Raw genomic sequence first — 72,089 nt, 5'->3', positions numbered from 1 at the left:
TAACACCACAGATAACAGTGATAACTCTCTGAGTACAGATGATGTAGTAGATGTCACCTGCAGTCCTATGTAACACCACAGATAACACAGTGATAACTCTGAGTACAGATGATGTAGTAGATGTCACCTGCAGTCCTATGTAATACCACAGATAACACAGTGATAACTCTCTGAATACAGATAATGTAGTAGATGTCACCTGCAGTCCTATGTAACACCACAGATAACAGTGATAACTCTCTGTGTACAGATAATGTAGTAGATGTCACCTGCAGTCCTATGTAACACCACAGATAACACAGTGATAACTCTCTGTGTACAGATAATGTAGTAGATGTCACCTGCAGTCCTATGTAACACCACAGATAACACAGTGATAACTCTGAGTACAGATAATGTAGTAGATGTCACCTGCAGTCCTATGTAACACCACAGATAACACAGTGATAACTCTCTGAGTACAGATGATGTAGTAGATGTCACCTGCAGTCCTATGTAACACCTCATATAACACAGTGATAACTCTCTGAGTACAGATAATGTAGTAGATGTCACCTGCAGTCCTATGTAACACCACAGATAACACAGTGATAACTCTCTGAGTACAGATAATGTAGTAGATGTCACCTGCAGTCCTATGTAACACCACAGATAACACAGTGATAACTCTGAGTACAGATGATGTAGTAGATGTCACCTGCAGTCCTATGTAACACCACAGATAACACAGTGATAACTCTCTGAGTACAGATGATGTAGTAGATGTCACCTGCAGTCCTATGTAACACCACAGATAACACAGTGATAGCTCTCTGAGTACAGATGATGTAGTAGATGTCACCTGCAGTCCTATGTAACACCACAGATAACACAGTGATAACTCTGAGTACAGATGATGTAGTAGATGTCACCTGCAGTCCTATGTAATACCACAGATAACACAGTGATAACTCTCTGAATACAGATAATGTAGTAGATGTCACCTGCAGTCCTATGTAACACCACAGATAACAGTGATAACTCTCTGTGTACAGATAATGTAGTAGATGTCACCTGCAGTCCTATGTAACACCACAGATAACACAGTGATAACTCTCTGTGTACAGATAATGTAGTAGATGTCACCTGCAGTCCTATGTAACACCACAGATAACACAGTGATAGCTCTGAGTACAGATAATGTAGTAGATGTCACCTGCAGTCCTATGTAACACCACAGATAACACAGTGATAACTCTCTGAATACAGATAATGTAGTAGATGTCACCTGCAGTCCTATGTAACACCACAGATAACAGTGATAACTCTCTGTGTACAGATAATGTAGTAGATGTCACCTGCAGTCCTATGTAACACCACAGATAACACAGTGATAACTCTCTGTGTACAGATAATGTAGTAGATGTCACCTGCAGTCCTATGTAACACCACAGATAACACAGTGATAGCTCTGAGTACAGATGATGTAGTAGATGTCACCTGCAGTCCTATGTAACACCACAGATAACACAGTGATAACTCTCTGAGTACAGATGATGTAGTAGATGTCACCTGCAGTCCTATGTAACACCACAGATAACACAGTGATAGCTCTCTGAGTACAGATGATGTAGTAGATGTCACCTGCAGTCCTATGTAACACCACAGATAACACAGTGATAACTCTGAGTACAGATGATGTAGTAGATGTCACCTGCAGTCCTATGTAATACCACAGATAACACAGTGATAACTCTCTGAATACAGATAATGTAGTAGATGTCACCTGCAGTCCTATGTAACACCACAGATAACAGTGATAACTCTCTGTGTACAGATAATGTAGTAGATGTCACCTGCAGTCCTATGTAACACCACAGATAACACAGTGATAACTCTCTGTGTACAGATAATGTAGTAGATGTCACCTGCAGTCCTATGTAACACCACAGATAACACAGTGATAGCTCTGAGTACAGATAATGTAGTAGATGTCACCTGCAGTCCTATGTAACACCACAGATAACACAGTGATAACTCTCTGAATACAGATAATGTAGTAGATGTCACCTGCAGTCCTATGTAACACCACAGATAACAGTGATAACTCTCTGTGTACAGATAATGTAGTAGATGTCACCTGCAGTCCTATGTAACACCACAGATAACACAGTGATAACTCTCTGTGTACAGATAATGTAGTAGATGTCACCTGCAGTCCTATGTAACACCACAGATAACACAGTGATAGCTCTGAGTACAGATAATGTAGTAGATGGGTGTGAGGCCCCCAGAATTCAGAAAACGCACAGTGTGACCTGAAGTCTGGGGCCGGATGCGGCAGGGTGGGCCATATTCTCAATCTCCTCCCCCAACCCTACTGTGAAACAGATATGTGCATGGACATTATTATTACAGTATAATACCGCACACACCTGTTCCATCCAGTGACCTCTCCTGTGATGTAGACTTTCCTCGACGTCTTCATTCAGAGATAAGACCGCCATGATACCTTCTTTCAGCCGCTTCTCGTCTCTGCAGAGTTTCACAGAATTTTTTTTAGGTTCCTCACTTTACTCTCATCCTCTCCTTCCTGGGGTCTCAGCAACTCCTCCTGCTGCTGCCCCCCAATACTGGGCTAGAGCCAGACAGATAGTCCCCCATTCCCCATAATATTATTCCCCCTGTATATTATAATGGCCCCCTCTTTGTTAATAATATAATGTCCCCTCTTTATTATTAATATAATGTCCCCTCTTTGTTATTAATATAATGACCCCCTCTTTGTTATTAATATAATGTCCCCTCTTTATTATTAATATAATGTCCCCCTCTTTGTTATTAATATAATGTCCCCCTCTTTATTATTAATATAATGACCCCCTCTTTATTATTAATATAATGTCCCCCTCTTTATTATTAATATAATGTCCCCCTCTTTATTATTAATATAATGACCCCCTCTTTGTTATTAATATAATGTCCCCTCTTTATTATTAATATAATGTCCCCTCTTTATTATTAATATAATGTCCCCCTCTTTATTATTAATATAATGTCCCCCTCTTTGTTAATAATACAATAACCCCCTCTTTGTTATTAATATAATGTCCCCTCTTTGTTATTAATATAATGTCCCCTCTTTATTATTAATATAATGTCCCCGCTTTATTATTAATATAATGTCCCCCTCTTTATTATTGATATAATGTCCCCCTCTTTATTATTAATATAATGTCCCCTCTTTGTTATTAATATAATGTCCCCTCTTTAATATTAATATAATGTCCCCTCTTTATTATTAATATAATGTCCCCCTCTTTGTTATTAATATAATGTCCCCGCTTTATTATTAATATAATGCCCCCTCTTTGTTATTAATATAATGTCCCCCTCTTTGTTATTAATATAATGTCCCCTCTTTGTTATTAATATAATGTCCCCTCTTTATTATTGATATAATGTCCCCTCTTTATTATTAATATAATGTCCCCGCTTTATTATTAATATAATGCCCCCTCTTTGTTATTAATATAATGTCCCCTCTTTATTATTAATATAATGTCCCCTCTTTATTATTAATATAATGTCCCCCTCTTTATTATTAATATAATGTCCCCTCTTTATTATTAATATAATGTCCCCTCTTTATTATTAATATAATGACCCCCTCTTTGTTATTAATATAATGTCCCCCTCTTTGTTATTAATATAATGACCCCCTCTTTATTATTAATATAATGACCCCCTCTTTGTTATTAATATAATGTCCCCCTCTTTATTATTAATATAATGTCCCCTCTTTATTATTAATATAATGTCCCCTCTTTGTTATGAATATAATGGCCGCCTCTCCCCTCCTCTCACCTAATTACACAGGGGGGGACTCTGCACTCAGGGACTGTCACTCACTCTGGGTCGCTTGAATCACTCTCTGCCTGGAGTCTGGACTTCATTCTTGCTCCGGCTACTGGCTCTGCACTCACTGCCTTTCCTGCCTGGAAGGTGGGCGGAGCCTATCGGGAACTGCCGTGCATGCCCCGCCCCCTCTCCCCTCCTCACTCTGCTCTGCTGCCGGACGCTGTGTGAAGACGCTGGCGGCTCACTTCACTTGGGGGGTGGCACAGCATGATGTAGGGGGGGCCGTGGCCCCCTCTGGCCCCCCCCTGGCGACGCCACTGCCCAGTAACGCTCATCCCTCTATATACCTGCGGTATCGCAGCAGAACCGCACACGACTGCCGCACAATACAAATGCAGTATAATATACCGTCTAACATAGAAAGTATATTATAACATTGTACACGGAAGGCAATCCATTAGAATATACATGAAGATAAAATAATGTTACTATGAGGGTCCATTCACACGTCCGTAAGTGTTTTGCGGATCCGCAAAACACTGACACCGGCGATGTGCATTCCGCATTTTGCGGACCGCATATCGCCGGCACTATAATAGAAAATGCCTAATCTTGTCTTCAATTGCGGACAAGAATAGGACATGTTCTATTTTTTTGTGGAAACGGAAGCACGGATGCGTAAGTGCGGATCCGCAAATGCGGTAGCGGACAGCACATTCCGGCCCCATTGAAAATGAATGGGGCTGCACCCGTTCCGCAAAATTGACCCATTTTGCGGACGTGTGAATGGAAAAGATATCCCTCAAAATGAAAATAAATGAAATTATTAAAGTTCAGCAAAAAGCATAGATGTGGTCGGCGATAACAAGTGCTCGGCGGCACCAAATCAGAAGCCGTATGTCCTACCACAATCCGGGGGGTTCCAGTGCACATCGATGAATCCCGGAGGGAAAGCAAAAAACCATCCATCCCTGGGCTAGATGATGATGTGGTATTGAAGGACAGGGCGGGCAAAGAACTGTCCCTGATATTGCCCTACAGGGGGGGCTATTCTGGCCCTGATAGCCTAACCACAGACCACCCGTCCTGATAAGAGCGACCCCGTCCAGAACCTTACCCTATATAAAAATGTCCCTAGTAAGCCCCTAGCCCCGAGGCCCCTGACTTCCAGGTGATCACTATAGAGATCTTTTGGGTTTTTGACTCATTATAAAAGTATATTATAAGTATATTACACCCCTCTGTGTATCACACCTATCGATAGCACACCTATACCAGTCCTTAAAAGGACTTTTGTGGCCCTATTACCCAGCGTTTGGTGTCCCTAACAGCCTGTCCCTGCTCCACACAGCAACCTCTCCCTACACTGGCAAAACACTGAATGTAAAATGGCGGCCAGATCGGGTTTATTTATAAGGTAGGGGTTGTGTCCATGTGCTGAAACGTCTCCATTGGCTGTCCTGTACCACCTGATGGATGTGTCATGGGTCAAAGTTCTTCACAATGTAAAAGAATATGGCGGGCGCGAATATCTCCATATGTTCGCATGTTTGGTGAATCGCGAACACGCAAAGTTCGCCGCAAAACGACCATCGGGCGAACCGCAAGGCCATCTCTACCAGAAAGCAAGGGGGTCGCAGTGTTGGATTTCCCGAGAAAGAGGACGTATCTCCCGTTAATGCCCACAAAAGGCCATGAATCCAGAACATCCACCGTTAAACAGGAACCCCTCGCGGTAGTGGGGCACACCACGGGGGAGGCCAGTTGCCAGGTTACCCCTAACGACCTCCGGGACCTGGTGACCAAAAGCCCCTACTTACAGGTGCAGATTGAAGAACAGATGTTGGAATGTCTTGTAGACACAGGGTCGGAAGTAACCACGATGACAGTGAAGTTCTTTGAGAGATACTTCGGCCACCTGATGAAGCCTGACAAGCGCACCGTGATCAAGCTGACGGCGGTAAATCAGACTGCTATACCTGTGTTCGGAGTGGCTTGGATGAGAATGAAGCTATGCGGACAAGATGTCGGCATAAAAGGAGTGGTGCTTGTAGAGAAACCGACTCAGGATGGAGCTCCCGTTGTATTGGGAATGAACGTTCTGCGGGAATTGGATCAGCTCATGTTTACAAAGGAGGGCCCGAGTTATTGGTGGAAAACGACTCCCCACAAGCCTACCCAGAGAGCATTCCAGAGATTGATCCGGACATGCAGTATCTGCAAAAGCACTCCTGAGGGTAAGCCGGTTGGAGCAGTGTATGCCCCATATGGAAGAGCCTGCACCATACCTCCGCAACAGGAGATGATACGAATGCCTGTTGCAAGCTGGCGAAAACTGAATGGGATAGATATGCTGATAGAAGCCCTGGGCGTGTTGGAAGCCAGCCGGAGCCCAGTGGTTGCCAGGACTATCGTGACAGTCACAGAGGGGCATGTGTTAGTCCGGTGTGTGAACGTACACGATCATGAAGTTACCTTCCATGCTGGAGAGAAAGTGGCTGAGTTGTACGTGCAGCAAGGAGAACCACTTGCAGGTAGCCAGTTCACCCTACGGGCTGTTGGAAATAATGCCTGGACTTTGGCAGTGGACGAGAACTCTGTGGATGGAACCACGCCTGAGTGGAATGGCCGGCAGATCTTGGAACAAATGGAAATTGATGCGAACCAGTTCACCGCCGAACAGATGGAGAAGATTGAAGCAGTGCTATGGGTTTCAATCCGCCTTTACCCGATGTGAGGAGGACTTCGGGTGCACAACGGCTATCGAATATGAAATACCGATTGGGGATACTCCCCCGATTTGAGAAAGGTACTGGCAGATTCCGCCCACTCTCTACCAAGAAGTGAAAAGGATGATGTCACAGATGTTAGATAGTGGAGTGGTAAAAGAGAGCCAAAGCCTCTGGGCTGAACCAGTGGTCTTGGTGCGGAAGAAGGATGGGTCGTTGAGGTTCTGTGTGGACTACCAGAAGTTAAACGCTGCCACAGTAAAGGAAACTTTTCCCCTGCCTAGGATTGAAGAGTCATTGACTGCACTACAGCGTGCCAAGTATTTCTCAACTGTGGACTTGGCGAGCGGCTACTGGCAAGTACATGTGGCAGAGAAGGATAGACAGAAGACAGCCTTTATCCTAAACATGGGGCTGACAAATGATCCGGGTACATTCCAACGCCTAATGGAACACTGCCTGGGTGAACGGAACTTTGAGTCGATTCTGATCTACCTGGATGACATGATAGTCCATGCACCTACGTTTGAAGAACATTTGAGGAGACTGCGGGAAGTGTTAGGTAGACTCCACTCTCATGGTCTTAAGATCAAACTGAGGAAGGTGCCATCTCTTCCAAACAAGCCTAGAGTATCTGGGACACATCGTATCAGCTGAGGGAGTTCGCCCTGCGGATAGTAAGGTAGAGGCAGTGAGTAAGTGGCCGCAACCTAAGACGCTTCGAGAAGTGAAAGCATTCCTAGGATTTCGAATCGAAGATTTATAAAGGGCTTTGTGAAGATCACCGGTCCGCTACACAAACTCTTGAGAGGGACTGCCCAGGGTCCGAAGACATGGCCCATATCATGGGGGCTGCCACAGCAGCAAGTGTTTGACGAGTTGAAGAAAGCCCTGATTAGCACCCCCATCCTGGCATATGCTCAGTATGATAGACCATTCACACTCTACACTGATGGAAGTTTGCATGGACTGGGAGCAGTAATAGCCCAAGAACAAGGCAGGCAGGAATGACTCATTACGTATGGTAGCCGGTCCCTACGGGACTCTGAGCGCAATCCGGAAAATTATAGCTCCTTCAAACTCGAGTTGTTGTCGTTAGTCTGGGCAATGACTGAAAAATTCTCAGGGTATCTCACCGGGGCACAGATCCTAGTAAGAACAGACAATAACCCATTGTCCCACCTTGGAGCAGAAATGGATGGCTAGACTGGCAAAGTTTGACTATACCATCAAATACTGTGCTGGTAAAGACAACACAAATGCGTTGTCGTAGTAGGTGAGGCTGACAAAGAGGATGAAGGGACTGAGATACCCGATCATGGTCGAGTGCCTCGACAGTCGCCCGTGGCCAGCCCAAGTGGGGTGGCTATTGACAGCACTGTGTTGCTCGGGAAGAATGAGGAAGAATGGGCTCAAGTGCAAGATGATGATCCTGACTTAAAGAAGATCAAACACTGGGTGAAGACTGAGATATGGCCCAAGATTGAAGAGCGAAGTCGCTTGTCCTCAGACAGATGGAAATTGTTGCAGCAGTGGGATCAGCTGCAAATCCGAAATGGAATCATGTACTGGAAGGTATTTCTGCCTACCGATCTTGAAGAAAAGTGCCAGATAGTGATACCTAGTAGCCTGGCCCGAAGAGTCGCCCTCGAGGGACATGAGAAGGGTGCCCTCTTTGAAGCGGAGAAGACAAACAAGTGGGTACAGAGATTTGTATACTGCCCGCAGTTGGAGCAGATTGTCCGTGAAGTGTGCCAGAAGTGTTGAGAATGCAAGCTCGTGAAGCCTACTGAGCAGAGGGCCCCAATTCAAGATTTCCAAACGTCCACGATGCTGGAGATCATAATGATCGATTATATCTTGATCGGCCAGTTAGTGGTCACCAGTATTGCCTTGTGATGACTGATCACTTCACAAAGTTATCTGTGGCAGTACCTACGGCGGAATCAGATGCCCGTGCAGTGTGCAAACACTTTATCCAGGTGTTCGGATGCCCGAAATGGATTCATTCTGATCAATGAGCGTGCTTCCAAGGGAAGTTGATGGAAGAGCTGTGTCGGCTGTATGGGATTGAGAAGTCACGAACAACGCCATACCACCCGCAGGAGCAGGGCAATGGGGCCTGTGAAAGATTCAACAGGACGCTTCTACCGATGCTCCATACTCTGGAGAAAGAACTGAGATTAGACGGGTATATCATCAAAAATAAATCCTTTATTGAATAAATAACCTATATAGACGAGAACGTGAGACAACAGATAAAAAATGGCTACATCTGAGGAGGCATATCAGCACAGGTGAAACATAAAGGGGAGGCATGGAGAACAAGAACGGAGGCAGAGAAAGAGAGTACAATGCCTCACTAAATTCTGCATGTACTTCTGTAACCACAATTACTCGGTATATGGGGGCAAAAAAAAAACTAAAAATACTAAGGTGCAAGTGCAAAGTTTTTTTGCCCCATATACTGAGTAATTGTGGTTACAGAAGTACATGTAGAATTTAGTGAGGCATTGTACTCTCTTTCTCTGCCTCCGTTCTTGTTCTCCATGCCTCCCCTTTATGTTTCACCTGTGCTGATATGCCTCCTCAGATGTAGCCATTTTTTATCTGTTGTCTTACGTTCTCGTCTATAAATGTTATTTATTCAATAAAGGATTTATTTTTGATGATCTACCCGTCTAATCTCAGTTCATTCTCGTTGTTTGGTGTATCTATGTACACTGAGTGGGTTTTTACTTACTTTTTCCGGGTCTATTTAACATAGTACATCTAATTACCGTTTATGTGTATGTCTATGTTTTGTGTAACCTACTTGTAATAATCTGGAGAAAGAATGTAAGTTGTGCTGGCCCGAGTATTTGCCTGAACCACTCTGGGCATATAATAATCGTGTTCACTACCGGCTATACTCCACACATGCTGCTGTTCGGTCGTCCAGGGCAAGAAGTTGCCAAAATGAACCTTGGACTTCTTTCGGAAGAGTTCCCTAGGATAGCTGACTCATGGGTGCAGGAGCACCAAAACAAACTGAGGACTATTCATCGGTTGGTCAACGAGAAGTTGAAACAGAAAACCCCTAGGGATCATCAACCTGTGCAGACTACACCCTTGTCGCCGGGTGACAGAGTATTGGTTCATGCTAAACGACCCACGGATAAATTGGATGACTGCTGGGAACCATATAATATAAAACAATTGTCCAGTAGTGGACACTATTCCTGAAAATGCGCTACCACCCCGAGAGGGGTCGGGTCCTGTTCCTGCACCAATGACAGGGGACCCAGGCCTTTGCAGATCGGAGCACTCCACAGCAGGTATCCCCCCTCAGCGCTATGCAGCAGATTAATTTATTTGGTAGAGCTGTCGGGACGCCAATATTCTAGTGGGGTGGCATGTAAGGATGTGGGGCAAGGGAACTTAAATGTATTACTCTGCTATGTTGTAAATTGTATCATTACTGCAACATCTCAGTTTGGTCAGTAGACGGCAGCAAATTATAAGATTGGAGCTGCCTATCCGAGGAATAGCGTCACTGGCTCGGGAAAAGTTGAATTAAATTACACTTTACTTTATTAGCCATACATTAAGGGTCCATTCACACGTCCGCAATTTCGTTCCACATTTTGCGGAACGGAATTGCGGACCCATTCATTTCTATGGGGCCGCACAATGTGCTGCCCGGATCCGGAATTGCGGATTCGCACTTCCGGGTCTGCTATTCCGATCCAGAAAAAATAGAACATGTCCTATTCTTGTCCGCAATTGCGGAAAACACATTGCCGATGTCCGTGTTTTGCGGATCCACTGATCAATGGATCCGCAAAACACACACAGACGTGTGAATGGACCCTTAAAAAAAAAAAAATTACAGGAGGACCTATATATCTCACTAAACAAATTACACTTGACCTTAAGTACCTACACACTGTAGCTATATAGTTGGTCCTACACTCTCATCTACCTATTGTAATACTTTGTAGCAGATAAGGCACCAATAGTTACTGCGTGTTGTGACCCACAGCGTGGATACGTGATACACTGCACACCAATATACAATGTAGCTATGTATCTGTTCTTACTCCATACCCTATCTGCTGTAGCGCATGAAGATGGATGGAGTGCCTATCAGAGGAATACTAATAACCTATTTAGTTTGCAAAGTTGGAAAATAGCTAATTTATGGGCTGTTTTGGACCCTTACAAGTGTGAATATACAGGTTTGACACTGCCCTGACTGATTGCATCACTCTCTCCCTGTGTAATGGGAGGAGGTTCCTGGAGGAGCAGGAAGTGAGCAGACTGAGGCTGTGCTTGGTGCTGCTAGAAACCAGAAGAGGAGATCTCTGCTGAATGTGGAAGGGAATTGGCCGGCTCACGGTGGAGACTGCCGATAGCACGAAGGGGAGGTTTGCAGTATCAAGTTCTGGAGTGGACCAGGAAATAAGAAAAAGCACCAAGAACCTGCTCAAGGAACTGTAAGTGTGACTTTGCTGCGTCACAGTGCACCACACTGTTGAAGTGGCATTTGGACATACAATAACGCTCCAAGTACAGTTACATTGGGTACGGTGTATGGGCTACAAGCTGATGCATAGGCCTAAGGGACTCCTATGCTGACACCTTCCTATCTCACTGGCTGCTCATAGGGTGTTATATGCTGAGAGCTCGAGAAAGGATTAAAGTTACAAGAGACAGACATCATTTCCCTGTGGATTACAAACAGTATTGCGCAATACTTAGGGTGCACCCGAGGAACTCGTCCAGGAACATACAAGTGCAGCTAGGCTGCTTAATGGACTTTGGGGAAAACATCACAATTACTGGTTTATTGTTAGACAGCGATACATTTACTGTTGGTTTATTCTCTGTTACCAATCTGTGTTATATATTCTCAGCTTCTTGTTCACTACATTGTTCAGTAAGCTCAACTGCTGGGAAAGAACCGTTGTCTGTGCCGCATCGTATACCCTCTGTACCTGGGGCCCAGCCCTCGGGCTTCTTTCATGTACTTTTAGATTTATTTGATTGCTTCTTTTATTTAATTAATTTAAAATGGTTTTCAACACCAGTGGTAGAAAGTACAAATTAGTGCAAAATATTCATCAGTGCAACGTTTCGGGCCCTTTTTCAAGCTGATGGATATGAGGTAAAAGACAGTTTTAGAAAATAATGCATCCATGGCGCCTGATCCCAGAATAGACGGACATAATTTATGGTAACATACTGGAGCTCAAAAAAAATCGTGTAATTAATGTTCTGAAGAAATGGCGAGTTCCAGTTTGTTCCTGAAAGGAAGCCTGCCATACTAATAAGGTAACTGGTTAACAAAAAAATTAAATAAAATCAGTGTTGATATGGTTAATGACCACTTCCCTTTTCTCAGCTGTTGCTCAGTGGTCATCACTTCTACCCTTTATAGTCTTACCCCACCCCCCCCTTCTGACTATGCGGTTGATAGCTTAATTTGGGTTTGGCTGAGCTGGTGTGAGGTCGTCTCTGGTGTTCCTGTTGTTCCATCTCTACAGAAGTTAAGTGTCGCGTTTGTTTGTATTTGTTATATTCCCTGCTGTTGTATCTGAGACAGAGACTTCCATTCGCCCATCTGGGGAGGAATGGGTTGTCTCTGGTCCTAACCTTATTCCAGGGCCTTATAGGGAAATCAGGGCTTAGGTATCCTGCTTATGAATATTCCTACCTTCAAGGTCTATTCATATTGATAGGTAGTCAGGGCCCAGATCAGGGTTGTCTAAGAGGTGACCTGTTCCTTCCCTAGTTTCCAGGCCCAGTTACTGTTCCCCTTCCCTCCTATGTTCAGTGTGGAGTTTCCCCCCCACACTGATCGTGACAGGCGCCTGATCCCAGAATGGACCGACATCAATAATGGAAACATGCTGGAGCTCCAAAAAATCGGGTAATTAGCGGTCTGAAAAAATGGCGAGTTTCAGTTTGTTGCGTATTTTATGTTGTGTCACAAGTTGTATGTTCTCTGTGAGATCGCTGATCCGTGCGGAGCCAATAAGATGAGATGAAGAACACGATCCGTGTAGCAGGGATATACACGTAACAGTAAAATAAATGTGGTAGAGAGGGTTGTATGGCAGGATTATAGACCACGTATTGCAGGGCCACGAAGAAACAATGATTGTAGGTAAAAAGCAAGACCAACGAGGCACATGATTGACATAATACGGGGCACATGATGAAGTCATAGTGCAGGTAATACAGCACCATTATACACCGCTTATTGCATTCACATGATTTCCTGACACAAAAAGTACCGACATGATATCTGGGGGCGCATAGCTTCATTACTAGTAATCCGGAGACAGTGGAATGGGATACATCGGAATACCGCAGGCACGACGATACGGAATAATTCTGCTTAGTTGTCAGTTAATATTCCATGTGGAGAATGCCACTATCATTAGGGGTATAGGGCCCCACCATGTGTATAGGAGTAATATACCAGGACATGGGTGTCGGTGGGTGGTCCCATTACATGCTGGGATAGCTGCAGACCATTAGAGTCCGGCGGTGGTGGAGGGTGGAGCATATTTAGAAGTACCCAGAGTAGTGGTAGTGTGAGACCTCAGGTGTACGAGAGATATCCAAGTAACGACTACTGGATTGGTGCAGTCACAGGGTACGGTAGGGTGGATGTAGGATAGAGGGGGCAGCACTCGGGGTGTCCATTACCTCATCCCATGCTCGGCCATGTGTTACTATGGTGTGCATTGTGCCCTGTGGGTAATAAGCCAATCTGAGGCCGAACTGGAATGGGCATGCACGGTGGGATCGGCACTGTTCAGGCGCCATTTTGGATTCAAGCATGTTGTGCAGGGAATCGTATGTGGCGGCCGAGGTGCGGGGGGAGATGCGCACTAGGGTCAGGTGTGCCCGAGCGCCATCTTAACTATGCTGCACAGATCAAGGGTGTCTACTGCAATTTAGCTGGTACTTGGCGCCCTCTGGCGGGAGGGTAAAAAACAAACAATGATTAGTATGGGCCGTACTTAGTATTCTACTCTCAGGGAGTATCTGAGAGCTAAATTATTTGTGGACATTGATAAGTGGCTGTGTTTGACTGTATTTTGTGCTGTGATAACACTTTTTTTTTTTTTCTTTCTCCAGGGGTTGCACAGGTGAGCAATTAGGGTGTGGCTGTTTAATTAGGGTGTGGCTGTCTAATTAGGAGACTTTAAAAACTCAGCAGTAAGAACAGCACAGCCTTTTTGATTCCAGAGGGGAAGCAAACCAGGCTGGTGCAGTGAGCTGCATTTATATTAATATAAGCAGATATATAACGTGAGTTTGACCGCGACGCGTGGTTGATTAAGTGTGGTTGTGTAAGTGTGTGACTTTAGATTCAGGGACTTCAGTGGGGGACTGCAATTAGCCTGTATCTTATTACTACATTGTATTGTATTTTTTGCTTTTGTGGTGTAATCCCCATTTAGTATGTGTTGCACAATTGACAACGCAGTCCAGTGCACATCTTGCATGATGTATGCAGTCCTGGAACAGCCGTTCCAGGGTGAATTTCTTTGTTCAAGATGTGAGCAAATTACCCGTTTGGAATCGCTAATCGAGTCTCTAAATGGGCAAGTTGCAACACTGAGAGGCATTGACAATTTGCAAAAAAGTTTGCTTCTCACCGAGCAAGCACTCTTTGGGGTAGATGAGGGAGAGGGTGACAGAGAGGAGGCTGAGGAAAGTGAGGTAGCTAGCTGGGTAACATTTAGAAAGCGGGGTAGAGGGAAGAGTGCCAGGGAGGCTAGCCCTGATCTGACACACCCCAACAAGTTTGCACGTTTGGCAGATGAGGGGGATGTCAGTCCAGGGACGGCACTGCCGCAGCCGGACACTTCCTCTGCCAGTCAGGGGAATGTCAGCTCCAGTAAGCAGGGGACCAGGAGAGCAGGGCAGGCCAGACAGGTGCTGGTAGTGGGAGACTCAATTATTAGGGGAACAGATAGGGAAATCTGTCACAAAGACCGTGATCGCCGAACAGTGTGCTGTCTTCCTGGCGCTAGAGTTCGACATATCGCGGATCGGGTTGACAGATTACTGGGAGGGGCTGGAGAAGATCCAGCGGTCATGGTCCATATCGGAACCAATGACAAAGTTAGGGGTAGGTGGAGAGTCCTTAAAAATGATTTCAGGGATTTAGGGCAAAAGCTTAGGGCAAGGACCTCAAAGGTAGTATTTTCCGAAATACTACCGGTACCACGGGCCACACAAGAAAGGCAGCGGGAGATTAGGGAAATTAACAAGTGGCTCAAGAACTGGTGTAGGATGGAGGGGTTTGGGTTCCTGGAGAACTGGGCGACTTCTCTATCGGCTACAGGCTCTATCGTAGGGACGGGCTGCACCTCAATGGGGAAGGGGCAGCTGTGTTGGGGAAGAAGACGGCTAGAAGGTTGGAGGAGTGTTTAAACTGGGGACTGGGGGGGAGGGTAATTACACTATAGAAGGGGAAGATAGTGCAGATAGAGACCGGGGGCAAGGTAGTGGGACTGGGGGAGAAATGGAAGGAGGGACAAGAACAGTTCAGAAGGAAAGGTGTAGGGTAAAAAATATACATAAACCTCTCATATGTATGTATACTAATGCCAGAAGTCTGACTAATAAAACTGGTGAACTGGAATTAGTGATGTGTGAGGAGGACTATGACATAGTGGGAATAACTGAGACATGGCTGGATGATAGCTATGACTGGGCAGTTAATGTACAAGGTTACAGTCTGTTCAGAAAGGATCGTCAAAACCGGAGAGGTGGAGGGGTCTGCCTTTATGTAAAATCTTGTCTAAAGCCCACAGTCCGAGAAGATATAAGTGAGGGACATGAACATGTGGAGTCACTGTGGGTAGAGATACATGGAGCTAAAAACAACAATAAATTACTAATAGGAGTTTACTATAAACCACCGAATATACCAGAGTCCACAGAAAATCTACTACTAAACGAGATAGACAAGGCGGCAAATCATAATGAGGAGGTTATTATGGGGGACTTCAACTACCCAGATATAGACTGGGAAACTGAGACTTGTATATCTCATAAAGGAAACAGATTCTTGGCAATAACCAAAGACAATTATCTCTCCCAACTGGTCCAGGACCCGACTAGAGGGACGGCCATACTGGACTTAATATTAACCAATAGACCTGACAGAACAACAGACGTGCAGGTTGGGGGACACCTGGGAAATAGTGACCATAAAGTAATAACCTTCCAATTATCATTCAAAAGAGCGTTTCTACAGGGAGAAACAAAAATACCAAACTTCAAAAAAGCTAAATTTAGCCAACTAAGAGAGGCCGTAGGCCTAACTAACTGGGACAAAGTCCTCAAAAATAAAAATACAGCCAAAAAATGGGATATCTTTAAAAACATCCTAAAATCTCATTGTGAGAGGTACATACCGTATGGGAATAAAAGGTTAAGGAACAAAAAGAAACCAATGTGGATAAACAGAACTGTAAAGAAAGCAATAAATGACAAAAAGAAAGCATATAAAACCCTAAAACAGGAGGGGAGCACGGAAGCACTGAAAAACTATAAGGAAAAAAACAGAACATGTAAAAAACAAATAAAAGCGGCCAAACTAGAGACCGAGAGATTAATTGCCAAACAGAGTAAAACTAACCCTAAAATGTTCTTCAATTATATAAATGTTAAAAAGTATAAATCTGAAGGTGTTGGCCCTTTAAAGAGTAATGAGGGGGGAGTCGCAGAGAGCGACGAGGAGAAAGCAAAGCTGTTAAATATTTTTTTCTCCAATATATTCACTGAGGAAAATAAACTGTCAGATGACATGCAGAATGCAAAAATAAATTCCCCATTAAAAGTGTCCTGTCTGACCCAGGAAGAAGTACAACAGCGACTTAAAAAAATCAAAATAGACAAATCGCCAGGACCAGATGGCATACACCCCCGTATCCTAAGGGAATTAAGTAATGTCATAGCTAGACCCTTATTTCTGATATTTGCAGACTCTGTACTGACAGGGAATGTCCCACAGGATTGGCGCATGGCAAATGTGGTGCCAATATTCAAAAAGGGTCCAAAAACAGAGCCTGGAAACTATAGGCCGGTAAGTTTAACATCTGTTGTGGGTAAACTGTTTGAAGGTTTTCTGAGAGATGCTATCTTAGAGCATCTTATGGGAAATAAGCAAATACCGCCATATCAGCATGGCTTCATGAGGGATCGATCATGTCAAACTAATTTAATCAGTTTCTATGAGGAGGTAAGTTCTAGACTTGACAGCGGCGAATCAATGGATGTCGTATATCTGGACTTCTCCAAAGCATTTGACACTGTACCTCATAAAAGGTTAGTATATAAAATGAGAATGCTCGGACTGGGAGAAAACGTCTGTAAGTGGGTAAGTAACTGGCTGAGGGATAGAAAACAGAGGGTGGTTATTAACGGTACACATTCAGATTGGGTCACTGTCACTAGTGGGGTACCTCAGGGGTCAGTACTGGAGGGGTCACTGTCACTAGTGGGGTACCTCAGGGGTCAGTACTGGAGGGGTCACTGTCACTAGTGGGGTACCACAGGGGTCAGTACTGGAGGGGTCACTGTCACTAGTGGAGTACCTCAGGGGTCAGTACTGGAGGGGCCACTGTCACTAGTGGGGTACCTCAGGGGTCCGTATTGGAGGGGTCACTGTCACTAGTGGGGTACCACAGAGGTCAGTACTGGAGGGGTCACTGTCACTAGTGGAGTACCTCAGGGGTCAGTATTGGGCCCTATTCTCTTCAATATATTTATTAATGATCTTGTAGAAGGCTTGCATAGTAAAATATCAATTTTCGCAGATGACACTAAACTGTGTAAAGTAATTAACACTGAAGAGGACAGTATACTGTATATATACTACAGAGGACAGTATACTGTATATATATACTACAGAGGACAGTATACTGTATATATACTACAGAGGACAGTATACTGTATATATACTACAGAGGACAGTATACTGTATATATACTACAGAGGACGGTATAGTGTGTGTGTATGTGTATATATATATACTGAGGACAGTATACTGTATATATACTACAGAGGACAGTATACTGTATATATATACTACAGAGGACAGTATACTGTATATATACTACAGAGGACAGTATACTGTATATATATACTACAGAGGACAGTATACTGTATATATACTACAGAGGACAGTATACTGTATATATATACTACAGAGGACAGTATACTGTATATATATACTACAGAGGACAGTATACTGTATATATACTACAGAGGACAGTATACTGTATATATACTACAGAGGACAGTATACTGTATATATACTACAGAGGACGGTATAGTGTGTGTGTATGTGTATATATATATACTGAGGACAGTATACTACTACAGAGGGATCTGGATAGATTGGAGGCTTGGGCAGAGAAGTGGCAGATGAGGTTTAACACTGAGAAATGTAAGGTTATGCACATGGGAAGGAATAATGCAAGTCACCCGTACATACTAAATGGTAAAACACTCGGTAACACTGACATGGAAAAGGATCTAGGAATTTTAATAAACAGCAAACTAAGCTGTAGAGACCAGTGTCAGGCAGCTGCTGCCAAGGCCAATAAGATAATGGGTTGCATCAAAAGGGGCATAGATGCCCGTGATGAAAACATAGTCCTGCCACTTTACAAATCACTGGTCAGACCACACATGGAGGACTGTGTACAGTTCTGGGCTCCTGTAAACAAGGCAGACATAGCAGAGCTGGAGAGGGTTCAGAGGAGGGCAACTAAAGTAATAACTGGAATGGGGCAACTACAGTACCCTGAAAGATTATCAAAATTAGGGTTATTCACGTTAGAAAAAAGACGACTGAGGGGAGATCTAATTACTATGTATAAATATATCAGGGGGCAGTACAGAGATCACTCCCATCATCTATTTATCCCCAGGACTGTGACTGTGACGAGGGGACATCCTCTGCGTCTGGAGGAAAGAAGGTTTGTACACAAACATAGAAAAGGGTTCTTTACGGTAAGAGCAGTGAGACTATGGACTCTTTACTGTAAGAGCAGTGAGACTATGGACTCTATACTGTAAGAGCAGTGAGACTATGGACTCTTTACTGTAAGAGCAGTGAGACTATGGACTCTTTACAGTAAGAGCAGTGAGACTATGGACTCTTTACTGTAAGAGCAGTGAGACTATGGACTCTATACTGTAAGAGCGGTGAGACTATGGACTCTTTACTGTAAGAGCAGTGAGACTATGGACTCTTTACTGTAAGAGCAGTGAGACTATGGACTCTTTACTGTAAGAGCAGTGAGACTATGGACTCTATACTGTAAGAGCAGTGAGACTATGGACTCTTTACTGTAAGAGCAGTGAGACTATGGACTCTTTACGGTAAGAGCAGTGAGACTATGGACTCTTTACTGTAAGAGCAGTGAGACTATGGACTCTATACTGTAAGAGCAGTGAGACTATGGACTCTTTACTGTAAGAGCAGTGAGACTATGGACTCTATACTGTAAGAGCAGTGAGACTATGGACTCTTTACTGTAAGAGCAGTGAGACTATGGACTCTATACTGTAAGAGCAGTGAGACTATGGACTCTTTACTGTAAGAGCAGTGAGACTATGGACTCTATACTGTAAGAGCAGTGAGACTATGGGCTATATACTGTAAGAGCAGTGAGACTATGGACTCTTTACTGTAAGAGCAGTGAGACTATGGACTCTATACTGTAAGAGCGGTGAGACTATGGACTCTATACTGTAAGAGCAGTGAGACTATGGACTCTATACTGTAAGAGCAGTGAGACTATGGACTCTATACTGTAAGAGCAGTGAGACTATGGACTCTTTACTGTAAGAGCAGTGAGACTATGGACTCTTTACGGTAAGAGCAGTGAGACTATAGACTCTTTACTGTAAGAGCAGTGAGACTATGGACTCTTTACTGTAAGAGCAGTGAGACTATGGACTCTTTACTGTAAGAGCAGTGAGACTATGGACTCTTTACTGTAAGAGCAGTGAGACTATGGACTCTTTACTGTAAGAGCAGTGAGACTATGGACTCTTTACTGTAAGAGCAGTGAGACTATGGACTCTTTACGGTAAGAGCAGTGAGACTATGGACTCTATACTGTAAGAGCAGTGAGACTATGGACTCTTTACTGTAAGAGCAGTGAGACTATGGACTCTTTACTGTAAGAGCAGTGAGACTATGGACTCTATACTGTAAGAGCAGTGAGACTATGGACTCTTTACTGTAAGAGCAGTGAGACTATGGACTCTTTACTGTAAGAGCAGTGAGACTATGGACTCTTTACTGTAAGAGCAGTGAGACTATGGACTCTTTACTGTAAGAGCAGTGAGACTATGGACTCTTTACTGTAAGAGCAGTGAGACTATGGACTCTTTACTGTAAGAGCAGTGAGACTGTGGAACTCTCTGCCTGAGGAGGTGGTGATGGTGAGTACAATAAAGGAATTCAAGAGGGGCCTGGATGTATTTCTGGAGTGTAATAATATTACAGGCTATAGCTACTAGAGAGGGGTCGTTGATCCAGGGAGTTATTCTGATTGCCTGATTGGAGTCGGGAAGGAATTTTTTATTCCCCTAAAGTGAGGAAAATTGGCTTCTACCTCACAGGGTTTTTTTGCCTTCCTCTGGATCAACTTGTAGGATGACAGGCCGAACTGGATGGACAAATGTCTTTTTTCGGCCTTATGTACTATGTTACTATGTTACTATGTTACTACTTCATGATGAGGTCATTCATGTATTAAAGTAATTACACAATTGTATAGTTACCTGAGGGCTATTACTGGAGTAACAGGTCGACTATATGGTAATGGGTGACATCGAAAATAACCAGAATGAGATTGTGACCATGAGGTTGATTGGCCATCCTGGAGATGTGGACACACAAAGGAGGAATTGGATATGTGAGATTTGTATGTTAGACTGGTTGTAGGTAGATGAAGGGATATCTGTCAGTCAGTGAGAGCAAAGTTGGGGCCACGTGGAGTAGAGGGATATCTGTCAGTCAGTGAGAGCCAAGTTGGGGCCACGTGGAGTAGAGGGATATCTGTCAGTCAGTGAGAGCCAAGTTGGGGCCACGTCGAGTAGAGGGATATCTGTCCGCCATTGAGAGCCAAGTTAAGGCCACACGGAGTAGAGGGATATCTGTCCATCAGCTATAGCCAAGTTAGGGCCACGTGGAGTAGAGGGATATCTGTCCGTCAGTGAGAGCCAAGTAGAGTAGAGGGATATCTGTCCGCCATTGAGAGCCAAGTTAAGGCCACGTGGAGTAGAGGGATATCTGTCAGTCAGTGAGAACCAAGTTGGGGCCACGTGGAGTAGAGGGATATCTGTCAGTCAGTGAGAGTCAAGTTGGGGCCACATGGAGTAGAGGGATATCTGTCCGTCAGTGAGAGCCAAGTTGGGGCCACGTGGAGTAGAAGGATATCTGTCCATCAGTGAGAGCCAAGTGGAGTGGAGGGATATCTGTCCGTCAGTGAAAGCCAAGTTGTGGCCACGTGGAGTAAAGGGATATCTGTCCGTCAGTGAGAGCCAAGTTGGGGCCACGTGGAGTAGAAGGATATCTGTCCTTCAGTGAGAGCCAAGTGGAGTGGAGGGATATCTGTCCATTAGTGAGAGCCAAGTTGGGGCCACATGGAGTAGAGAGATATCTGTCCGTCAGAGAGAGCCAAGTTGGGGCCACGTGGAGTAGAGGGATATCTGTCTGTCAGTCAGAGCCAAGTTGGGGCCACGTCGAGTAGAGGGATATCTGTCCATCAGCTATAGCCAAGTTAGGGCCACGTGGAGTAGAGGGATATCTGTCCGTCAGTGAGAGCCAAGTAGAGTAGAGGGATATCTGTCCGCCATTGAGAGCCAAGTTAAGGCCACGTGGAGTAGAGGGATATCTGTCAGTCAGTGAGAACCAAGTTGGGGCCACGTGGAGTAGAGGGATATCTGTCAGTCAGTGAGAGTCAAGTTGGGGCCACATGGAGTAGAGGGATATCTGTCCGTCAGTGAGAGCCAAGTTGGGGCCACGTGGAGTAGAAGGATATCTGTCCATCAGTGAGAGCCAAGTGGAGTGGAGGGATATCTGTCCGTCAGTGAAAGCCAAGTTGTGGCCACGTGGAGTAAAGGGATATCTGTCCGTCAGTGAGAGCCAAGTTGGGGCCACATGGAGTAGAGAGATATCTGTCCGTCAGAGAGAGCCAAGTTGGAGCCACGTGGAGTAGAGTGATATCTGTCCGTCAGAGAGAGCCAAGTTGGGGCCACGTGGAGTAGAGGGATATCTGTCTGTCAGTCAGAGCCAAGTTGGGGCCACGTCGAGTAGAGGGATATCTGTCCGCCATTGAGAGCCAAGTTAAGGCCACGCGGAGTAGAGGGATATCTGTCAGTCAGTGAGAGCCAAGTTGGGGCCACGTGGAGTAGAGGGATATCTGTCTGTCAGTCAGAGCCAAGTTGGGGCCACGTCGAGTAGAGGGATATCTGTCCGCCATTGAGAGCCAAGTTAAGGCCACGCGGAGTAGAGGGATATCTGTCAGTCAGTGAGAGTCAAGTTGGGGCCACGTGGAGTAGAGGGATATCTGTCAGTCAGTGAGAGCCAAGTTGGGGCCACGTGGAGTAGAAGGATATCTGTCTGTCAGTCAGAGCCAAGTTGGGGCCACGTGGAGTAGAGGGATATCTGTCCGTCAGTGAGAGCCAAGTAGAGTGATATCTGTCCGCCATTGAGAGCCAAGTTAAGGCCACGTGGAGTAGAGGGATATCTGTCAGTCAGTGAGAACCAAGTTGGGGCCACGTGGAGTAGAGGGATATCTGTCAGTCAGTGAGAGTCAAGTTGGGGCCACATGGAGTAGAGGGATATCTGTCCATCAGTGAGAGCCAAGTTGGGGCCACGTGGAGTAGAAGGATATCGGTCCATCAGTGAGAGCCAAGTGGAGTGGAGGGATATCTGTCCATTAGTGAGAGCCAAGTTGGGGCCACGTGGAGTAGAGGGATATCTGTCCGTCAGTGAAAGCCAAGTTGGGGCCACGTGGAGTAAAGGGATATCTGTCCATCAGTGAGAGCCAAATTGGGGCCACGTGGAGTAGAAGGATATCTGTCCATCAGTGAGAGCCAAGTGGAGTGGAGGGATATCTGTCCATTAGTGAGAGCCAAGTTGGGGCCACGTGGAGTAAAGGGATATCTGTCCATTAGTGAGAGCCAAGTTGGGGCCACGTGGAGTAGAGGGATATCTTTTCGTCAGTGAGAGCCAATTTGGGGCCACGTGGAGTAGAGGGTTGTGACATCCTACAAAGGGGGAAAAGGAACCTCTTAGATACCATACCGTGATGTCATTCTGAAGGATCCGGCCCATTCTAATAATTGTTTGTTTTTTACCCTCCCGCCAGAGGGCGCCAAGTACCAGCTCTATTGCAGTAGACACCCTTGATCTGTGCAGCATAGTTAAGATGGCGCTCGGGCACACCTGACCCTAGTGCGCATCTCCCCCCGCACCTCGGCCGCCACATAAGATTCCCTGCACAACATGCTTGAATCCAAAATGGCGCCTGAACAGTGCCGATCCCACCGTGCATGCCCATGCGCTCCGGCATCCCAGACGCCACAGCCTATCATATGCGGCCTTATTGAACAGTATTCCAGTTCGGCCTCAGATTGGCTTATTACCCACAGGGCACAATGCACACCATAGTAACACATGGCCGAGCATGGGATGAGGTAATGGACACCACGAGTGCTGCCCCCTCTATCCTACATCCACCCTACCGTACCCTGTGACTGCACCAATCCAGTAGTCGTTACTTGGATATCTCTCGTACACCTGAGGTCTCACACTACCACTACTCTAGGTACTTCTAAATATGCTCCACCCTCCACCACCGCCGGACTCTAATGGTCTGCAGCTATCCCAGCATGTAATGGGACCACCCACCGACACCCATGTCCTGGTATATTACTCCTATACACATGGTGGGGCCCTATACCCCTAATGATAGTGGCATTCTCCACATGGAATATTAACTGACAACTAAGCAGAATTATTCCGTATCGTTGCGCCTGCGGTATTCCGATGTATCCCATTCCACTGTCTCCGGATTACTAGTAATGAAGCTATGCGCCCCCAGATATCATGTCGGTACTTTTTGTGTCAGGAAATCATGTGAATGCAATAAGCGGTGTATAATGGTGCTGTATTACCTGCACTATGACTTCATCATGTGCCCCGTATTATGTCAATCATGTGCCTCGTTGGTCTTGCTTTTTACCTACAATCATTGTTTCTTCGTGGCCCTGCAATACGTGGTCTATAATCCTGCCATACAACCCTCTCTACCACATTTATTTTACTGTTACGTGTATATCCCTGCTACACGGATCGTGTTCTTCATCTCATCTTATTGGCTCCGCACGGATCAGCGATCTCACAGAGAACATACAACTTGTGACACAACATAAAATACGCAACAAACTGGAACTCGCCATTTTTTCAGACCGCTAATTACCCGATTTTTTGGAGCTCCAGCATGTTTCCATTATTGATGTCGGTCCATTCTGGGATCAGGCGCCTGTCACGATCAGTGTGGGGGGGAAACTCCACACTGAACATAGGAGGGAAGGGGAACAGTAACTGGGCCTGGAAACTAGAGAAGGAACAGGTCACCTCTTAGACAACCCTGATCTGGGCCCTGACTACCTATCAATATGAATAGACCTTGAAGGTAGGAATATTCATAAGCAGGATACCTAAGCCCTGATTTCCCTATAAGGCCCTGGAATAAGGTTAGGACCAGAGACAACCCATTCCTCCCCAGATGGGCGAATGGAAGTCTCTGTCTCAGATACAACAGCAGGGAATATAACAAATACAAACAAACGCGACACTTAACTTCTGTAGAGATGGAACAACAGGAACACCAGAGACGACCTCACACCAGCTCAGCCAAACCCAAATTAAGCCATCAACCACATAGTCAGAAGGGGGGGGGGGGGGGGGTAAGACTATAAAGGGTAGAAGTGATGACCACTGAGCAACAGCTGAGAAAAGGGAAGTGGTCATTAACCCTATCAACACTGATTTTATTTAATTTTTTTGTTGAACCATTACCTTATTAGTATGGCAGGCTTCCTTTCAGGTGGCATTAATAGGGATCAGTGGGATAATGAGGCCAAGTTGTTTTTTCGGAGGCTCAATTACCCAATACTACTATTTCCATCACAGGGCATTTAAAAACCTGGGAGGGAAGAAATGCAAATGAGCTCTTAACAAGCTCCGCCTCTAATGCCACCAGATGTCAGGCAGCTGTCCTATAAGTCAATATTTAGCTCTTAAAATAAGCCTTGAGACATGACTTTTAAGTAAGCCAGCATCTCATCTGCAGACAGCTGTTTCGGGGTGATTGCCCCTCATCAGTGCAGAGCAGAGAGGACTGGCTTGACTGGGTAGGAGGCCTTTGTCCGAGCAAGGGGGGAACTGACTCTCCTTAGGGAGAGAGCATCTAAATCAGTGGCTGCCTTACATCTGGTGGCATTAGAGGCAACGCTTGTTAAGAGCTCATTTAAAAACCTTACGCGTATATATAAGGATGATGTCAGGGGTTGGTGGGAGATCCAGACTGGAAATCTATTTGAAAAATAAGATTGTGCCCAGAGGCCTGAGAATCCCACTCTCTCCCTGAGTTTATTAAAAAATGGGAGACTGAATCAATCGCATCTTCTCTGCGTCTCATGTGTCTTTTATTGGAGGGGAAAAACCCCTTTTTGAAAAGAGCACTATAGCTCTGCAGGAACAAAGGGATGATGTTAAAAAGTTCTCCAACCAAGCAGATTTTGTCAAGAACAGGCCCTGGAGCAGACAGTCCAGAGATTTACTGCACAGCTCAAAGAAAGAAAGCTCTCTCCGTACCTGCCGGATACAATTGATTTTAGAGAGGGTTCGACTTTTTTATTATAATCCCAAGCCAGATTCTAGAGGGTGAAACAGAGCCCTCGTCTTCTGAGGGCAAATCCGACCCTGAGGTGACTTCTTACCCACAGTACCCAAGGCCCTCATTTAGGGGCAGGGGTACTAGGGGTAGAGGTGCTCAGAATAGGGGCAGTTTTTTAGGACAGGGTCTCCCTATCTCGAACTACCTGCTGAGGGAGCGGAAGGAGCAGTAACTATGTGCCCCAACGCCCCCTCATCGTCTGGTTCGGATGATCTGAAGATCATCAATTTATCGGATAGGGAACTCACAGAGGCAGAACTCAGTGTCCTTAAAAAAGGATTATCATTTGTCCCCAACCATTCCTTTGATTTATTTGGATGGGTGAAAGACTTGAGCCTTTTTACCAGAAAGCTAAAATGGTGAAAGTTATTTTCTAGCCATGACAGACGTCGATGCGCTGAATTGGGTATTGACGTTTCTGATCTGGCGGATGTGAGAAATCTGGTTGACCTGTTGCAGGAGAACGAGCGGGTCCCGGGTGAGGGCCCCTTTACCACTCTCAAAAAGCGTTCCCAATTGAACCCGCCGGTTGGCGATACTACCCCGATGGACGTATTTTTAAAAGTTGTTACTGATGAACTCAAACAGTTGGAGGTTCGTAAATATGGTAACAGTAACTTAACCAGTGATTAATTAAATGGTTTATTAACATTAGAGAAAGACTTCTCCATTGTCATCAAAATGGCTGACAAAGGGGGCTATATACACTGCTCAAAAAAATAAAGGGAACACTTAAACAACACAATGTAACTCCAAGTCAATCGCACTTCTGTGAAATCAAACTGTCCACTTAGGAAGCAACACTGAGCGACAATCAATTTCACATGCTGTTGTGCAAATGGGATAGACAACAGGTGGAAATTATAGGCAATTAGCAAGACACCCCCAATAAAGGAGTGGTTCTGCAGGTGGTGACCACAGACCAATTCTCAGTTCCTATGCTTCCTGGCTGATGTTTTGGTCACTTTTGAATGCTGGCGGTGCTTTCACTCTAGTGGTAGCATGAGACGGAGTCTACAACCCACACAAGTGGCTCAGGTAGTGCAGCTTATCCAGGATGGCACATCAATGCAAGCTGTGGCAAGGAGGTTTGCTGTGTCTGTCAGCGTAGTGTCCAGAGCATGAAGGCGCTACCAGGAGACAGGCCAGTACATCAGGAGACGTGGAGGAGGCCGTAGGAGGGCAAGCGGCAGGACCGCTACCTCCGCCTTTGTGCAAGGAGGAACAGGAGGAACACTGCCAGAGCCCTGCAAAATGACCTCCAGCAGGCCACAAATGTGCATGTGTCTGCTCAAACAGTCAGAAACAGACTCCATGAGGGTGATATGAGGGCCCGACGTCCACAGGTGGGGGTTGTGCTTACAGCCCAACACCGTGCAGGACGTTTGGCATTTGCCAGAGAACACCAAGATTGGCAAATTCGCCACTGGCGCCCTGTGCTCTTCACAGATGAAAGCAGGTTCACACTGAGCACATGTGACAGACGTGACAGAGTCTGGAGACGCAGTGGAGAACGTTCTGCTGCCTGCAACATCCTCCAGCATGACCGGTTTGGCATTGGGTCAGTAATGGTGTGGGGTGGCATTTCTTTATAGGGCCGCACAGCCCTCCATGTGCATCACCAGAGGTAGCCTGACTGCCATTAGGTACCGAGATGAGATCCTCAGACCCCTTGTGAGACCATATGCTGGTGCGGTTGGCCCTGGGTTCATCCTAATGCAAGACAATGCTAGACCTCATGTGGCTGGAGTGTGTCAGCAGTTCCTGCAAGACGAAGGCATTGATGCTATGGACTGGCCCGCCCGTTCCCCAGACCTGAATCCAATTGAGCACATCTGGGACATCATGTCTCGCTCTATCCACCAACGTTACGTTGCACCACAGACTGTCCAGGAGTTGGCAGATGCTTTAGTCCAGGTCTGGGAGGAGATCCCTCAGGAGACCGTCCGCCACCTCATCAGGAGCATGCACAGGCATTGTAGGGAGGTCATACAGGCACGTGGAGGCCACACACACTACTGAGCCTCATTTTGACTTGTTTTAAGGACATTACATCAAAGTTGGATCAGCCTGTAGTGTGTTTTTCCACTTTAATTTTGAGTGTGACTCCAAATCCAGACCTCCATGGGTTGAAAAATGTGATTTCCATTTTTTTATTTTCGTGTGATTTTGTTGTCAGCACATTCAACTATGTAAAGAACAAAGTATTTCAGAAGAATATTTAATTAATTCAGATCTAGGATGTGTTATTTTTGTGTTCCCTTTATTTTTTTGAGCAGTGTAGTTGTGTTAGGACACGAGCAATATCTTAATATGTGCCTAAATATTTCACGTGATAGAGACGGTTATGACATACTTCCAGCAATCCCACTGCGAAGCACTCAGAGGAGTTGAGAACTATCCTGACATCCGCCTTGACATCAAATCTCATCAGCAAGACGGAATTTCAGGCATTATTATCTTCTCGCCCTCAGGTGGCTTGTTTTTATAGCCCGCCAAAGGTTCACAAAGGGCTACAACCTTTGAAAGGCAGGCCCACTGCATCTGGTACAAACAGTCTCACTGGTCACATTAGCAACTATGTTGATATTATTCTGAGACCTTTTGTGGTGTCTCTTCCCTCGTATGTCAGGGATTCGATGGAGATTGCAAACAAGCTGGACGGCCTCTACGTCATGGAGCATACTCTTCTCGCTAGCCTGGACGTAGAGGCCCTCTATAGCTCTATCCCCATCAGGAGGCCCTTGATGCCATCCAATTTTTCCTTCGGGAGCGAGGGAATGAGTTCTCATGTCATAACCAGTTCATCATCTGTCTGTTGGATTTTATACTTCACCATAACGTGTTCCTCTTTAATGGACGTTTTTACCGCTCAGGGGCGTGGCCATGGGCAGTCCATGTTCGCCATCATACGCTAACCTGTACTTGGGCTGGTGGGGGAGGACCGTTGTCTTTGGCGATGATCTTGCAGCCTGGTTTCCATATATCACATTATGGCTGAGCTATATAGAGGACGTGATCATCTTCTGGAATAGTACGCAGCAGGATTTTACTCATTTCGTGAAGGCCCTTAATATCAACAAATGTGGGCTTTTTTCACTTCTGAAATAGATCCTGTGTGCATTACCTTCCTAGACCTCACTATTACCAAAGATCGTGATGGTAAAATCCACACGGACCTCTTTCGTAAACAAGCAGCTTTCTCCATTGCAGTTGTTACCACCTATACCCAAGGGGCAGTTCCTGCGGGTTCACCGCAACTTCTCTTCTCTTTTGAATTTTCAGATAAGGCAAATGAACTTCAGTCCCGTTTCCTGTGTAGGGGGTACCCCAAAAAATTGTATCCTCGGCCTCTCAACACACCATTTCATGCACACTTGAGTCACTTTTGGTCCCCAAACAGAAGGATGAGAATGAGGATCAAATCCGGTTGGTTGCAACATTTGACGCTGCCAATGGGCCCATTTTAGACATCCTACATAAACACTGGGGTATTCTCCAGATGGATATTAGGGCATCTAGTGGGCAGTGTGCCAGCAGTCACTTTCCGTAGGGGCCGCAACTTAAAAGACTGTCTTGTTCACAGCTTTTTTCAACCTACACGTCCTAGTACATGGCTGGTGACTTCGTTGTAGTGGCGGTATAGCATGTGACTATAAGACAGGCCGGGTTTTTACCAGAACCTCTACATCAAAATCCTACACGATTGGATCTTTTATTAATTGTAGGACTACAGGTATGGTATACCTAGCAACGTGTGTTTGTGGATCACAACATGTGGGTAAAACCACCCGTCAATTTCGCCGGCGAATAGGCGAGCCCCTCACCGACATCAGGAAACAGGCAGACCCCCCCCGTGGCACATCTTATTTGTACACAGCGTTTAGGGGATATTCGTTCAAGCCAATTTCAGGGGGTTGAGGTAATCAGACCCTCGCCGTTGGATTCTTCAGGAGGCTCAGAGGACTTTCCGCCTGAATACGATCCGACCATATGGTTTGAACGAACCTATCTCTTTTGCCTGTTTTTTTAATGAATTTTGAGTTGGTCTAAAATGTGTCATCGTCCCCTCCCCCTTATTAAGGTGAGGGGTTGTATGTGGGGAATACCGCCTAACACATGAGCCACGCATCTAGTTTTTATATACGTGGCGGCTGTATATGAAATAGAGGGTTTTCGGAGTTTCTACTCCCTCTTTCATCTTCCCCTGTATGCCGTTTTTCTCCCTGATATCCATCCTCCCCTTTTGTCCCTGTAAAATGTGCCTTCTACAAAGCCTGCGCTTATACCCTATCATTCTGGGGCACAGCGGTAATCTCACAGCGCGGTGACGGCCTTCTGCATGGCGAATGGCGGTGTCTCGCTGTAGCCCCTCCCCGTGTTCACCACTAGTGTGGCAGCCCTTGTTGATACCTTCAGCGCTGGGTACTCCTGATGACTCTCCATGAAGAAGGCCTCGAGTATGACGCCTGTTAGTGAAGGTGACCGGTTCCAGTGCCGGGTAGTGGAGGGGGATTGAGGCTTTATTTGGCTTATGGCCTCATTGTAGCTGGCGCACTGGGCGCTGGTAATAGGGGCTTTGCTCACTTGCTTTAGCCCCACTTTTTGCACCCAGCGGCACTTTCTTTCAGGCTGTGATTCCTGAATATAGGGGTTGTAATCACCCCCCCCCCCCCCCCCCCAGGTACTTCACTGGTCTAAGCCTTTGGGGAGCAGTAACCTGAGAGTCGATCTATGACATCTGCGGTCTCCGGTGTCTACCCCAGAGATATTTGGGCACAACATCTCCCCTCCAGTGGATGTAATCTTTTGTCTGCAGATTAGTGACCCCTCCCCCAAGTACTGTTTTTAGATTTTCATAATAAAGTTATTTTATAGTGATCTGGAATCCGTATGCCCCACAAGCATCCCCCACAACGTTCTTAACCCCAGGGCGGTAAGTGACGATGAAGTTAAATCTGATGAAAAACAATGACCATCTGGCCTGCCTTGGGTTCAGTCGCTGCCTTAGCCGACTCCAAGTAGGCCAGATTCTTGTGATCCGTAATAGGATGAATTGCTCCTTCCAACCAATGCCGCCATTCCTCGAACGCCAACTTAATGGCCAGCAATTCCCTATTCCCCACATCATAATTCCTTTCAGCAGTCGAAAGTTTTTTAGAGAAAAATGCACATGGGAGCCATTTACTGGGTGAAGGACCTTGCGACAAAACTGCTCCCACCCCAACCTCTGACGCGTCAACTTCTACAATAAATGGCTGGGACACGTCCGGTTGCATCAGAATAGGGGCCGAAGCAACACATTCCTTCACAGCAGAAAAGGCCTGTAATGCCGCATCAGACCAGACAGAAATATCAGCACCCTTCCTAGTCATGTCTGTTAAAGGTTTAACCACCGATGAATAGTTCAAGATAAATTTACGGTAGTAGTTGGTAAATAAAAACCGCATAACCGCTTTCAGATTTTCGGGTCGATCCCAGTCCAACACGGCACGGACCTTCTCGGGATCCAGACGAAAACCTGAGGATGAGAGCAGGTAACCCAGAAATTGCACTTCCTGTACAGCAAATACATACTTTTCCATCTTCGCCTACAACTTATTCTCTCTTAGGATCTGTAACACCTGTCTCACATGATCCTGATGAGCCTCCATATTAGGCGAATAAATGAGTATGTCATCAAGGTATACAACGACAAACCTCCCCACCAGATGATGAAAGATGTCATTGACAAAGTGTTGAATAACCGCAGGAGCATTGGTTAACCCAAAGAGTATGACCAGGACTTCAAAATGACCCTCAGGGGTATTAAATGCCATCTTCCACTCATCCCCCTCCTTGATCCTTACCAGATTATATGCCCCCCTCAGATCCAACTTAGAGAACACCTTGGCACCGACAATCTGACTAAACAAATCCGGAATCAATGGAAGGGGTAAGGATCACGGACGGTAATACGATTGAGCTCACGGAAGTCCAGACATGGTCTCAGGGTACCATCCTTTTTCTTTACAAAGAAAAATCCAGCAGCCACTGGGGATTTGGATGGTCTAATATCCCTTTGCCAAACTCTCGGTCATATACTCTCGCATAGCCTTTCTTTTGGGTTCCGAAAGATTATACAACCGAGATTTGGGCAATTTAGCTCCGGGAATAAGATTGACGGGACAGTCATACTCCCGGTGTGGAGACAACTCCTGATTACCACAGAGAAAACAGCAGAAAATTCTGAAATGAACGAGGGAACGGTTTTAGTGGTCACCATAGAGAATGATGCATTAAGACAGTTGTCCGTGCAAAAATCACTCCACTCGAGAAAATGTCTCGCTTGCCAATCGATGGTCGGGTTATGTTTGCTTAACCATGGTAGGCCCAACACCATCGGAGCAGGCAGACCCTCCAGCACAAAACAGGAGACAGATTCCTGATGGAAATCACCCACTCCTAAATGGATGTCATTCACTACCTGCGACAGTCATTTTGGGCGAGAGGTGCAGAGTCAGGTGCAAAGACAGAAATACTATTCTCTAATACATTAGTAGTCAACCCATTATACCAGACTGTACCACGAGGATCACCACAGGACTGTACCACGAGGATCACCACAGGACTGTACCACGAGGGTCACTACCATACTGTACCACAAGGATCACCACAGGACTGTACCGTGAGGATCACTACCGGCCTGTACCACGAGGGTCACTACTGGACTGTACCACGAGGGTCACCACAGGACTGTACCACGAGGATCACTACTGGATTGTACCACGAGGGTCACCACAGGACTGTACCCCGAGGGTCACTACCATACTGTACCACGAGGGTCACCACAGGACTGTACCACAAGGGTCACTACCATACTGTACCACGAGGGTCACCACAGGACTGTACCGTGAGGATCACGACCGAACCACGAGGATCACTACCGGACTGTACCATCATACCTCCCAACTTTTTGGACGGTCAAAGAGGGACACTTATGGTTCCTTGTGTGAGAGTCCATTTTTCCTGTACATTCCTACACTTTAATAGTTTTCTTAGCGCACAATAATTATCTGAATATAGAAATGTCTAAAATCCAAATTGCATGAAATAATGAAATAATGTAGAAGGACGGCTGTAATATACAGAGAGGAAGCAGACACTTTATACAAGGAGAAAAGAGGGACTGTCCCTCCAATAGAGGAGCCCTGGGGAGGTCTGTGCCACCAGGGGGTCCGGTGCCCACAGCGCTTTCTCAAGACCCCTCGCTGCTCCGGCATCTTACAGGCAGCTCAGTCACCCATCAGGACCCCTCGCTGCTCCGGCATCTTACAGGCAGCTCAGTCACCCATCAGGACCCCTCGCTGCTCCGGCATCTTACAGGCAGCTCAGTCACCCATCAGGACCCCTCGCTGCTCCGGCATCTTACAGGCAGCTCAGTCACCCATCAGGACCCCTCGCTGCTCCGGCATCTTACAGGCAGCTCAGTCACCCATCAGGACCCCTCGCTGCTCCGGCATCTTACAGGCAGCTCAGTCACCCCCATCAGGACCCCTCGCTGCTCCGGCATCTTACAGGCAGCTCAGTCACCCCCATCAGGACCCCTCGCTGCATCGGCATCTTACAGGCAGCTCAGTCACCTCCATCAGGACCCCTCGCTGCATCGGCATCTTACAGGCAGCTCAGTCACCCCCATCAGGACCCCTCGCTGCTCTGGCATCTTACAGGCAGCTCAGTCACCCATCAGGACCCCTCGCTGCTCCGGCATCTTACAGGCAGCTCAGTCACCCATCAGGACCCCTCGCTGCTCCGGCATCTTACAGGCAGCTCAGTCACCCATCAGGACCCCTCGCTGCTCCGGCATCTTACAGGCAGCTCAGTCACCCATCAGGACCCCTCGCTGCTCCGGCATCTTACAGGCAGCTCAGTCACCCCCATCAGGACCCCTCGCTGCTCCGGCATCTTACAGGCAGCTCAGTCACCCATCAGGACCCCTCGCTGCTCCGGCATCTTACAGGCAGCTCAGTCACCTCCATCAGGACCCCTCGCTGCATCGGCATCTTACAGGCAGCTCAGTCACCCATCAGGACCCCTCGCTGCTCCGGCATCTTACAGGCAGCTCAGTCACCCATCAGGACCCCTCGCTGCTCCGGCATCTTACAGGCAGCTCAGTCACCCATCAGGACCCCTCGCTGCTCCGGCATCTTACAGGCAGCTCAGTCACCCCCATCAGGACCCCTCGCTGCTCCGGCATCTTACAGGCAGCTCAGTCACCCCCATCAGGACCCCTCGCTGCTCCGGCATCTTACAGGCAGCTCAGTCACCCCCATCAGGACCCCTCGCTGCATCGGCATCTTACAGGCAGCTCAGTCACCTCCATCAGGACCCCTCGCTGCATCGGCATCTTACAGGCAGCTCAGTCACCCCCATCAGGACCCCTCGCTGCTCTGGCATCTTACAGGCAGCTCAGTCACCCATCAGGACCCCTCGCTGCTCCGGCATCTTACAGGCAGCTCAGTCACCCATCAGGACCCCTCGCTGCTCCGGCATCTTACAGGCAGCTCAGTCACCCACCAGGACCCCTCGCTGCTCCGGCATCTTACAGGCAGCTCAGTCACCCATCAGGACCCCTCGCTGCTCCGGCATCTTACAGGCAGCTCAGTCACCCCCATCAGGACCCCTCGCTGCTCCGGCATCTTACAGGCAGCTCAGTCACCCATCAGGACCCCTCGCTGCTCCGGCATCTTACAGGCAGCTCAGTCACCCATCAGGACCCCTCGCTGCTCCGGCATCTTACAGGCAGCTCAGTCACCCCCATCAGGACCCCTCGCTGCTCCGGCATCTTACAGGCAGCTCAGTCACCCCCATCAGGACCCCTCGCTGCATCGGCATCTTACAGGCAGCTCAGTCACCCCCATCAGGATCCCTCGCTGCTCCGGCATCTTACAGGCAGCTCAGTCACCCCCATCAGGACCCCTCGCTGCTCCGGCATCTTACAGGCAGCTCAGTCACCCCCATCAGGACCCCTCGCTGCTCCGGCATCTTACAGGCAGCTCAGTCACCCCCATCAGGACCCCTCGCTGCTCCGGCATCTTACAGGACAGCTCAGTCACCCATCAGGACCCCTCGCTGCGCCGGCATCTTACAGGCAGCTCAGTCACCCCCATCAGGACCCCTCGCTGCCCTGGCATCTTACAGGCAGCTCAGTCACCCATCAGGACCCCTGGCTGCTCCGGCATCTCCCAGGACAGCTCAGTCACCCATCAGGACCCCTCGTTGATCCGGCATCTCTTAGGACAGCTTAGTCACCCATCAGGACCCCTCGCTACGGTCGATGGTCACGTCACTTCCGGCCGGTCTCACGTGCGCGCATCATGGCGGATCTGCAGATGAAGCTGCTGCGGAGGAAACTCCAGAAGAGAAATGAGAAAATCCGGAAAAGAAACCAACAGAAGAGACAGCGGGAGGGTGAGAGAGACAGAGACAGCCCGGGGAAGAGAGACAGAGACAGCCCGGGGAAGAGAGACAGAGACAGCCCGGGGAAGAGAGACAGAGACAGCCCGGGAAAGAGAGAGAGAGACAGCCCGGGAAAGAGAGAGAGAGAGACACAGCCCGGGAAAGAGAGAGAGAGAGACTGCCCGGGGAAGAGAGAGAGAGACTGCCCGGGGAAGAGAGAGAGGGACTGCCCGGGGAAGAGAGAGAGGGACTGCCCGGGGAAGAGAGAGAGAGAGACTCTGCCCGGGGAAGAGAGAGAGGGACTGCCCGGGGAAGAGAGAGAGAGAGAGGGACTGCCCGGGGAAGAGAGAGAGAGAGAGGGACTGCCCGGGGAAGAGAGAGAGAGAGGGACTGTACGGGGAAGAGAGAGAGAGAGAGGGACTGCCCGGGGAAGAGAGAGAGAGAGAGGGACTGCCCGGGGAAGAGAGAGAGAGAGAGGGACTGCCCGGGGAAGAGAGAGAGAGAGAGGGACTGCCCGGGGAAGAGAGAGAGAGAGAGGGACTGCCCGGGGAAGAGAGAGAGAGAGAGGGACTGCCCGGGGAAGAGAGAGAGAGAGAGAGACTGCCCGGGGAAGAGAGAGAGAGAGAGGGACTGCCCGGGGAAGAGAGAGAGAGAGAGGGACTGCCCGGGGAAGAGAGAGAGAGAGAGGGACTGCCCGGGGAAGAGAGAGAGAGAGAGGGACTGCCCGGGGAAGAGAGAGAGAGAGAGGGACTGCCCGGGGAAGAGAGAGAGAGAGAGGGACTGCCCGGGGAAGAGAGAGAGAGAGACTGCCCGGGGAAGAGAGAGAGAGAGACTGCCCGGGGAAGAGAGAGAGAGAGACTGCCCGGGGAAGAGAGAGAGAGAGAGAGAGAGACTGCCCGGGGAAGAGAGAGAGAGAGAGGGACTGCCCGGGGAAGAGAGAGAGGGACTGCCCGGGGAAGAGAGAGAGGGACTGCCCGGGGAAGAGAGAGAGAGAGAGGGACTGCCCGGGGGAGAGAGAGAGAGAGAGAGGGACTGCCCGGGGGAGAGAGAGAGAGAGAGAGGGACTGCCCGGGGAAGAGAGAGAGAGAGAGAGGGACTGCCCGGGGAAGAGAGAGAGAGAGAGAGAGAGAGGGGGGGACTGCCCGGGGAAGAGAGAGAGAGGGGGACTGCCCGGGGAAGAGAGAGAGAGAGAGAGGGACTGCCCGGGGAAGAGAGAGAGAGAGGGACTGCCCGGGGAAGAGAGAGAGAGAGGGACTGCCCGGGGAAGAGAGAGAGAGAGGGACTGCCCGGGGAAGAGAGAGAGAGAGGGACTGCCCGGGGAAGAGAGAGAGAGGGACTGCCCGGGGAAGAGAGAGAGAGGGACTGCCCGGGGAAGAGAGAGAGAGAGACTGCCCGGGGAAGAGAGAGAGAGAGACTGCCCGGGGAAGAGAGAGAGAGCCCAAGGGGCTGACGAGCTGTGGTGTTGGCGCTCTAATCCCTGCTCTCTCGTTGTCAGGCCTGGCGGGGGACGCAGTTGTCGACCAGGAGGAGCGGAGCAGCGAGGAGACGGCTCCAGAGGCGGGGGTCCCGGTAAATGGAGACGTGGAGGAGAATCCTGAGACCCCCGGGGGCACCAGGAAGAAGAGGAAGCGGAAGCTGGTGACTGAGCAGACTGGTGAGGGGTGGTCACTGGGGCCCCGGGGACCCTCGGCCCTGTGATGGGCGTGGCATTGTGTTGGTGTACTCAGCTCCATAACAACGGCCCCTCTGGGGGTGGGGCACAGCAGTCATGTGACCATTTCATCATGTCTTAACTATAGATGCCAAGCGACTAAACAATGAAGAGGCGGAGCCAAAAGTAACCACCCAGGAGACAGAGGGGGAGGAGCCTAATGTTACTGCCCGGGAGACTGACGAGGAGGAGGAGCCTGGTCTGCCAATGGGATTAACTGGTGAGCGATCCTGACAGTTACACCCTGTGGGGGGGGTGGAGTCCTCAGGGGGCGTGGCTAGATGCTCTGGGGTTATCATATTAAGAGCCCCCCTCGTTTCCCTTTTCTTCTCCTCCCCCCCCCCCCCCCCCCTTTGTTTGATTCCATTACTTAAAAATGCTGGAAGCAGAAGGGGCTCCGGTGTCTCAGCTGAGCTGTCCCAGACCCCCAACCCCTGCCTACCACAAGCGCCGGAGCCCGTCCACTCCCCAAACGTGGCCGACTATCCGAGCACAAATATACGTACGCCTGTGACCCTGCGTCCGCACCGACCTCTGCGCCGCGGTCCTGTGACGCTGCCCCCGCACCGGCCTCTGCGCCGCGGTCCTGTGACTCTGCGCCGCGGTCCTGTGACTCTGCGCCGCGGTCCTGTGACTCTGCGCCGCGGTCCTGTGACTCTGCGCCGCGGTCCTGTGACTCTGCGCCGCGGTCCTGTGACTCTGCGCCGCGGTCCTGTGACTCTGCGCCGCGGTCCTGTGACTCTGCGCCGCGGTCCTGTGACTCTGCGCCGCGGTCCTGTGACTCTGCGCCGCGGTCCTGTGACTCTGCGCCGCGGTCCTGTGACTCTGCGCCGCGGTCCTGTGACTCTGCGCCGCGGTCCTGTGACTCTGCGCCGCGGTCCTGTGACTCTGCGCCGCGGTCCTGTGACGCTGCGCCCGCACCGACCTCCGCGCCGCGGTCCTGTGACGCTGCGCCCGCACCGACCTCCGCGCCGCGGTCCTGTGACGCTGCGCCCGCACCGACCTCCGCGCCGCGGTCCTGTGACGCTGCGGCCGCACCGACCTCCGCGCCGCGGTCCTGTGACGCTGCGGCCGCACCGACCTCCGCGCCGCGGTCCTGTGACGCTGCGGCCGCACCGACCTCCGCGCCGCGGTCCTGTGACGCTGCGCCCGCACCGACCTCCGCGCCGCGGTCCTGTGACGCTGCGCCCGCACCGACCTCCGCGCCGCGGTCCTGTGACGCTGCGCCCGCACCGACCTCCGCGCCGCGGTCCTGTGACGCTGCGCAAGCAACCGACCTCCGCGCCGCGGTCCTGTGACGCTGCGCCCGCACCGACCTCCGCGCCGCGGTCCTGTGACGCTGCGCCCGCACTGACCTCCACTCTGTATTTAGGGGCGTTTGAGGACACGGCGTTCTCCTCCCTGGCCGACCTGGTGAATGAGAACACGCTGAAGGCCGTGGCTGAGATGGGCTTCACTCACATGACGGAGATCCAGCATAAAACCATCAGACCGCTCCTGGAGGGCAGGTGAGCGCCTGTACAGCGGAGGGCGGGGATGCAGGGATCGGTATGTGACACTCATTTCCTCTGTGATGTTGCAGGGACGTTCTGGCTGCCGCTCGCACCGGTAGCGGTAAGACGCTCGCCTTCCTGGTCCCAACCATAGAACTGGTCTACAAGCTTAGGTTTATGCCGCGGAATGGTGAGAATTGTAGTCGTCGTCCCCCCTTCCCAGTGAAGCGCTTGTTCCCCCCCGCCCCCAGTGGAGCGCTCGTTCTCTCCCCCCCCACCCCCCCCTAGTGGAGCGCTCGTTCTCTCCCCCCCACCCCCCCCTAGTGGAGCGCTCGTTCTCTCCCCCCGCCCCCCCCTAGTGGAGCGCTCGTTCTCTCCCCCCGCCCCCCCCTAGTGGAGCGCTCGTTCTCTCCCCCCCCCCTAGTGGAGCGCTCGTTCTCTCCCCCCCCCCCTAGTGGAGCGCTCGTTCTCCCCCCCCCCCCCCCCAGTGGAGCGCTCGTTTTGCCCCCTTCCCCCCCCAGTGGAGCGCTCGTTTTGCCCCCTTCCCCCCCCCCAGTGGAGCGCTCGTTCCCCCCCCCCCCAGTGGAGCGCTCGTTCTCTCCCCCCCCCCCCCCCCCCCCTAGTGGAGCGCTCGTTCTCCCCCCCCCCCCCCCCCCCCCTAGTGGAGCGCTCGTTCTCTCCCCCCCCACCCCCCCCTAGTGGAGCGCTCGTTCTCTCCCCCCCCACCCCCCCCCTAGTGGAGCGCTCGTTCTCTCCCCCCCCACCCCCCCCTAGTGGAGCGCTCGTTCTCTCCCCCCCCCCACCCCCCCCTAGTGGAGCGCTCGTTCTCTCCCGAGTGGAGCGCTCGTTCTCTCCCCCCCCCCACCCCCCCCTAGTGGAGCGCTCGTTCTCTCCCCCCGCCCCCCCCTAGTGGAGCGCTCGTTCTCTCCCCCCGCCCCCCCCTAGTGGAGCGCTCGTTCTCTCCCCCCGCCCCCCCCCTAGTGGAGCGCTCGTTCTCTCCCCCCGCCCCCCCCTAGTGGAGCGCTCGTTCTCCCCCCCCCTAGTGGAGCGCTCGTTCTCCCCCCCCCCCCCCGTGGAGCGCTTGTTTTGCCCCCTTCCCTCCCCCAGTGGAGCGCTTGTTTTGCCCCCTTCCCTCCCCCAGTGGAGCGCTCGTTTTGCCCCCTTCCCCCCCCCAGTGGAGCGCTCGTTTTGCCCCCTTCCCCCCCCCAGTGGAGCGCTCGTTCCCCCCCCTCCCCCCCAGGGGAGCGCTCGTTCTCCCCCCCCCCCCCCAGTGGGGCGCTCGTTCTCCCCCCCCCCCCCCCCAGTGGAGCGCTCGTTCTAGTGGAGCGCTCGTTCTCCCCCCCCCTAGTGGAGCGCTCGTTCTCCGCCCCCCCCCCCACCAGTGGAGCGCTCGTTCTCCCCCCCCCCCCCCAGTGGAGCGCTCGTTTTGCCCCCTTCCCCCCCCCCCCCCCAAGTGGAGCGCTTGTTTTGCCCCCTTCCCCACCATTGACGCTTTTTGTTGCTGTAGGGACGGGGGTGCTCATCTTGTCGCCCACGCGGGAGCTCGCCATGCAGACATACGGGGTCCTGAAGGAGCTGATGGCGCATCACGTCCACACCTACGGGCTGATTATGGGCGGCAGTAACCGGTCGGCAGAAGCTCAGAAACTGGCCAATGGGGTTAATATTGTTGTGGCGACCCCGGGGAGGCTCCTGGACCACATGCAGGTGAGGCCGGCCCCGGTGTCAGGTGATGTCACAGAAAGAGCCGCCATCTTTACGCTGTGTCTTCCTGCAGAACACGCCAGGATTCATGTACAAAAACCTGCAGTGTCTGGTCATCGACGAGGCCGATCGCATCCTGGAGGTCGGGTTCGAGCAGGAAATGAAGCAGATCATCAACCTGTTACCAAGTGAGTGACCGGCGGCCGCTGATCTCCGGGGCTTGGGCGCGGCCTCTGTATGCATATACTATATACTCCTCTCTCCTCCCGCAGAGCGCAGGCAGACCATGCTGTTCTCTGCCACTCAGACTCGCAAGGTGGAGGACCTGGCGCGGATCTCCCTCAAGAAGGAGCCGCTGTATGTGGGGGTGGACGACAACAAGGACACGGCCACGGTGGACGGTCTGGAGCAGGTGAGGAAGAACATTGCAGCCACCGATGGGTAAATGACACTGCCCGGTGACAATGGCGCCTGTCGGGGGTGTATTGTACAGCAGGTGACCTGTGGGGTCAGTGACACATCTGAGCGGCAGACACCAGAAGTGCTCCAAGCAAGGAGCACCAGTGAACTGGGGTGAAGGTCAGCCCGTCTGGTCCGATCCCACAGAGGAGCTGCTGGCCATGATAGAAAGGTGTCAGGACATCTCCGCAGTCTGTGTATGGGGGTGGGGGGAGTATCCGCGTATCGGTCAGAGCGCCCATGTCACCCCTGTCCACTACCATAAATGCCTACAGTGTCAGCACAGAGCAATGGAGGAAGGCGGCCTGGTCTGAGGACTCACATTACATCATGTGGGGGTGTGTGTCACTTACCTGGAGAAGAGATGGCACCATGGGAGGAAGACGGCCTGGTCTGAGGAATCACATTACACCATGTGGACGGCCGGGGGTGTGTGTGACTTACCTAGAGAAGAGATGGCACCAGGTGCACCATGGGAGGAAGACATCTGGTCTGAGGAATCACATTACACCATGTGGACGGCCGGGGGTGTGTGTGACTTACCTGGAGAAGAGATGGCACCAGGTGCACCATGGGAGGAAGACGGCCTGGTCTGAGGACTCACATTACACCATGTGGAGGGTCGGGGGTGTGTGTGACTTACCTGGAGAAGAGATGGCACCAGGTGCACTATGGGAGGAAGGCGGCCTGGTCTAAGGACTCACATTACATCATGTGGGGGTGTGTGTCACTTACCTGGAGAAGAGATGGCACCATGGGAGGAAGACATCTGGTCTGAGGAATCACATTACATCATGTGGACGGCCGGGGGTGTGTGTGACTTACCTAGAGAAGAGATGGCACCAGGTGCACCATGGGAGGAAGACATCTGGTCTGAGGAATCACATTACACCATGTGGACGGCCGGGGGTGTGTGTGACTTACCTGGAGAAGAGATGGCACCAGGTGCACCATGGGAGGAAGACGGCCTGGTCTGAGGACTCACATTACACCATGTGGAGGGTCGGGGGTGTGTGTGACTTACCTGGAGAAGAGATGGCACCAGGTGCACTATGGGAGGAAGGCGGCCTGGTCTGAGGACTCACATTACATCATGTGGGGGTGTGTGTCACTTACCTGGAGAAGAGATGGCACCAGGTGCATCATGGGAGGAAGACGGCCTGGTCTGAGGAATCACATTACATCATGTGGACGGCCGGGGGTGTGTGTGACTTACCTGGAGAAGAGATGGCACCAGGTGCACCATGGGAGGAAGGCGGCCTGGTCTGAGGACTCACATTACATCATGTGGAGGGTCGGGGGTGTGTGTGACTTACCTGGAGAAGAGCCAGGTGCACTATGGGTAGGAGAAGCCGGCGGACGCCGTCATGTGGATGTGACATGTTCCACCTACCTAACTGTTGTACATGGCAGTGGTGCCCCCTAGTGGCAGAGTCCTCTGTCAGCAGGATAATGCCCAGCCACACTGACGAAGAGATGAAGGTGATAATGTCTCCAAAGCCCCAGGTGTCAGTCTGGTCGCCGTGTTCGCCCGCGAACACATGCGGGCTGCCATCTTAAATCACAAGTACGGCGAGGCACAGGTAAGTCCTTGCCTGCGCCGCGAGCTGGTCTGAAACAAATGCGGTCACCGGGAGCAGGTAGTTCCGAGAACAGCCCGATGAAGGCCCCCCGGTGGCTGTTCTCGGAACTGCCTGCTCCCGGCGACCGCATTTGTTTCAGACCGGCTCGCGGCGCAGGCAAGGACTTACCTGTGCCTCGCCGGACTTGTGATTTAAGATGGCAGCCCGCATGTGTTCGCCATCACTGGCACTGAGCACCTTCCAGGGTCTGGTACCATAGGAGTCCTCCGAGGTCAGGTGGAGTCCATGACAGGTCAGAGAGGGAATATGAGGTAGTATATTGTAGGGAGCGTCCCAGTAATTGGGGGGGGTGGCTCTGTGGAGTTGAGCAGTGTTCCCCGTTACCTCATCAGATGTTGTCCTCTCAGGGTTACGTGGTGTGTTCCTCGGAGAAGCGCTTCCTGCTGCTCTTCACCTTCCTGAAGAAGAACCGCAAGAAGAAGATGATGGTTTTCTTCTCGTCCTGCATGTCGGTGAAATTCCACTATGAGCTCCTCAACTACATCGACCTCCCGGTGATGGCCATTCACGTGAGTACCCGGTGGCGGCACCCTGCAGGGTGTGCCTCATGTTGTGGAGTAGACGTCCCCCCTCTGTGTTGTGGAGTAGACGCCCCCCCCCTGTGTTGTGGAGTAGACGTCCCCCCTCTGTGTTGTGGAGTAGACGTCCCCCCCCATCTGTTGTGGAGTAGACGTCCCCCCTCTGTGTTGTGGAGTAGACGTCCCCCCTCTGTGTTGTGGAGTAGACGTCCCCCCCCTGTGTTGTGGAGTAGACGTCCCCCCCCTGTGTTGTGGAGTAGACGTCCCCCCTCTGTGTTGTGGAGTAGACGTCCCCCCCCTGTGTTGTGGAGTAGACGTCCCCCCCCTGTGTTGTGGAGTAGACGTCCCCCCCCTGTGTTGTGGAGTAGACGTCCCCCCTCTGTGTTGTGGAGTAGACGTCCCCCCTCTGTGTTGTGGAGTAGACGTCCCCCCTCTGTGTTGTGGAGTAGACGTCCCCCCTCTGTGTTGTGGAGTAGACGTCCCCCCTCTGTGTTGTGGAGTAGACGTCCCCCCCCTGTGTTGTGGAGTAGACGTCCCCCCCCTGTGTTGTGGAGTAGACGTCCCCCCCCTGTGTTGTGGAGTAGACGTCCCCCCTCTGTGTTGTGGAGTAGACGTCCCCCCCCCCCCCCCCGTGTTGTGGAGTAGACGTCCGTCCCCCCCGTGTTGTGGAGTAGACGTCCCCCCCCCCATGTTGTGGAGTAGACGCCCCCCCCCCCCTGTGTTGTGGAGTAGACGGCCCCCCCCCCCCCCCTGTGTTGTGGAGTAGACGGGGCCCCCCCCCCTGTGTTGTGAAGTAGACGGCCCCCCCCCTGTGTTGTGGAGTAGACGGCCCCCCCCATCTGTTGTGGAGTAGACGGCCCCCCCCATCTGTTGTGGAGTAGACGTCCCCCCTCTGTGTTGTGGAGTAGACGTCCCCCCCCTGTGTTGTGGAGTAGACGTCCCCCCTCTGTGTTGTGGAGTAGACGTCCCCCCTCTGTGTTGTGGAGTAGACGTCCCCCCCCTGTGTTGTGGAGTAGACGTCCCCCCTCTGTGTTGTGGAGTAGACGTCCCCCCCCTGTGTTGTGGAGTAGACGTCCCCCCTCTGTGTTGTGGAGTAGACGTCCCCCCTCTGTGTTGTGGAGTAGACGTCCCCCCTCTGTGTTGTGGAGTAGACGTCCCCCCTCTGTGTTGTGGAGTAGACGTCCCCCCTCTGTGTTGTGGAGTAGACGTCCCCCCTCTGTGTTGTGGAGTAGACGTCCCCCCCCTGTGTTGTGGAGTAGGCGTCCCCCCCCTGTGTTGTGGAGTAGACTGCCCCCCCCCCCCTGTGTTGTGGAGTAGACGGCCCCCCCCCCCCCCCTGTGTTGTGGAGTAGACGGCCCCCCCCCCCCCCTGTGTTGTGGAGTAGACGCCCCCCCCCCCCCCCCTGTGTTGTGGAGTAGACGCCCCCCCCCCCCTGTGTTGTGGAGTAGACGCCGTCCCCCCTCTGTGTTGTGGAGTAGACGTCCCCCCTCTGTGTTGTGGAGTAGACGTCCCCCCTCTGTGTTGTGGAGTAGACGTCCCCCCTCTGTGTTGTGGAGTAGACGTCCCCCCTCTGTGTTGTGGAGTAGACGGCCCCCCTCTGTGTTGTGGAGTAGACGGCCCCCCCCCCCCTGTGTTGTGGAGTAGACGGCCCCCCCCCCCCCCCCTGTGTTGTGGAGTAGACGGCCGTCCCCCCCCACCACCACCTGTGTTGATTCTTCACCCTCTTTCCGCTCAGGGGAAGCAAAAGCAGACGAAACGCACCACCACCTTCTTCCAGTTCTGTAACGCGGACACGGGAATCCTCCTGTGCACGGACGTGGCGGCCCGAGGACTGGACATCCCCGAGGTGGACTGGATTGTGCAGTATGACCCCCCAGATGACCCCAAGGTGCTGGTCCCAGCATTGTGTTATTCTGGAGGTGACACGGATGATGAGAGTGATGACCACTTCTTTCTACTTCACAGGAATATATCCACAGAGTGGGGCGAACAGCGCGGGGGATTGATGGGCGGGGCCACGCCTTACTGATCCTGCGCCCGGAGGAGCTGGGGTTCCTGCGATACCTAAAACAAGCCAAGGTGAACCGGCAGCCATGGCGGGCTCCCCTCCCACGCCCCCCTACAGCCATGGCGGGGCCCCCGCCCCCTACATCCTTGACAGCCTCCCCCGCCCCCCTACAGCCATGACAGGCTCCCCTCCCCCGCCCCCCTACAACCATGACGGGCTCCCCTCCCCCGCCCACTACAGCCTACAGCCATGACGGGCTCCCCTCCCCCGCCCACTACAGCCTACAGCCATGACGGGCTCCCCTCCCCCGCCCCCCTACATCCTTGACGGGCTCCCCTCCCCCGCCCCCCTACATCCTTGACGGGCTCCCCTCCCCCGCCCCCCTACATCCTTGACGGGCTCCCCCGCCCCCCTACATCCTTGACGGGCTCCCCTCCCCCGCCCACTACAGCCATGACGGGCTCCCCTCCCACTACAGCCATGGCGGGCTCCCCGCCCCCTACCGCCATGACGCCCCTTGCCCACTCATAACTCAGTCATCTTTCTTTTCCAGGTGCCGCTAAGTGAGTTTGAGTTCTCCTGGAGTAAGATCTCCGACATCCAGTCTCAGGTACGGCCACCGCTGTGGGTGATAGCGACCTCGGCTCCGTGCACATCTCCATGTCCCCCGTCTGCTGGGGTTGGGGTCACTTGCTGGCCCCCATAGACCCAACTACAAACCTGTGATATCTGTGGACGGCCTGAAGCTGAACCTGTACAGGGGCCACATCAGGGGCCACGGGAATGATGACGGAGATTGGGGGGATGGTGGTTTTTGTGAATTTTGTACATTCTTTATTGTCTCATTTCAGCTGGAGAAACTGATAGAGAAGAATTATTACCTGCACAAGTCTGCGCAGGAGGCGTACAAGGCGTACATCCGGGCCTACGACTCGCACTCTCACAAACAGATATTTAACGTCAACACCTTGGATTTGCCAAAAGTGTGTCTGTCCTTTGGGTTCCAGATCCCCCCGTTTGTCGACCTCAGTATCCTTTACCTGCTCATGTTCTCCGTACAACATCACTGTGATGTCACTGAACCGGGGGAGGGGCTGCGCTAGTGGACGATTACATTACACCTCACAGCCTCCCCTAGTGGCAGCTGCAGGAATTACTCAGCAGATTGAGATTTCTGATGTTCTCCTGCTCCGAGCCTTCACCTGGTGCCCTGTCTTCTGTATTGTGTAAGTGATGGGGGTCACGATGATTTCTGATGTTCTCCTGCTCCGAGCCTTCACCTGGTGCCCTGTCTTCTGTATTGTGTAAGTGATGGGGGTCACGATGATTTCTGATGTTCTCCTGCTCCGAGCCTTCACCTGGTGCCCTGTCTTCTGTATTGTCTAAGTGATGGGGGTCACGATGATTTCTGATGTTCTCCTGCTCCGAGCCTTCACCTGGTGCCCTGTCTTCTGTATTGTGTAAGTGATGGGGGTCACGGTGATTTCTGATGTTCTCCTGCTCCGAGCCTTCACCTGGTGCCCTGTATTGTCTAAGTGATGGGGGTCACGATGATTTCTGATGTTCTCCTGCTCCGAGCCTTCACCTGGTGCCCTGTCTTCTGTATTGTGTAAGTGATGGGTTCACGATGATTTCTGATGTTCTCCTGCTCCGAGCCTTCACCTGGTGGCTCTGTATTGTCTAAGTGATGGGGGTCACGGTGATCTCTGATGTTCTCCTGCTCCAAGCCTTCACCTGGTGCCCTGTATTGTCTAAGTGATGGGGGTCACGATGATTTCTGATGTTCTCCTTCTCCGAGCCTTCACCTGGTGCCCTGTCTTCTGTATTGTCTAAGTGATGGGGGTCACGGTGATTTCTGATGTTCTCCTGCTCCGAGCCTTCACCTGGTGCCCTGTCTTCTGTATTGTGTAAGTGATGGGGGTCACGATGATTTCTGATGTTCTCCTGCTCCGAGCCTTCACCTGGTGCCCTGTCTTCTGTATTGTGTAAGTGATGGGGGTCACGATGATTTCTGATGTTCTCCTGCTCCGAGCCTTCACCTGGTGCCCTGTCTTCTGTATTGTGTAAGTGATGGGTTCACAGTGATTAATGATGTTCTCCTGCTCCGAGCCTTCACCTGGTGCCCTGTCTTCTGTATTGTCTAAGTGATGGGGGTCACGGTGATTTCTGATGTTCTCCTGCTCCGAGCCTTCACCTGGTGCCCTGTATTGTCTAAGTGATGGGGGTCACGATGATTTCTGATGTTCTCCTGCTCCGAGCCTTCACCTGGTGCCCTGTCTTCTGTATTGTGTAAGTGATGGGTTCACGATGATTTCTGATGTTCTCCTGCTCCGAGCCTTCACCTGGTGGCTCTGTATTGTCTAAGTGATGGGGGTCACGGTGATTTCTGATGTTCTCCTGCTCCAAGCCTTCACCTGGTGCCCTGTATTGTCTAAGTGATGGGGGTCACGATGATTTCTGATGTTCTCCTTCTCCGAGCCTTCACCTGGTGCCCTGTCTTCTGTATTGTCTAAGTGATGGGGGTCACGGTGATTTCTGATGTTCTCCTGCTCCGAGCCTTCACCTGGTGCCCTGTCTTCTGTATTGTCTAAGTGATGGGTTCACAGTGATTTCTGATGTTCTCCTGCTCCGAGCCTTCACCTGGTGCCCTGTCTTCTGTATTGTCTAAGTGATGGGTTCACAGTGATTTCTGATGTTCTCCTGCTCCGAGCCTTCACCTGGTGCCCTGTCTTCTGTATTGTCTAAGTGATGGGTTCACGATGATTTCTGATGTTCTCCTGCTCCGAGCCTTCACCTGTCTTCTGTATTGTCTAAGTGATGGGTTCACGATGATTTCTGATGTTCTCCTGCTCCGAGCCTTCACCTGTCTTCTGTATTGTCTAAGTGATGGGGTCACGATGATTTCTGATGTTCTCCTGCTCCGAGCCTTCACCTGGTGCCCTGTATTGTCTAAGTGATGGGTTCACGGTGATTTCTGATGTTCTCCTTCTCCGAGCCTTCACCTGGTGCCCTGTCTTCTGTATTGTCTAAGTGATGGGGGTCATGGTGATTTCTGATGTTCTCCTGCTCCGAGCCTTCACCTGTCTTCTGTATTGTCTAAGTGATGGGGGTCATGGTGATTTCTGATGTTCTCCTGCTCCGAGCCTTCACCTGTCTTCTGTATTGTCTAAGTGATGGGGTCACGATGATTTCTGATGTTCTCCTGCTCCGAGCCTTCACCTGGTGCCCTGTATTGTCTAAGTGATGGGGTCACGATGATTTCTGATGTTCTCCTGCTCCGAGCCTTCACCTGGTGCCCTGTATTGTCTAAGTGATGGGGTCACGATGATTTCTGATGTTCTCCTGCTCCGAGCCTTCACCTGGTGCCCTGTCTTCTGTATTGTCTAAGTGATGGGGGTCACGATGATTTCTGATGTTCTCCTGCTCCGAGCCTTCACCTGGTGCCCTGTCTTCTGTATTGTCTAAGTGATGGGGGTCACGGTGATTTCTGATGTTCTCCTGCTCCGAGCCTTCACCTGGTGGCTCTGTATTGTCTAAGTGATGGGGGTCACGGTGATTTCTGATGTTCTCCTGCTCCAAGCCTTCACCTGGTGCCCTGTATTGTCTAAGTGATGGGGGTCACGATGATTTCTGATGTTCTCCTTCTCCGAGCCTTCACCTGGTGCCCTGTCTTCTGTATTGTCTAAGTGATGGGGGTCACGGTGATTTCTGATGTTCTCCTGCTCCGAGCCTTCACCTGGTGCCCTGTCTTCTGTATTGTCTAAGTGATGGGTTCACAGTGATTTCTGATGTTCTCCTGCTCCGAGCCTTCACCTGGTGCCCTGTCTTCTGTATTGTGTAAGTGATGGGTTCACGATGATTTCTGATGTTCTCCTGCTCCGAGCCTTCACCTGGTGCCCTGTATTGTCTAAGTGATGGGGGTCACGATGATTTCTGATGTTCTCCTTCTCCGAGCCTTCACCTGGTGCCCTGTCTTCTGTATTGTCTAAGTGATGGGGGTCACGGTGATTTCTGATGTTCTCCTGCTCCGAGCCTTCACCTGGTGCCCTGTATTGTCTAAGTGATGGGTTCACAGTGATTTCTGATGTTTTCCTGCTCCGAGCCTTCACCTGGTGCCCTGTCTTCTGTATTGTCTAAGTGATGGGGGTCACGGTGATTTCTGATGTTCTCCTGCTCCGAGCCTTCACCTGGTGCCCTGTATTGTCTAAGTGATGGGGGTCACGATGATTTCTGATGTTCTCCTGCTCCGAGCCTTCACCTGGTGCCCTGTCTTCTGTATTGTGTAAGTGATGGGTTCACGATGATTTCTGATGTTCTCCTGCTCCGAGCCTTCACCTGGTGGCTCTGTATTGTCTAAGTGATGGGGGTCACGGTGATTTCTGATGTTCTCCTGCTCCAAGCCTTCACCTGGTGCCCTGTATTGTCTAAGTGATGGGGGTCACGATGATTTCTGATGTTCTCCTTCTCCGAGCCTTCACCTGGTGCCCTGTCTTCTGTATTGTCTAAGTGATGGGGGTCACGGTGATTTCTGATGTTCTCCTGCTCCGAGCCTTCACCTGGTGCCCTGTCTTCTGTATTGTCTAAGTGATGGGTTCACGATGATTTCTGATGTTCTCCTGCTCCGAGCCTTCACCTGTCTTCTGTATTGTCTAAGTGATGGGTTCACGATGATTTCTGATGTTCTCCTGCTCTGAGCCTTCACCTGTCTTCTGTATTGTCTAAGTGATGGGGTCACGATGATTTCTGATGTTCTCCTGCTCCGAGCCTTCACCTGGTGCCCTGTCTTCTGTATTGTCTAAGTGATGGGGGTCACGGTGATTTCTGATGTTCTCCTGCTCCGAGCCTTCACCTGTCTTCTGTATTGTCTAAGTGATGGGTTCACGATGATTTCTGATGTTCTCCTGCTCTGAGCCTTCACCTGTCTTCTGTATTGTCTAAGTGATGGGGTCACGATGATTTCTGATGTTCTCCTTCTCCGAGCCTTCACCTGGTGCCCTGTCTTCTGTATTGTCTAAGTGATGGGGGTCATGGTGATTTCTGATGTTCTCCTGCTCCGAGCCTTCACCTGTCTTCTGTATTGTCTAAGTGATGGGGGTCATGGTGATTTCTGATGTTCTCCTGCTCCGAGCCTTCACCTGTCTTCTGTATTGTCTAAGTGATGGGGTCACGATGATTTCTGATGTTCTCCTGCTCCGAGCCTTCACCTGGTGCCCTGTATTGTCTAAGTGATGGGGTCACGATGATTTCTGATGTTCTCCTGCTCCGAGCCTTCACCTGGTGCCCTGTATTGTCTAAGTGATGGGGTCACGATGATTTCTGATGTTCTCCTGCTCCGAGCCTTCACCTGGTGCCCTGTATTGTCTAAGTGATGGGGGTCACAGTGATTTCTGATGTTCTCCTGCTCCGAGCCTTCACCTGGTGCCCTGTCTTCTGTATTGTCTAAGTGATGGGTTCACAGTGATTTCTGATGTTCTCCTGCTCCGAGCCTTCACCTGTCTTCTGTATTGTCTAAGTGATGGGTTCACGATGATTTCTGATGTTCTCCTGCTCCGAGCCTTCACCTGTCTTCTGTATTGTCTAAGTGATGGGTTCACGATGATTTCTGATGTTCTCCTGCTCCGAGCCTTCACCTGTCTTCTGTATTGTCTAAGTGATGGGTTCACGATGATTTCTGATGTCCTCCTGCTCTGAGCCTTCACCTGTCTTCTGTATTGTCTAAGTGATGGGGTCACGATGATTTCTGATGTTCTCCTGCTCTGAGCCTGTCTTCTGTATTGTGAGTCATTCTCTTCTTTCGTCTTTCCCTTTCCTTAACTCCATGTCCTCAGATGTAAACAGCAGCGGTGGGAAGAAGCTCCAGAAACGAGGAGGCGGAGGAGGATTTGGGTATCAAAAGTCTAAAAATCTGCACAAATCTAAAATCTTCAAGCACGTCAATAAAAGTGGTCGGAACGATGGGCGGCAGTTCACACGCTGATCAGACCTGTAGCTTTCTCACTCCTAAAGCCAGAACATATGATGGGGACGGGTTTTAGTGAAGACCCCGCATTCAGACATGGCCACCAAGCTTTTTCAGTTTTCCTCAGATCATTCCTAGAACTGCACCACCCCTCAGGATAATCGTCTGTCTTTGCTGGGAGTTATAGTACTCTTGTGTTGAGCACAGCGGAGGCGCTTTATCAGGGTCCTGTTCATACAGGGACGTCTCACTTGTCCTCTGCGGTTATATAATCCTGTATCATGTGACTGATGATGTAAGGGCTTCTACACACGACCGTATGTGACGTCCGTGTTATATCGTGGTTTTTTTTTTTTTTTTTTCTTCGGATCCATTGTAAAAACGTCTGTCCTTGTCCACAAAATTTTGTTGTGGAACTGACTCATTTCCGTGTTTTTTGCTTCCCTGTTAAAATGAATGGTTCTGCATACGGGCCAGGAAAAAACCGGAACAGACACGGACAAAAAGTACGTTTGTGTGCACGAGCCCTAAGGCTTCATTCACACGTCCGTCAGATACCGGACTGACATCCTGCAGGCGCGCACCGCGTCATTGGTTGCTATGACGCCGTGCGCTTTGTGCTACTGCCGCAGTACAGTAATACACTCGTATTATAGATCATATAAGTGTATTACTGTACTGCGGCACAAAACGCACGGCGTCATAGCAACCACGACGCGGTGCGCGCCTGCAGGAAGGAGGATGCCAGTCCGGGATCTGAGGGATGTGTAGATGAAGCCTAAGTTTGGTTCATAATGGGGATTATGGATGAAAAGCCTGAATCGGTGTGATGTCATCAGATAATAAAGGGACGGCGTTTATACCATTTACCTTGTACAGCGGATGGTGAGGATGATGGGTGTGATGTCCACCTCCTCTCAAATGTAATAAACCAAATCCAAAAGCCCAGACCACTGCGTGCTCTAAATGTGTCCGAGGACACGTCAATCCTCACAAATCCATGCAAAGCGCCGGACACAACGCCAAACTCAATTAACGTGCATTTGACGTCCAAGTAATCCATAAAGACTTCATGGAGCAAGTTCAGTCCAGGTGTTGTGATGTTTTGGGGGGCACGGCCCTTCCTCAGACGTGTGATGTTTGGGGGGCACGCCCCTTCCTCAGACACGTGATGTTTGGGGGGCACGCCCCTTCCTCAGACACGTGCTGTATTGATCTTATAGATTTAAATAGTCAAAACCAGCAATCACAAAAATACATGGATATAAAACCATCATCTTAAACAAAGTACTTCTAAGAACCGCTGCCGAGACTGTCCAAGGCGCCGTCTAGTCTCCTTGTCTCCTGAACGGCTGAGCATTCAGTCTAACCCCCACCATCCGTCGGTAATGAAACCTTTAGTTTTGGTTCTTGCCCTTGGGTTGTGATTGGTTGGTTTTGACTATTTAAATCCATAGGATGAAAACAACGCCTGCCTGAGGAAGGGGCCGTGCCCCCCAAACGTCACAACCTGTGCGCGGCGTGTACCCACTGCTGCCGCCACCTGGACTGAAGGTTCTCCATGAAGTCTATGGATTATTTGGACGTCTTTCAGACGCTGCGTTTGGGTTCTAGATGGCGGATGTGGTTTTGTCTATGAAGTAAATGCACTTGAATTGGGCGTTGTGTCCGGTATTTTGCACCTCAGCTCCAATACCTAGGCCGGAATAGTAAGTGAAGCCCTTTGTCATCACCTGGACTTCTGTGTTGATTAGTGGGCTGACTTGTAGACATATGACCAGGCGGGTGGCCCCGTGCCTGAGGACCGATCACCCATGGAAATATTTCAGCATCGTCTTCATTTGAAAAGGTCAACTATTCGCGGGAGCCGCGTGGGACGTATTCTGCACGGACTGATCTGTTGTAGATTACCCTCCGAGCAGCAGCTTCTTTGGGGAATACATGGAGTTGGTGCCTGCACTGGAGGCATCTTCTGGGAGATCAGGAAAGTGGTTTAGATGCTGGAGATGTCTAATGGTGGCCGCTGACTGTCCAGCGAGGGTGGAGAAGATTTACTATAAGATCTGTTCAGCGTTGTTCCCATAATGATTGAACTTTGGGAGTTAATTATGGGCATAGTGTTAGATCTCGTCAGGATGGATCCACTGATGACAAGGCTAGGAGCTCCTCTCTTGGCAGATGTCCAGGTTGAATCTCTTCAGACAGTTGAGTCCTGTAGATCCGCACGGTCTGCATTGGGAGAATTCTCTGTATCCTCCAAATGAGCTGGGAAAATGAAGGTTTCCACTTTGGCAGTGGACCTGGACTCTGTGAGCTCAGTGTCTGCCGCGTCCCATCCTCTGGTGCCGGTCGCCATGAGATCAGTCTCCACTGCGTCCCGCATTCCAGTGTTCAGGTCCTCTCATAGAAACCTAGAATGTGTCGGCAGATAAGAACCATTTGGCCCATCTAGTCTGCCCAATATACTGAATACTATGGATAGCCCCCGGCCCTATCTTATATGAAGGATGGCCTTATGCCTATCCCATGCATGCTTAACCTCCTCCACTGTATTTGCAGCTACCACTTCTGCAGGAAGGCTATTCCATGCATCCACTACTCTCTCAGTAAAGTAATACTTCCTTATATTACTTTTAAACCTTTGCCCCTCTAATTTAAAACTGTGTCCTCTTGTGGTAGTTTTTCTTCTTTTAAATCTTCTCTCCTCCTTTACCGAGTTGATTCCCTTTATGTATTTAGCAGTTTCTATCATATCCCCTCTGTCTCTTCTTTCTTCCAAGCTCTACATATTAAGGTCCTTTAACCTTTCCTGGTAAGTTTTATCCTGCAATCCATGTACTAGTTTAGTAGCTCTTCTCTGAACTCTCTCTAGAGTATCTATATCCTTCTGGAGATATGGACTCCAGTACTGCGCACAATACTCCAAGTGAGGTCTCACCAGTGTTCTGTACAGCGGCATAAGCACTTCACTCTTTCTACTGCTTATACCTCTCCCTATACATCCAAGCATTCTGCTGGCATTTCGTGCTGCTCTATTACATTGTCTTCCCACCTTTAAGTCTTCTGAAATAATTACTCCTAAATCCCTTTCCTCAGATACTGAGGTCAGGACTGTGTCAAATATTCTATATTCTGCCCTTGGGTTTTTACGCCCCAGGTGCATTATCTTGCACTTATCCACATTAAATTTCAGTTTCCAGAGTTCTGACCATTCTTCTAGTTTTCCTAAATCCTTTTCCATTTGGCGTTTCCCTCCAGGAACATCAACCCTGTTACATATCTTTGTGTCATCAGCAAAAAGACAAACCTTCCCAGCGAGGCCTTTTGCAATATCACTTATGAAGATATTAAACAAAATCGGTCCCAGTACAGATCCCTGTGGAACCCCACTGGTAACATGACCTTGTTTTGAATGTTCTCCATTGACTACAACCCTCTGTTGTCTGTCACTCAGCCACTGCCTAATCCACTCAACAATATGGGAGTCCATGCTCAATGACTGCAGTTTATTGATAAGTCTTCTATGTGGGACAGTGTCAAAAGCCTTACTAAAATCTAGATATGCGATGTCTACTGCACCTCCACCGTCTATTATTTTATTCACCCAGTCAAAAAAATCTATAAGATTTGTTTGACATGATCTCCCTGAAGTAAACCCATGTTGTTTTTCATCTTGCAATCCATGGGATTTTAGATGTTCCACAATCCTATCCTTTAATAGGGTTTCCATTAATTTGCCTACTATTGATGTCAGACTCACTGGTCTATAGTTGCTCGATTCCTCCCTACTACCTTTCTTGTGAATGGGCACGACATTTGCCAATTTCCAATCTTCCGGGACGACTCCTGTTACTAATGATTGGTTAAATAAATCTGTTAACGGTTTTGCCAGCTCACCACTAAGCTCTTTTAATAATTTTGGGTGTATCTCATCAGGCCCCTGTGACTTATTTGTCTTCACCTTAGACAGCAAACTTAGAACATCTTCCTCTGTAAAGATACATGCATCAAACGATTTAATAGTCATTCTTTCTAGTGGAGGTCCTTCTCCTTTTTCTTTTGTAAAAACTGAACAGAAGTATTCATTAAGGCAGTCGGCTAGCCCTTTATTCTCTTCTACATACCTTCCGTCCTTTGTTTTTAATTTAGTTATTCCTTGTTTTAATTTCCTTTTTTCATTTATATATCTGAAGAATGTCTTATCCCCTTCTTTCATAGACTGAGCTAGTTTTTCTTCTGCCTGCGCTTTAGAAGTTCTTATAACTTGCTTGGCCTCTCTCTGCCTAATCTTGTAGATTTCCTTATCTTCATTGCTCTGGTGTTTTTATAATTACAAAATGCTAGCTTTTTATTTTTAATGATTTGGGCCACTTCTGATGAGTACCACAGTGGTCTCCTCCTTTTTTTGCTTTTACTGATGAGTCTAATGCAATTTTCTGTTGCCTTCAATAATGCACCTTTTAAGTAGTCCCATTTCTCCTGGACTCCATGTAATCCGTTCCAGTCTGATAAGGACTCATTTATGACTAATTTCATTTTTGAAAAGTCTGTTTTTCTAAAATCTAAAACTTTTTGTTTTTGTGTGGTGGGACTCTTTCACAGTTCTTATATTAAACCACACTGACTGGTGATCACTAGATCCCAAGGTTTCGCCTACAATGACATCATATACCGAATCCCCGTTTGTGAATACCAAATCCAAAATGGCCTCCCTCCGGGTTGGCTCCTCGACCACTTGTTGTAGAGATAACCCCAGTAGGGAATTTAGAATATCTGTACTCCTGGTAGAACTTGCTATTTTGGTTTTCCAGTTTATATCTGGAAGATTGAAATCTCCCATAATGATAACTTCTCCTTTCATTGTCATTTTAGCTATTTCTTCAACTAGTAGATCATCTAGTTCTTTAACTTGACCAGGTGGTCTATATATCACACCTACACGAGTTACTGCATGGTTAGCAAACTGCAACGTAACCCAAACTGGCTCTATGTTGGCCTCACCAACTTGTATTAGGTTAGATTTAATGCTATCTTTCACATACAGGGCCACTCCTCCTCCTTTCTTGCCTTCTCTGTCTCTTCTGTATAAAGAGTACCCTGGTATGGTTATGTCCCAGTCATTTCTTTCATTAAACCAGGTCTCCGTAACAGCCACTAAATCTACATTCTCAGATGCCATTATTGACCCAAGTTCATTAATTTTTTTACCTAAACTGCGAGCATTTGTAGACAGGACTCTGAGCTTATCATTTCTTAACCTCTGTGCTTCTGACCTGTTCTGGCATTGTTTGGAGGTGCAGTAGACATCGCATATCTAGATTTTAGTAAGGCTTTTGACACTGTCCCACATAGAAGACTTATCAATAAACTGCAGTCTTTGGGCTTGGACTCCCATATTGTTGAGTGGATTAGGCAGTGGCTGAGTGACAGACAACAGAGGGTTGTAGTCAATGGAGAACATTCAAAACAAGGTCATGTTACCAGTGGGGTTCCACAGGGATCTGTACTGGGACCGATTTTGTTTAATATCTTCATAAGTGATATTGCAAAAGGCCTCGATGGGAAGGTTTGTCTTTTTGCTGATGACACAAAGATATGTAACAGGGTTGATGTTCCTGGAGGGAAACGCCAAATGGAAAAGGATTTAGGAAAACTAGAAGAATGGTCAGAACTCTGGCAACTGAAATTTAATGTGGATAAGTGCAAGATAATGCACCTGGGGCGTAAAAACCCAAGGGCAGAATATAGAATATTTGACACAGTCCTGACCTCAGTATCTGAGGAAAGGGATTTAGGAGTAATTATTTCAGAAGACTTAAAGGTGGGAAGACAATGTAATAGAGCAGCACGAAATGCCAGCAGAATGCTTGGATGTATAGGGAGAGGTATAAGCAGTAGAAAGAGTGAAGTGCATATGCCGCTGTACAGAACACTGGTGAGACCTCACTTGGAGTATTGTGCGCAGTACTGGAGGCCATATCTCCAGAAGGATATAGATACTCTAGAGAGAGTTCAGAGAAGAGCTACTAAACTAGTACATGGATTGCAGGATAAAACTTACCAGGAAAGGTTAAAGGACCTTAATATGTATAGCTTGGAAGAAAGAAGAGACAGAGGGGAGATGAGAGAAACTGCTAAATACATAAAGGGAATCAACTCGGTAAAGGAGGAGAGCATATTTAAAAGAAGAAAAACTACCACAAGAGGACACAGTTTTAAATTAGAGGGGCAAAGGTTTAAAAGTAATATAAGGAAGTATTACTTTACTGAGAGAGTAGTGGATGCATGGAATAGCCTTCCTGCAGAAGTGGTAGCTGCAAATACAGTGGAGGAGGTTAAGCATGCATGGGATAGGCATAAGGCTATCCATAGTACTCAGTATATTGGGCAGACTAGATGGGCCAAATGGTTCTTATCTGCCGACACATTCTATGTTTCGGGGGGCAATTGGACTCTTATTTTCACTCTTTTGCTCCCCCCTTCCTAGTTTAAATACTCTTTCGCAAATTCTTGGAGTTGTTCACTAAGTACATTTGTTCCTTTGAGAGAAAGATGCAAACCATCTTTTTTGTACAGTTCCTTTCTATTCCAAGTAGAGCTATCATGAGAAACAAAGCCAAATCCTTGCTCTTGACACCATTTACCAAGCCATATGTTGAACTCCTTTATGCGCCTCTGCCTATCATTCTGAACATTATGCACAGGCAGAACTTCAGGAAATGAAATGGTGGATGCAAAATCCTGTACGTCATTACCAAGTGTGATAAAAGATTTTTTCACCTCTGACACTTCATTGCAAGCCAGGTCATTTGTCCCTAGATGGACAAGAACATCCACGTCCCCCTCCTGCTTTGCTTGCTTAACAATATTAATAATACGTCTTCTATCTCTTCTAGCAGTAGCCCCAGGGAGACACTGTGAGGTCAGTCTCTGCTACGTCCCCGTTCTCCTAGGACTGCTAGACCTTGACCCAGTAGGTCAGGAATGTTGCAGGAACCTTGAACATGCACAGCAGGTGAGCGGGAGACCTTCAGCTCTGCCCATGCCTTCACTTCTTGAGAAGGGGCTCTGATTGGGGGCACCCTGCTTGTTGATGTATTGTCCAGCCCTACATACACTACTTTCTCCTGCATCTGCAGAGAATTTCATTAGCCAAGTTGTTTGAGATTTGGGGACACAGCCTTCTCATGGGGAGTCCAGGAGCCCCAGAATATATTCTCCACCGGACAAATTGTGGAACCTATTGCCTACTAATACGTCTCAGAGTCTGGACCAAGGAGCACTCAATTGAGATGTCTCTACCACCTGAAGGATTTACTACCTACTGTTCAACCCCTCCTGTTTGAAACTCTACAGGTTCAGTTTGTTTCTGGATCGGACACTATAAGGGCCAAGGAACTGCCTCTGCAGATGTTGAGAGGAGACGGAAGACCTTCTGCTGCCAAGATTCATTTCTGCTCAGCAGAAGGAATAAGCTGCTCCAGCAGCCGAGCACGGGATGAGGCCCTTCTCTGCAGACTCCTTGCATAGGGTCATAGTAACATAGTATATCAGGCTGAAAAAAGAGCCGGCTGTCATCCTGAGAGTTGATCCAGAGGAAGGCAAAAAAAAGGTAGAAGCCAATTTTCCTCACTTTGGGGACAGAAATTCCTTCCCAACTCCAATCAGGCATCAGAATAACTCCCTGGATCAACCAACCTTCTCTAGTAGCTATAGCCTGTAATATTATTACACTCCAGAAATAGACTTCAGGAGGGGCCTGGATGTATTAGTGAACTCACCACGAGTTACTCGCCATCACGAACAGTAAGACTGTGGACTCACTGCTGTTACAGTAGTCTCACTGCTCGTACAGTAAAGAGTCTATAGTCTCACTGCTCTTACAGTAAAGAGTCCATAGTCTTACTGCTCTTACAGTATAGAGTCCATAGTCTCGCTGCTCTTACAGTAAAGAGTCCATAGTCTCGCTGATATTACAGTAAAGAGTCCATAGTCTCACTGCTCGTACAGTAAAGAGTCTATAGTCTCACTGCTCTTACAGTAAAGAGTCCATAGTCTCACTGCTGTTACAGTAAAGAGTCCATAGTCTCACTGCTCTTACAGTATATAGTCCATAGTCTCACTGCTCTTACAGTATAGAGTCCACAGTCTCACTGCTCTTACAGTATAGAGTCCACAGTCTCACTGCTCTTACAGTAAAGAGTCCACAGTCTCACCGCTCTTACAGTAAAGAGTCCATAGTCTCACCGCTCTTACAGTACAGAGTCCATAGTCTCACCGCTCTTACAGTAAAGAGTCCATAGTCTCACTGCTCTTACAGTAAAGAGTCCATAGTCTCACTGCTCTTACAGTATAGAGTCCATAGTCTCACTGCTCTTACAGTATAGAGTCCATAGTCTCACTGCTCTTACAGTATAGAGTCCATAGTCTCACTGCTCTTACAGTATAGAGTCCATAGTCTCACTGATCTTACAGTAAAGAATCCATAGTCTCACCGCTCTTACAGTATAGAGTCCATAGTCTCACTGCTCTTACAGTAAAGAGTCCATAGTCTCACTGCTCTTACAGTAAAGAATCCTCTTCTATGTTTGTGCACAAACCTTCTTTCCTCCAGACACACAGGATATCCCCTTGTCACAATCCTGGGGATAAATAGATGATGGGAGTCCATAGTCTGTCTTACAGTAAATAGTCCATAGTCTCACTGCTCTTACAGTAGAGAGTCCATAGTCTCACTGCTCTTACAGTAGAGAGTCCATAGTCTCACTGCTCTTACAGTAAAGAGTCCATAGTCTCACTGCTCTTACAGTAAAGAGTCCATAGTCTCACTGCTCTTACCGTAAAGTCCATAGTCTCACTGCTCTTACAGTAGAGAGTCCATAGTCTCACCGCTCTTACAGTATAGAGTCCATAGTCTCACCGCTCTTACAGTAAAGAGTCCATAGTCTCACCGCTCTTACAGTAAAGAGTCCATAGTCTCACCGCTCTTACAGTAAAGAGTCCATAGTCTCACCGCTCTTACAGTAAAGAGTCCATAGTCTCACCGCTCTTACAGTAAAGAGTCCATAGTCTCACCGCTCTTACAGTAAAGAGTCCATAGTCTCACCGCTCTTACAGTATAGAGTCCACAGTCTCACCGCTCTTACAGTAAAGAGTCCATAGTCTCACCGCTCTTACAGTAAAGAGTCCATAGTCTCACCGCTCTTACAGTAAAGAGTCCATAGTCTCACTGCTCTTACAGTACAGAATCCATAGTCTCACCGCTCTTACAGTATAGAGTCCATAGTCTCACCGCTCTTACAGTATAGAGTCCATAGTCTCACTGCTCTTACAGTAGAGAGTCCATAGTCTCACTGCTCTTACAGTAGAGAGTCCATAGTCTCACTGCTCTTACAGTAAAGAGTCCATAGTCTCACTGCTCTTACAGTAAAGAGTCCATAGTCTCACTGCTCTTACCGTAAAGTCCATAGTCTCACTGCTCTTACAGTAAAGAGTCCATAGTCTCACTGCTCTTACAGTATAGAGTCCATAATCTCACTGCTCTTACAGTATAGAGTCCATAGTCTCGCTGCTCTTACAGTATAGAGTCCATAGTCTCGCTGCTCTTACAGTATATAGTCCATAGTCTCACTGCTCTTACAGTATAGAGTCCATAGTCTCACTGCTCTTACAGTAAAGAGTCCATAGTCTCACTGCTCTTACAGTATAGAGTCCATAGTCTCACTGCTCTTACAGTAAAGAGTCCATAGTCTCACTGCTCTTACAGTAAAGAGTCCATAGTCTCACTGCTCTTACAGTATAGAGTCCATAGTCTCACTGCTCTTACAGTATAGAGTCCATAGTCTCACTGCTCTTACAGTAAAGAATCCTCTTCTATGTTTGTGTACTAACCTTCTTTCCTCCAGACGCAGAGGATGTCCCCTCGTCACAGTCACATAAATAAAAAGATGATGGGATAGATCTCTGTACTGACCCCTGATATATTTATACATAATTATTAGATCTCCCCTCAATCGTCTTTTTTCTAACGTGAATAACCCTAAATGTTGATAATCTAACAGGGTACTATTCCAGTTATTACTTTAGTTGCCCTCCTCTGAACCCTCTCCAGCTCTGCTATGTCTGCCTTGTTCACAGGAGCCCAGAACTGTACACAGTCCTCCATGTGTGGTCTGACTAGTGATGTGTAAAGTGGTAGGACTATGTTCTCATCACCGCCATCTATGCCCCTTTTGATGCAACCCATTATCTTATTGGCCTTGGCAGCAGCTGCCTGACACTGGTCTCTACAGCTTAGTTTACTGTTCACTAAAATTCCTAGATCCTTTTCCATATCAGTGTTACCGAGTGTTTTACCATGTAGTATGTACGGGTGACTTGCATTATTCCTTCCCATGTGCATAACCTTACATTTGTCAGTGTTAAACCTTATTTGTCACTTATCTGCCCAAGAGTCCAATCTATCCAGATCCCTCTGTAGTAGTATACGTGTGTCTATATACACTGCTCAAAAAAATAAAAGGGAACACACAAATAACACATCCTAGATCTAAAGTAATTAAATATTCTTCTGAAATACTTTGTTCTTTACATAGTTGAATGTGCTGACAACAAAATCACACAAAAATTAAAAAATGGAAATCTAATTTTTCAACCCATGGAGGTCTGGATTTGGAGTCACCCTCAAAATTAAAGTGAAAAAACCCACTACAGGCTGATCCAACTTTGATGTAATGTCCTTAAAACAAGTCAAAATGAGGCTCAGTAGTGTGTGTGGCCTCCACGTGCCTGTATGACCTCCCTACAACGCCTGTGCATGCTCCTGATGAGGTGGCGGACGGTCTCCTGAGGGATCTCCTCCCAGACCTGGACTAAAGCATTTGCCAACTCCTGGACAGTCTGTGGTGCAACGTGACGTTGGTGGATAGAGCGAGACATGATGTCCCAGATGTGCTCAATTGGATTCAGGTCTGGGGAACGGGCGGGCCAGTCCATAGCATCAATGCCTTCGTCTTGCAGGAACTGCTGACACACTCCAGCCACATGAGGTCTAGCATTGTCTTGCATTAGGAGGAACCCAGGGCCAACCGCACCAGCATATAGTCTCACAAGGGGTCTGAGGATCTCATCTCTGTACCTAATGGCAGTCAGGCTACCTCTGGCGAGCACATGGAGGGCTGTGCGGCCCTCCAAAGAAATGCCACCCCACACCATTACTGACCCAATGCCAAACCGGTCATGCTGGAGGATGTTGTAGGCAGCAGAACGTTCTCCACGGCGTCTCCAGACTCTGTCACATGTGCTCAGTGTGAACCTGCTTTCATCTGTGAAGAGCCAGTGGCGAATTTGCCAATCTTGGTGTTCTCTGGCAAATGCCAAACGTCCTGCACGGTGTTGGGCTGTAAGCACAACCCCCACCTGTGGACGTCGGGCCCTCATATCACCCTCATGGAGTCTGTTTCTGACCGTTTGAGCAGACACATGCACATTTGTGGCCTGCTGGAGGTCATTTTGCAGGGCTCTGGCAGTGCTCCTCCTGTTCCTCCTTGCACAAAGGCAGAGGTAGCGGTCCTGCTGCTGGGTTGTTGCCCTCCTACGGCCTCCTCCACGTCTCCTGATGTACTGGCCTGTCTCCTGGTAGCGCCTCCATGCTCTGGACACTACGCTGACAGACACAGCAAACCTTCTTGCCACAGCTCGCATTGATGTGCCATCCTGGATAAGCTGCACTACCTGAGCCACTTGTGTGGGTTGTAGACTCCATCTCATGCTACCACTAGAGTGAAAGCACCGCCAGCATTCAAAAGTGACCAAAACGTCAGGAAGCATAGGAACTGAGAAGTGGTCTGTGGTCACCACCTGCAGAACCACTCCTTTATTGGGGGTGTCTTGCTAATTGCCTATAATTTCCACCTGTTGTCTATCCCATTTGCACAACAGCATGTGAAAAAAATGTATATGTATATATATATATATATATATATATATACATATACAGTCATGTGAAAAAATTAGGACACCCTTTGAAAGCATGTGGTTTTTTGTAACATTTTTAATAAATGGTTATTTCATCTCCATTTCAACAATACAGAGAGATTAAAGTAATCCAACTAAACAAAGAAAACTGAAGAAAAGTCTTTTCAAGATCTTCTGTAAATGTCATTCTACAAAAATGCCTATTCTAACTGAGGAAAAAGATAGGACACCCTCACATGTATTCCCTCTTAAATTGGCTCAGATCTCACACAGGTATATCACACCAGGTGCACATAATTAGTAGATCGTTACTCTGCATGTTGAATGAGGCTTGCCCTATTTAAACCTCAGACATTTAGTTTGGTGTGCTCCTGACTGTTGAAGTGAGAGTGAGCACCATGGTGAGAGCAAAAGAGCTGTCAGAGGACTTCAGAAAAAAGATTGTAGCAGCCTATGAGTCTGGGAAGGGATTTAAAAAGATCTCAAAAGATTTTGAAATCAGCCATTCCACTGTCCGGAAGATAGTCTACAAGTGGAGGGCTTTCAAAACAACTGCCAACATGCCCAGGACTGGTCGCCCCAGCAAGTTCACCCCAAGAGCAGACCGCAAGATGCTAAAAGAGGTATCCAAAAACCCTAAAGTGTCATCTCGAGAACTACAGCAGGCTCTGGCTACTGTTGATGTAGAAGTAAATGCCTCTACAATCAGAAAGAGACTGTACAAGTTTAACTTGCATGGGAGGTGTGCAAGGAGGAAACCTTTGCTTTCCAAGAGAAACATCGAGGCCAGACTGACATTTGCCAGCGATAAAGTTGACAAAGACCAGGACTTCTGGAATAATGTTCTTTGGACAGATGAGTCCAAAATTGAATTATTTGGACACAACAGCAGAGGACATGTTTGGCGTAAACCAAACACAGCATTCCAAGAAAAGAACCTCATACCAACTGTGAAGCATGGAGGTGGAAGTGTCATGGTTTGGGGCTGCTTTGCTGCAGCAGGACCTGGTCAGCTCACCATCATAGAATCCACGATGAATTCTACTGTGTATCAGAAGGTGCTTGAAGAACATGTGAGACCATCAGTTAGAAAATTAAAGCTGAAGCGGAACTGGACCATGCAACATGACAATGACCCAAAACATACTAGTAAATCAACCAAAGATTGGCTGAAAAAGAAGAAATGGAGAGTCCTGGAATGGCCAAGTCAAAGTCCAGATTTGAATCCCATTGAGATGCTGTGGGGTGACTTGAAAAGGGCTGTACGTGCAAGAAACCCCTCAAACATCTCACAGCTGAAAAAGTTCTGCATTGAGGAGTGGGGTAAAATTTCCTCAGACCGATGTCGAAGACTGGTAGATGGCTACAAGAACCGTCTCACTGCAGTTATTTCAGCCAAAGGAGGTAACACTCGCTATTAGGGGCAAGGGTGTCCTATCTTTTTCCTCAGTTAGAATAGGCATTTTTGTAGAATGACATTTACAGAAGATCTTGAAAAGACTTTTCTTCAGTTTTCTTTGTTTAGTTGGATTACTTTAATCTCTCTGTATTGTTGAAACGGAGATGAAATAACCATTTATTAAAAATGTTACAAAAAACCACATGCTTTCAAAGGGTGTCCTAATTTTTTCACATGACTGTATATATACATATATACATACATATACATATACATATACATATACACATACACATACATATACACATACACATACACACACACACACACACACACACACACACACACACACACACACCACCCCCCCCCCACCCCACCCCCCCCCCCCTAACCGGCTACTAACCACTCTTGTCCCAGACTAATAAAACATAACTTTTCACCAGTTTTAAAGATAAAATAGTAAAAGATATTTTGTGAGCTACCTAAAGGGTTAAAAACACTGCCCCATGAGAGATGCTGTGAATAAAGGGTCAGTAAGGTGTAGAGGTAGGCGGGAGTGCACTAGCACCGCTCAACCACACACCACCTTCCCAGCTGTATTAAACAGAGTACTATGCTGTGCCTAATGCAGGGCCGTTTCTTGGGGCAGGCAGCCGCCCGGGGCGCTGTCAGAAGGGGGGCGCAGGCAGGGCACAGCAGGAGATGAGCGCTGCGCTGCGCTTCCGTTGTGGAAGCGCTCACTCATCTCCAAAGTCATCTCATCTGTATCGCTGTCCTCAGGACGGCGATACAAATGTCTGTAATGCGGCAGGGCGAGGTGTGTCCCCCCCCTGTTCCTCCGATAGGCTGCCGGCACTATGCCGGCAGCCTATAAGAGGCCGGTGCAGGCGGCACGAGGACCTCATCGCGCCGCCTGAGCCAGCGAGGGACACCGGCCAGAAGAGGCCTGCATCGCATCCTGGAGGAGGTAAGTATAAGTTTATTTTTATTTTTTTATATGTAAAAATGACAATCCTGGCACATAAGGGGGGCTGCTGGGCTGGAACAGACGATAGGGGGCCCCACAATATACAGTATACCTCTACACCGTGCCCCACAATATACCTCTACACCGTGCCCCACAATATACCTCTACACTGTGCCCGACAATATACAGTATCTCTACACTGTGCCCGACAATATACAGTATACCGCTACACTGTGCCCGACAATATACAGTATACCTCTACACTGTGCCCCACAATATACCTCTACACCGTGCCCCACAATATACCTCTACACTGTGCCCCACAATATACAGTATACCTCTACACTGTGCCACACAATATACAGTATACCTCTACACTGTGCCACACAATATACAGTATACCTCTACACTGTGCCCGACAATATACAGTATACCTCTACACTGTGCCCCACAATATACAGTATACCTCTACACTGTGCCACACAATATACAGTATACCTCTACACTGTGCCCCACAATATACAGTATACCTCTACACTGTGCCCCACAATATACAGTATACCTCTACACTGTGCACACAATATACAGTATACCTCTACACTGTGCCCCACAATATACAGTATACCGCTACACTGTGCCCGACAATATACAGTATACCTCTACACTGTGCCCCACAATATACAGTATACCTCTACACTGTGCCCCACAATATACAGTATACCTCTACACTGTGCCCCACAATATACAGTATACCTCTACACTGTGCCCCACAATATACAGTATACCTCTACACTGTGCCCCACAATATACAGTATACCTCTACACTGTGTCCCACAATATACAGTATACCGCTACACTGTGTCCCACAATATACAGTATACCGCTACACTGTGCCGCACAATATACAGTATACCTCTACACTGTGCCCCACAATATACAGTATACCGCTACACTGTGCCCCACAATATACAGTATACCTCTACACTGTGCCCCACAATATACAGTATACCTCTACACTGTGCCCCACAATATACAGTATACTTCTACACTGTGCCCCACAATATACAGTATACCGCTACACCGTGCCCCACAATATACAGTATACCTCTACACTGTGCCCCACAATATACGGTATACCGCTACACTGTGCCCCACAATATACAGTATACCGCTACACTGTGCCCCACACAATATACAGTATACCGCTACACTGTGCCCCACAATATACAGTATACCGCTACACTGTGCCCCACACAATATACAGTATACCGCTACACTGTGCCCCACAATATACAGTATACCTCTACACTGTGCCCCACAATATACAGTATACCGCTACACTGTGCCCCACAATATACAGTATACCGCTACACTGTGCCCCACAATATACAGTATACAGCTACACTGTGCCCCACAATATACAGTATACCGCTACACTGTGCCCCACAATATACAGTATACCGCTACACTGTGCCCCACAATATACAGTATACCGCTACACTGTGCCCCACAATATACAGTATACAGCTACACTGTGCCCCACAATATACAGTATACCGCTACACTGTGCCCCACACAATATACAGTATACCGCTACACTGTGACCCACACAATATACAGTATACTCTACACCGTGTAGGGGTTAGGCTCCATTCACACGTCTGCAAAATGGGTCCGCATCCGTTCTGCAATTTTGCGGAACGGGTGCGGACCCATTCATTCTCTATGGGGACGAAATGGATGCGGACAGCATACAGTCTGCTTGAAAATGGATGTCGGGCGGCACTGCTGTTGTGGGTGCACGGTCCGCGGGTGTCCCCCAGATGCTTGATTAGAAGAAAGAACCGGCACTCATTGCGATGTAATTATCAATATTTAGTCGCCACTCTTGTAATAGTTCTACTGAAATGTCCGTGTGGACTCTGCTACGTGGGGGAAACCACAATGCGGATGAAGGATCGATTTGCTAAACATAAATCGACCATTCGCAATGAAAATTTACTATTACCGATTCCTTTGCATTTTTCGCAACAAAAACATAATGTGTCCCAACTTAGGTTGTAAATCATTGAGGAGGTACTGCCCCCCCCCCCCCCCCCCAAGGGGAGGTAATAGGGTGGAGTTACTATTGAAGCGTGAAGTTACTATTGGATTCACCGCCTACAAGCGATGACACCCAAGGGGTTGAATCGCGAGTACGCGGTGAGCAGTTTTCTATGAGAACGCCTATTGCGAAGAACCATTCATTTATATTCATAGAGGAAAATATAGAAACAAAAATAATTACCATGTGTTTCCACAGTGTAACTGATATTGAACGATCCTCGATGATACAGAAGGATCGCACCCATTTTCTTTTTCTTGGATGTTAGTAAACATATTTTGGTTGCCTTGCCAACATGACGTCAGAATCAGATGACCCGAAAGCTTCTATCACGTGACGAGGGACGGGCTATGTAAACATATGTTGACGTTCATTTCATTGCCACTTGCTGTTTGCATGAGTTTGACAAAGGCACTTGCATGTGCCGAAACGCGCGTCACTAATATCCAAGAGTGGCGAATAAAATACAGGAGTGACGGTTCTTCTAATCAAGCGTACAGTGTGCTGTCTGCATCCGCAATTGTGGTGCGCGGCCCCGAGCTCCGCAAAAGATAGAACATGTCCTATTCCTGTCCGCAGCTGCGGACAATAGGCATTTCTATAGGGGGCCGGGCGGGTGTGTTGTGGACCCGCAATTTGCATTAAAAATATATATATATGGTGAGACGGTTGCAAGTACTCTTCTGATATGATTTTATCGAGCAGTTTTGGGGTTTTTTGACACTCGCCCTGAGAGAAATTTTACCTAGAACCTGCACGGGCCTGATGTCTGCTTGACCCCCATATCTGGGGTATAAGTATCAGAGGGAGAGGAGCCTGATGGCAATGCGGGTTATTACATGGAGCACATAGGTTGCAGCATTAACTCAATAGGGTCCAGCAGACTTCATCAGGGGGATCGGGCAGACTGGAGTAACTGACGCTGGTAAGAGAACTCATCCTCTGCTCGCTCACTTCCTGTGAAGGGGGGGATGCATCTAACTAGGCACTACAGTCACCTAGTATCCACCTACAGGGGACACTACTGCACCTATGGCTGATGGACACTGGCACTAGTCACCTAGTATCCTCCTACAGGGGACACTACTGCACCTATGGCTGATGGACACTGGCACTACAGTCACCTAGTATCCTCCTACAGGGGACACTACTGCACCTATGGCTGATGGACACTGGCACTACAGTCACCTAGTATCCTCCTACAGGGGATAGTACTGCACCTATGGCTGATGGACACTGGCACTACAGTCACCTAGTATCCTCCTACAGGGGACACTACTGCACCTATGGCTGATGGATACTGGTACTACAGTCACCTAGTATCCTCCTACAGGGGACACTACTGCACCTATGGCTGATCGACACTGGCACTACAGTCACCTAGTATCCTCCTACAGGGGATACTACTGCACCTATGGCTGATGGACACTGGCACTACAGTCACCTAGTATCCTCCTACAGGGAATAGTACTGCACCTATGGCTGATGGACACTGGTACTACAGTCACCTAGTATCCTCCTACAGGGGACACTACTGCACCTATGGCTGATGGACACTGGCACTACAGTCACCTAGTATCCTCCTACAGGGGACACTACTGCACCTATGGCTGATGGACACTGGCACTACAGTCACCTAGTATCCTCCTACAGGGAATACTACTGCACCTATGGCTGATGGACACTGGCACTACAGTCACCTAGTATCCACCTACAGGGGACACTACTGCACCTATGGCTGATGGACACTGGCACTACAGTCACCTAGTATCCTCCTACAGGGGACACTACTGCACCTATGGCTGATGGACACTGGCACTACAGTCACCTAGTATCCTCCTACAGGGAATAGTACTGCACCTATGGCTGATGGACACTGGCACTACAGTCACCTAGTATCCTCCTACAGGGAATAGTACTGCACCTATGGCTGATGGACACTGGCACTACAGTCACCTAGTATCCACCTACAGGGGACACTACTGCACCTATGGCTGATGGACACTGGTACTACAGTCACCTAGTATCCTCCTACAGGGAATAGTACTGCACCTATGGCTGATGGACACTGGCACTACAGTCACCTAGTATCCTCCTACAGGGAATACTACTGCACCTATGGCTGATGGACACTGGCACTACAGTCACCTAGTATCCTCCTACAGGGGACACTACTGCACCTATGGCTGATGGACACTGGCACTACAGTCACCTAGTATCCTCCTACAGGGGACACTACTGCACCTATGGCTGATGGACACTGGCACTACAGTCACCTAGTATCCTCCTACAGGGAATAGTACTGCACCTATGGCTGATCGACACTGGCACTACAGTCACCTAGTATCCTCCTACAGGGAATAGTACTGCACCTATGGCTGATGGACACTGGCACTACAGTCACCTAGTATCCTCCTACAGGGAATACTACTGCACCTATGGCTGATGGACACTGGCACTACAGTCACCTAGTATCCTCCTACAGGGAATAGTACTGCACCTATGGCTGATGGACACTGGCACTACAGTCACCTAGTATCCTCCTACAGGGAATACTACTGCACCTATGGCTGATGGACACTGGCACTACAGTCACCTAGTATCCTCCTACAGGGAATACTACTGCACCTATGGCTGATGGACACTGGCACTACAGTCACCTAGTATCCTCCTACAGGGGATAGTACTGCACCTATGGCTGATGGACACTGGCACTACAGTCACCTAGTATCCTCCTACAGGGGACACTACTGCACCTATGGCTGATGGACACTGGCACTACAGTCACCTAGTATCCTCCTACAGGGAATAGTACTGCACCTATGGCTGATGGACACTGGCACTACAGTCACCTAGTATCCTCCTACAGGGGATACTACTGCACCTATGGCTGATGGACACTGGCACTACAGTCACCTAGTATCCTCCTACAGGGAATAGTACTGCACCTATGGCTGATGGACACTGGTACTACAGTCACCTAGTATCCTCCTACAGGGAATAGTACTGCACCTATGGCTGATGGACACTGGCACTACAGTCACCTAGTATCCTCCTACAGGGGATAGTACTGCACCTATGGCTGATGGACACTGGCACTACAGTCACCTAGTATCCTCCTACAGGGGACACTACTGCACCTATGGCTGATGGACACTGGCACTACAGTCACCTAGTATCCTCCTACAGGGGATACTACTGCACCTATGGCTGATGGACACTGGCACTACAGTCACCTAGTATCCTCCTACAGGGGATAGTACTGCACCTATGGCTGATGGACACTGGCACTACAGTCACCTAGTATCCACCTACAGGGGACACTACTGCACCTATGGCTGATGGACACTGGCACTACAGTCACCTAGTATCCTCCTACAGGGGACACTACTGCACCTATGGCTGATGGACACTGGCACTACAGTCACCTAGTATCCTCCTACAGGGGATAGTACTGCACCTATGGCTGATGGACACTGGCACTACAGTCACCTAGTATCCTCCTACAGGGGATAGTACTGCACCTATGGCTGATGGACACTGGCACTACAGTCACCTAGTATCCTCCTACAGGGAACACTACTGCACCTATGGCTGATGGACACTGGCACTACAGTCACCTAGTATCCTCCTACAGGGGATAGTACTGCACCTATGGCTGATGGACACTGGCACTACAGTCACCTAGTATCCTCCTACAGGGGACACTACTGCACCTATGGCTGATCGACACTGGCACTACAGTCACCTAGTATCCTCCTACAGGGGACACTACTGCACCTATGGCTGATGGACACTGGCACTACAGTCACCTAGTATCCTCCTACAGGGAATAGTACTGCACCTATGGCTGATGGACACTGGCACTACAGTCACCTAGTATCCTCCTACAGGGAATACTACTGCACCTATGGCTGATGGACACTGGCACTACAGTCACCTAGTATCCACCTACAGGGGACACTACTGCACCTATGGCTGATGGACACTGGCACTACAGTCACCTAGTATCCTCCTACAGGGGATACTACTGCACCTATGGCTGATGGACACTGGTACTACAGTCACCTAGTATCCTCCTACAGGGGATACTACTGCACCTATGGCTGATGGACACTGGCACTACAGTCACCTAGTATCCTCCTACAGGGGATAGTACTGCACCTATGGCTGATGGACACTGGCACTACAGTCACCTAGTATCCTCCTACAGGGGACACTACTGCACCTATGGCTGATGGACACTGGCACTACAGTCACCTAGTATCCTCCTACAGGGGACACTACTGCACCTATGGCTGATGGACACTGGCACTAGTCACCTAGTATCCTCCTACAGGGAATACTACTGCACCTATGGCTGATGGACACTGGCAGTACAGTCACCTAGTATCCTCCTACAGGGGACACTACTGCACCTATGGCTGATGGACACTGGCACTACAGTCACCTAGTATCCTCCTACAGGGGATAGTACTGCACCTATGGCTGATGGACACTGGCACTACAGTCACCTAGTATCCTCCTACAGGGGATAGTACTGCACCTATGGCTGATGGACACTGGCACTACAGTCACCTAGTATCCTCCTACAGGGGACACTACTGCACCTATGGCTGATGGACACTGGCACTACAGTCACCTAGTATCCTCCTACAGGGATACTACTGCACCTATGGCTGATGGACACTGGCACTACAGTCACCTAGTATCCTCCTACAGGGGACACTACTGCACCTATGGCTGATGGACACTGGTACTACAGTCACCTAGTATCCTCCTACAGGGGACAGTACTGCACCTATGGCTGATGGACACTGGCACTACAGTCACCTAGTATCCTCCTACAGGGAATACTACTGCACCTATGGCTGATGGACACTGGCACTACAGTCACCTAGTATCCTCCTACAGGGGACACTACTGCACCTATGGCTGATGGACACTGGCACTACAGTCACCTAGTATCCTCCTACAGGGGATACTACTGCACCTATGGCTGATGGACACTGGCACTACAGTCACCTAGTATCCTCCTACAGGGGATAGTACTGCACCTATGGCTGATGGACACTGGCACTACAGTCACCTAGTATCCTCCTACAGGGAATACTACTGCACCTATGGCTGATGG

The 72,089-nt window shown here is 49.1% G+C and overlaps 1 protein-coding gene and 1 long non-coding RNA gene across 2 annotated transcripts; one reads left to right on the top strand and one right to left on the bottom strand.

Moving 5' to 3' along the window:
- The first annotated feature begins 34,798 nt into the window (after nt 1-34,798).
- DDX18 (DEAD-box helicase 18) lies at nt 34,799-51,105 on the top strand. Its single transcript, XM_040440257.1, has 14 exons — nt 34,799-35,026; nt 36,510-36,668; nt 36,814-36,945; nt 38,098-38,233; nt 38,308-38,408; nt 39,726-39,925; nt 39,996-40,110; nt 40,195-40,334; nt 42,372-42,533; nt 44,278-44,430; nt 44,508-44,621; nt 45,104-45,160; nt 45,402-45,579; nt 50,379-51,105. The coding sequence occupies exons 1-14, from the start codon at nt 34,933-34,935 to the stop codon at nt 50,525-50,527; spliced, it is 1,890 nt and encodes a 629-aa protein (XP_040296191.1). The 5' UTR covers nt 34,799-34,932; the 3' UTR covers nt 50,528-51,105.
- Nucleotides 46,716-49,570, bottom strand: LOC121007983. Its single transcript, XR_005780497.1, has 3 exons — nt 48,809-49,570; nt 47,414-48,440; nt 46,716-47,275 (listed from the first exon to the last, which is right to left on the bottom strand). It is a non-coding gene; the product is annotated as an uncharacterized LOC121007983 (long non-coding RNA).
- Nucleotides 51,106-72,089: the final 20,984 nt, after the last annotated feature.

Source organism: Bufo bufo, chromosome 7 (genome assembly GCF_905171765.1).
Source record: "Bufo bufo chromosome 7, aBufBuf1.1, whole genome shotgun sequence".
NCBI classification, from domain to species: domain Eukaryota; kingdom Metazoa; phylum Chordata; class Amphibia; order Anura; family Bufonidae; genus Bufo; species Bufo bufo.
The sequence above is the reverse complement of the archived record's forward strand: the minus strand, read 5'-3'. Positions and strand labels throughout refer to the sequence as shown.

Excerpts from the sequence above, each read along its gene's own strand:
- DDX18 (XM_040440257.1), top strand. The coding sequence starts at position 34,933 with ATGGCGGATCTGCAGATGAAGCTGCTGCGGAGGAAACTCCAGAAGAGA. Across the intron at positions 40,111-40,194 it reads GATCATCAACCTGTTACCAA|AGCGCAGGCAGACCATGCTG; the intron begins GTGAGTGACCGG and ends CTCCTCCCGCAG. Across the intron at positions 40,335-42,371 it reads CGGTGGACGGTCTGGAGCAG|GGTTACGTGGTGTGTTCCTC; the intron begins GTGAGGAAGAAC and ends TTGTCCTCTCAG.